The 72,089-nt window shown below is 43.8% G+C and overlaps 1 protein-coding gene across 2 annotated transcripts; it reads left to right on the plus strand.

Moving 5' to 3' along the window:
- The first annotated feature begins 634 nt into the window (after positions 1 to 634).
- HNRNPR (heterogeneous nuclear ribonucleoprotein R) lies at positions 635 to 47,464 on the plus strand. Of its 2 annotated transcripts, none has more exons than XM_088451164.1 (9): positions 635 to 973; positions 30,880 to 30,986; positions 32,121 to 32,234; positions 32,420 to 32,596; positions 33,413 to 33,548; positions 33,727 to 33,932; positions 35,361 to 35,510; positions 37,220 to 37,341; positions 45,945 to 47,464. In XM_088451164.1, exons 2-9 carry the CDS (start codon positions 30,906 to 30,908, stop codon positions 46,552 to 46,554), a joined length of 1,596 nt encoding a protein of 531 aa, XP_088307290.1. In that variant the 5' UTR covers positions 635 to 973; positions 30,880 to 30,905; the 3' UTR covers positions 46,555 to 47,464. The 2 variants fall into 2 exon arrangements, with proteins under 2 accessions (XP_088307290.1, XP_088307291.1); XM_088451165.1 differs by lacking the exon at positions 635 to 973 and adding an exon at positions 14,899 to 15,035.
- Positions 47,465 to 72,089: the final 24,625 nt, after the last annotated feature.

Genomic DNA, 72,089 nt, shown 5'->3' on the forward strand with positions numbered 1-72,089 from the left:
ACATCTACCCCATTCAGTCTTATTAAAAATGTACTAATCCGTATGTAAAGTGGACCTCACTAAATAGAGGGTCTGATGGAGCCTCAGGGAAGAGATCAGCATTATGGTACTATTTGAAAGCAATTAAAATAAAATTTACTGCGTAGAACCCTATTAGGTAATATTTTGGGTATGTACTAACTATTTTAGCTGCTGAATGCTAAATTTGCATATACCACACCTGTTCAATAGGCTCTACACACTTTAACCATTATGTAAATATAGTTATGAACTTTAATCTGAAGATGCTAATGAAAACACTGGACGTGTGTATATATATATATATATATATATATATATATATATATATATATATATATATACATACATATATATATATACACACACACCACACACATACAGTGTATGTTTTAAAATACCATTATAAAATGTACATGACAATTTTTAGAGAAATAAATGAGCCTTTGGGTATTTTTGTCTTGGTTTTCGATAACCATTAGTGACATTTCCAGTTAATGACTTTACCTATATGATATTTTGCATTGGATTAATCTAGGATTTCTGTGCGCCTGGTACAGATACATATGCAGGCGCTGCCTGACTACAGACACACCGAAGGCTGCAGCATTGTCTTTGTCGCACGAGCCTGAGCTCCCGGAGTATCCGCATGAAGAGATACAGTGACCCCACACTGCAACCACCTACACGGCTCGTACCACACAGCAGCATCTCTGTCACGTAACGTATCTGTCCCGTATCACGGTTGCTTAGTCCCGGGCCGTTCATCTCCCTTTCCCGCCCGTGCATCCCGGCCCCCAGGCAAAATCGGAAGGCCCCTGTTGTTGGATATTTACGACCCTGCACGTAGTCGCTGTGATTGGCTGCCGGCTACGGGAGAAGGAGGCGTGGCCAGGCGGGGGAGAGGCGCCATCTTTCCTGTATAGTGCAGGGGCTGCGGTTTGTCATCATTAGGGTAAGTGTGATCCCCGGGAACCGGGAATGTTACTCCCAGCTCATGTCTGTTACCTGGCAGCGTGCGCCACGGCACCGCCGCCGGCCGCTGTAGCAGTAGTAGGCGTGTTGCTACTGCTAGCTAATGAGCTGCCCCCAATCACTGCGAGCTGCAGATAAGAGGCGTCCGCTGCCGGTGCGGGTCTCCTCTGTGCCAGAATAATACTTTGCGTGCAATGTGATAAATATATATGTTTCTGTCGATGACATGATAAAGTATACTTTTCCATTTCGCCCACCAATAATAATTGAGAGTTACTTCTTTGTCATATGTCAGGGTGTACACTAGGCAAATGCTTTTTCTTTGTGTTGATGAATGAAACCATAATATAACATTATGCTCACCAGGTTATATTTTGATGTCAAGAGAATATGCATTTCTTTTTTCATTTGTAGTGAGTTTTAAATCTAACAAAATCCATAGTGTGTTGTACACCTGTCATGTTATTGCTATAAATCTAATGTTGATTTTGTTGGTACTAGAGTGGGGATGTAGTCGGCATCCCGGCGTGTAGGATGCCGACAGTCTGAATACTGTCGCCGAAATCCTGATAGCCGGCATCCCGAAGGTAAGTATCTTGGTGTTAGAGGGAGGTTAGGGTTAGGTAGCGTGGTTATGCTTCAGGGGTAGGGTTAGAATTAGGCACCGTGTAGGGAGTGTTAGGATTAGGGAAGAGGTGGTTAGGGTTTAGGCATCGGAAAGGGAGTGTTAGGTTTAGGGTGCATGAAGGGGGAGGTTAGGGTTAGGCACCAGGGAGGGGGGGGGTAGGAAAATACCTGTTTTTCCTATGGGTGTCGGGATTCTGACTGTCTGGATGCCGCTGTCTGTATTCTGACCAGCGGCATCCTGTCAGCCGGGATTTCATACCCACCCCCTCGTTCACGTTTGTAGTTCAGTCAGACTTGTCAACTCAATGATTTTCATTAAGGGAATATGCAAAAATCGTTCGTAGTTTAAAAAAATCGTTCATTACACTTTAAAAAATCTGACAGAAAATCGTTCATAAAATCTTTGTGTGTGTGTATGCAGCTTTAGAATCGCATGTAATGGAGCATACACACGGTCAGATTTGTCAGATGAACGATTGAACGATTTTTGACTGCATGAAAATGAATCTAATCGTCAAAGTCTGACTGCAAACACATCAGATGTCAGAAATCGTTATCTGACCATCGGGAACGCGCATCGTTGATCGTCCATCGTTCAGGTATGTCAGATATGTCAGATTTTCCTTCAGATATGAACGACTGAACGATTTTTACATAGTTATCGTTCATATCTGAAGGAAAAATCTGACCATGTGTATGCACCATAAGCATAATTTACTTTACTCATTTTTTCAGAATTTCTCAATAAGAATTTTTCGGCCTAGGAGTGCCGTGAAAAAAATACTGATGCTCTAGGGAACCGAGAATTTCTGTTTGCACCCTCCTGAAGTAATGCCACAATGCTAGTTGCAGGCTTACAGCATGCGCTAACAGCATCGTGCCCAGCACTTATGTCGGAAAATGCGTTTACCACGACTAAACCAATGGCATTAGGCACGCATGGCCAGACTTGAGTGCAGGGTGTAATGTGGGCAATTGAATATCTCCGGTCACTCATTTCTGGCAATATTCAATATCACATTCAATTGAATTCCATCTTTTGTGACATGTTTTTAGCAAAACTTTATTTTTGTAAAATGGGATTATATGGCAGTTTATAACTCAGTGGTTGCTACAGTGTTTATCTATATAAATTGAGTTCCTAAAAGTTATTATTCAATTCAATCTAAAAACAGTGGTAACCAATGATGTTGCACAAATTTCTATAGATTTTAAGACTTAATGAGCAAGAGTCTCCTACCATTTTCATGTTGCAATTTTCTTTTGCACTTTACCCACACCTTATCCTGAATGGAAGGTGGCTTATTGAATATGAATGCTGGCCAAGAAAATATGGCTAGAGAAACTAAAATATTCTCCTCAATCAGCACATCATCCCTTCTAAGAACCGACTTTACAATTTAATCTTCTACCACACCATTCAGTATCTGTTATGTCTTAAAAGGCTTTTGTTTTATTTTTCTTTAATAATCTCTAAATTTTAAACTTTCCTCTTGAGAAATTTATCTGCATTTGTTTCCTGTGGGGAGCGTGCTGTGCTAGGTCAATGTACTGATGTAATTAGAGAACAGAACAGCAATTTATTATCCACTTGTATCACCAATTATATTATGTGCCCTTTCAAATGTATTCATTTCATTATTAATCTTCCTCTTTATAATGATTATTTTGGATGTGTGATATCCAGCCATAAAATCATATTGTTCATAGGACTAGATCAGTCCCTCCAGTCACACAAGACTAGTTCAGCCTGGGAAATATTGCATGATGTAAGGTGAAGTGTTTCACTGCGACACCGTTTGAACTATTTTAAAATGCTGCTTTTTCTTGCTGTACATTTGTAGCATTCAAGTGGGCGGGATGTGTGAGGGTATCAATGATTCATTCTTCATAGACTATTACATTTTGCTTACTTAACTTTACATGTGTGCCTATTAAATGGTTGTCACTTGCTATTTGTAACAATCTTTGGGGCTTCGAAATTGTGTTTTAATTTAATGGGGGGATTTCAATTAGAAGCGAGAGAATGTAGCTCGCGAGATGAGTGCCCAGAGCTATTCAATTGTAAAACCACTTAAGTTGGGAGATGCAGCTTAGTCACTGTAAACACTATTTTCCTATTTAAGGGCCTGATTTAAAGATGTACGATGTTTAGCGGCGTGTGCAGAACGGGTCCTGCGATCACGCTAGCAGACCCCCCTAATTCGTAGCATGATTTACATGCAGTGTTATTTGGAGAGCGGAGTGTGGACGTGGCTGGTCACTGTTCCAGGAAACGGGGGCGTGTCGCTACTGTTTTCCGTGAGGGACGAGGCCGGAGTCGGCGGACGCAGTTCCGGCCTCTTATGTGACCAGCACCCGGTCAGGCTGCGGGTAGCTTCAGTTTCCTCAGCCTGGCAAAGGAATAACCATCATGACCATCAGTCGCAATGGTTGTGAGTAGGATCCCAGCCTGCGACGTCGGTCGTAGTGCTGGGACCACAAATGCAGCAAGGAGTTGTCTGACACCTCCTTTTGCATTTGCCTCAGAGATGGACGGTATTGCACAGCCGCTTGTGTGCAGCTCTGCAAATCCATCCATCTCTGAATCAGGCTCTAAGTGCCAGGTGTGATGCTGTTACCTGAGACTATCCCTGAGGCACTAGTTAGTACGGATTCCTACTCGTACCTCAGGAGAGTGCAAGCAGAAATTCGCTAGTTGCAGGATTACAATGAGGGTAATTGAATAAGCAGACATTCATCCCTAGAGCTACATCCCCTTGCGTCTAACACCTCGTTTCCGCTGACCGGAAAATCCCAGGTTATTGCACATGAACGCGCAACAACCCTGGATTTTTGTCAGTGGAAATGGTTCCAGACAGGAATCCTTCCTGGGTACCTAGCAGGGTTTTTTCCAGAAAGGACCCGGGTGAGCTGCAGTGGAAACGGGTAACCTGGATCATCCGACCTGGGTCCCGTTTAAAGCACGGGAGAGCCGCATTCCGGCACAAGAAGATGATGTAATCTCCAAGTGTCAGCACTACAACCATGTGCACTGTGAACGGCGCCGATCCGGGAATAACCTGGATCGGCATCACGGTGGAAAAGAGGACTATCTCAGGTCTGATCCATTTTGGAACTGTGTTCTAAATCACGGGTCACACTCGGTGCTTTGGTGGAAAAGTGGTATAATTGAATTCCACCCAATATATATCTTTATGGGTTCTATGATTGAAATCGGATGCATTTGGCCTTTTGTAATTTCATTACTGTTACTAGGTGAGGTCTAGCTGTTGCCCCATTGGATCTATGAGCCTACGTATTTCTGCTAATTTGTGAGTGGAGCAGGATGCATGCAATAGCTCTACTTAATCCATTTTATAACTTGTCTTAATTTGGGAGTTCATTTTTTAATGAAGACAAACTATATCAACATGTAGAACTGACACTTAAAACTATTTTTATGCAGTAGATGCTATGTAAGGGTATTCAATGAAATAATTTTCCAGGGTAGTGTTGCCTTGATATTAAAAAGAAACAAATAATATAAGATAGAGGCACAGCTACAAAGGCCTGATTGAAAAGCACCATGGCAGTGTTACAGTAGAGGTTTGTTTATTGCGTATGAACTTCCCAAAACTCTTATTGTACAGCAGGAGGAGGTCTTCTCCTTAGTTTTTCAATGCCAGTTTTTTTTCTCTGGAGACTTGAAAACCAGCATGCAGCTAAGGGTAATGCAGTCCATACATCTACGGCCCTCGTCCCCCGTTCTTCCAATCCGTGGATGGTCTGCCATTGATGATCGTGGAAATTTAACCTGTAAAAAATCCCCATTTCACCGAGTCCAACCATTTTCAGGTCTGGTACGGGGAATTGAGACTTTTCACAATGTTGAATGGCTCCGGTTCCCCATCCCCACTGTAGGCAGAATGGGGAATTGCCACGATAGTGGCTAGATGTATGGGCCCCTTAAGAGTGGTCTGTCTATCAGTGGCTGTACTTGTGAATACAACGACATGCCATGTGGGGCAAATCTGGTTTATGGCATGACACATTTTACAGAACTTTCAGGATAATGGTGCATACACACTGGACGATCGTCAACGATAACGATATCGTTGAACGATCTTCCGGGTGTGCTGGATGATCGTCCAGCACACCACCAACGACCCGCGATCAAAGATTGCGGGTCCCTTTAGTGACCTGATATTGACCAGGTTTGCCTGCATGCACGGTCGATGGACGATTTCTTTATTGTCCATACGTGCCCGCACATCGCAGGTCGTTTTTGGGTTGGAGGCACCGAAAAATGCACAATATGATCGATATCGTTATCATGCATTTTAATCGTACCGTATGTACGCACCTTAACACGCTAGAATTACTGTTTTTTGTGATCATACACCAGGGGCTGACTGACAACTCAATTGAATGCGATGTTGTTTATTTCCAGGAATGAGTGCTCGGAGCAGTTCAATTGTCCGCGTTGTCAGCACTTAAGTTTCGAGATACGTACAGTTAAGTGCCTCTGATATATGGGGTGACCCAACACATAACTCATCATTCCCTTGGTCCCTCTCCATCTTGCGGAATGCTTCAACTTCATGTACTATTACGGACCACTCCAACTATCCACCAATTTGTATGCAGCCCTCCAACAACTGTGATTGATGAATCGCAGGCACCATTTACGAATAAGCACTGTAGCAGTTGTTCACAGGGTCTGACCCCTGTAACAGTGTGGACAAAGAAGTCACTTTGAGTCACTGACGCTGACTGCATGATGATGTGGCCAGGAGGCAGGCAGAGAATGCAGCCCGGCCGCTCTGATTGTGTGCTAAAACCCAATAGGGGCTGCCCGGGAGCATCCTCTGCCTGCCCCCTAGTCTTCAGGCATGCAATTGCAGCGTAACCTGCAGCCGCAGATCATCAGTGCTCTACCAGCACAGGGGGCAGATGCCACCCTGGCCCCCCAACTTGGCTTGCCTTTGTCATACAAAAACATGATCAGATGAGTTTCTCTCTGTAGGCCCTGTGAGAAGCTCTGCTATATAAACTATTTACCCCTACACTGCAAGAGTGCAAATGGGGGTTGAGACTTATAATCAAGCCCTTCCCCTCCATCAAGTATTTTATCAACTTGCCATGGCATTGAGTACCACCCCTTCCAGGCACTACATCACAGAAACTTTCAAAGGCCAAAAAGTGGGGAAGAGAGAATTAGCAGTGTTCTATCTTCCCATCCTGCCTTTAGTAAACTTAGGGGAAATGTCATTTGAAAGAGAGGAGCCCTCTCTTCCAAAGGCTGTAGCCCCTTATTAGTTATTTTATGGTGGTCATCATAGTGTGAGCATACGTGGGAACTTGTATATGAATCACAATCTTAAGGTGCCTATCCACTAGACGATTAAAATGAGTGATTGAACGATAACGATATAGTTGGATAATCGCTTGAAAATCGTTTGCAGATTGTTTAAAAAATGTCTAAAATGACCAGCGATGCGTGCTCCCGCTGGTCGTTTAGACATCTGTCATCGAGCAAACATGCTGTACAACCTGACGATAATGTCAGGTTCAGCATGTTTGCAGATGATTGATGTGCCTTCACTGAATGACTGCTCGTTCAGTGTAGGCACATCACAGACTGACAAACGACAATGTCGTAACAGTGCAGTCTTTTGCCTGTCTTCTAGTGGATAGGCACCTTTAGGATAAACAGAACTGTGTCATGATGTATTTAATATCTATCCTGCATTATGTTATTTGAAAAAAACATTCCTTTGTAAAAAGCCAGTATTATTTCCTGCCAAATGCTTCCGTTGAGACACTTAATTGGTTCTATGGTGTGTGCATGTGTTTGCAGGGTGCATGGAAACGACTGTGCATGCTGTATTTTATGCATGTAAAAAGTTACTTCTGTTGACATGCTGTACCTATAATGCCTGCACGTTGTGGTCATAAGGGTGACTGAAGATATACATTTAAAGTGGCATTATGTCATCCAGAGTCTGCATATGGTTTAAAGATACTTTTTAACTTTACCTTCATGTGATTGCATTTTGAGAAATTGTTCCATCTATTTTGGTTTTAATAGTATTATACTATTGGCAATTATTCTTATGGTGTTTGGGAAGAGTAGATTCTCTTAGAAATATATATTGTCACTCAGAAGAATTGAAACAACCTTTGTGAGCATGTTTATATCCATCTGTAGTGCCTTATTATCAGACCATTAATACATCCAAGGCTAAAGCTGGGTACACACTGACATCGCATTGGCTGTGCTGCACAGCGGATGGACAGATATGTCTGCAAACATAGCTGTCCATTGGCAGGTGTGTACGGGCGGTCTGCAGACCGCACGTACACACAGCGGGCCCGTCGGGACACGCCCCTTGGTCGCTGGGAACCGCAGTAAGACAGATGATGGCCGTTCAGTGTGTATGAACGACCATCATCTGCAGATATATCTGCAGATCACTCGATCTGCAGATATGTCTGTCAGGTGTGTACCCACCTTTAAGGTGGGTACACACCTGACAAATATATCTGCAGATCGAGTGATCTGCAGATGATGGTCGTTCATACACACTGAACGGCCATCATCTTCTTGTGTCCCGCCCCCTCCTCGCTGCTGCCGCTGTGTGTGTGTGTACGGGCGGTCTACCGACCGCCCGTACACACCTGCCGGTGGACAGATATGTCTGCAGACATATCTGTCCATCCGCTGTTCAGCATAGCCAATGCAATATGTCGGTGAACGACATATCGTGGGTACACACTGGCCGATGTGCAGCAGATATATTGGCCGATAATTGATCGGCCAATGTATCTGTCAGTGTATACCCAGCATTATACAGTATTAGAAAATGTGTATTTTTCTCTTCTTCATTTTATATATTATATAACTACGTGGGAGGTTCACATCGTTCACGTAACAGGTATCATTTGAACTATACCAGCATTTTGACTCTTTTGTAAAGTGTAAGGCCGGAAACATACTAGAACGATTTGTTGTTTCCAGGCATATTGGAACAACAAATCGTGAAGATCATTCAGTGTACACTGGCAATTGCCAGTTGGCCGTGTTGCAGAGTCAATCAAAATATATCGTGTTCAATGCCATGCTGCTAATTGCATTGTCATTTTACATTGCGCCGTCGTACCACTGCATCGTGCGATATTGGCCGGCGAACTGGCTGGGAACACATCGTTCTGATGTGTACACGGCTTAAGACAAAGCTTTGGTCTATTTGTTGCTTCCAACCTGTGCACACCAGACAATCTCAACCTGCACTGCAGAAAATGTAGAAGAAGTGGGGTGAGTCAGTTGTTTACAAGGTGGCTTTTATTTTTCAGGACGCCTGACGGAGCAATTCAATTGTTGCTCCGTTCGTATGTGATGGCCACCGGCACAAACATTTAAGAGGTTATGAGCAAAAATGTGCATTAAACCGGTGGTTAGGGTGCTCTAACCGGAATTTGGGCACCCTAACCAGTACTTTAGACTGGTTTAACCGTTTTACACGGCTAAACCCGGCCTAATAGGGTGTGAAGACCACAATAATTAATGAGCGCCCAGTACAATTGAATTGCAACACTAGGCACCATTAATTATCATTGCCTACACAACAATTGAATCGCCGTCAAAGAGGCACATTTGTTTAAAAGAGCTGAGTCTCCTCTTTCAAATAATTTGTTCATTTAGTAGTTACTTTCTGACAATAACACCAAGTACTACAGAAAGTTTTAAGTCTAGAGATGGGGTTCCTAATGCCCAGATATCCCCCATCCTGGCATCACTAAACACAGAGGTCGCCTCATTTGATGTGGGGTGTTTTTTCCTTTTTAAAATGATTCGCCTTGTAAGGCTACCATAATACTATTAAACCTATGTAGAATATGCCTTTTTGGAAGGGACAGTGTGGAAAACAAATACATCTGAAATGTGACTTTATTTTCCATAAACAAAAAGTGTTTTGCTTTTAATACACCACGGACAGTGTAATGGTTAGCGTTACTGTGTCACAGCACTTGGGTTTGATTCCTACCATAGCCCTAAATGTGTGGAGTTAGTATATTTTCCCTGTGCTTGCGTGGGTTTCCTTTGGGTACTCTGCTTTCCTGCCACATTCCAAAAATATAATGGTAGTGGCTCCCAAAATAAAACTGACCATAGTGTTTGTGACTACATGTAGAAGGGAATATACTGTAGATTGCAAGCTCCACTGGGGCAGGGACTGATGTGAATGGCTAAATATTCTCCATACAGTGCTGTGGAATATGTGTGCTATATTAATAACCTTTCCATTTTATATTTTGGGGTTAAACATGCCGAGATGCTGCAGCTTGCTAAAGCCACCAATAATAAAAGAAAAATATACACTTCTCTTGTAATATACCTCACAAACCTATATAGCTTTTCCACTGCTACAAAATCCATTCTTCTCCAGCTGTGAGCACATGAGTCTCTTACTTGAACAGAGGTGCTGCAAGTGGCAGATGTCTGTATCATGGAAAAAAACCTCTTTGTCTCCTGAATGGTTTTATGAGCTATTTTAGCTTTGGCCGGTCTCATGCTGGGGAGAGAATGCTTTGGTGTCACATTACATTGGAAAATGTTGCTTCGGTGGCGTATGTGATATATATATAACTTATACATGCATATTGCATTCTTCAAATGTTGGCTTTGTGATGATGTGGTAAGAGAGGTTTTCATATGACAATTCTTGTAGGTTATTTTTGTGTAACAATGCTGAATTGTGGACCAATGCCTAGATTTCAGCCAAAGCTTTCTGCATGTCTTGCAGGCTTTCACTTAAATAGTTTGCAGGAATCTACAAAGTTCACCAAAATCCTGGAGCAATTTCCTAAAGCTAGGTGCCAAGAGTCCTCACTCGGAGTGTGTACAGCATGCATTGCTGAAAAGGGGGTGGAATCTTTTCAAATATTAGACGTGTGCCAGGTATTACAATGCTCATTACAAAAAGAAATGCAGAATACCCACGCTATTTGTTTGGATCTACAAATCCAAATTTGAACTACAATCAGCACGGTTTCCTCCAGCAACAGCTCACAAAATAGGAAACAACGGGCAAATCCCTAAAAGTACACTAACTAGAAAAGAGGTCGAAGTGCATTTATCGTAAGGATATCAGGAGATTCACAATATTACTTTGTATACATTGTGCAACGATAAAAAGACTACTGTAAGTCAGGGCTCGACAAATCCCAGGTGCCAGGTCGCCATGGCTACCAGATTTTGCAGTGAGGGAAGAAGCAGATCCGCATCAGCTCTGGCGGAGATAGTGCCTATAGTATTGGGGTGTTCATATAATGCACAGGAGTGCATGTGCTGAGTGTCGCCTTTGGTGACTGCTCTGCCTGTGTCCGTCCCGGCCTGCGCTGACGACTCCTCTCCATACTGGCCTGCTCTGATCCCTGTTGTCTGTGCCTGTCTAGCTAGGCTGGTCCTACTGTACGTCCCAGCTGTCTACTGTCTCCTATCTCTAGCTTCATAGAGCTCTCTGGCAGTAGGGTCTATGCATGGCCAGGGATTGCGGAGCAGCTTCAGTGGGATAGTGGTGTGACCATGAGGGTGAGGGGGTATGTTGTACTTTCTGGCACCATTGTTTTATGTGAAATGTGGTCCGGTATTACTGGAGGGTGGAGCAGGAGAGCTGTGCAGAGCAGTGAGGGAGCCTCCATTTTTCTGTATCCATTCAACTGTTACCATTTTGTGGACTAGTATAGTGTGTATAAAGGTTGAATAACACACAGAGCTGTGTTCCTTACTCACTCCTGTAATTTTTTTGAGGGGGTGGAGGTCTGGCTCCTACAATTTCATCCTGGCTCCTAGATTTTAGAAAAATTTGTCAAGCCTTGCTGTAAGTATATTGTTACAGTCACAATGGTCCTAGTCACTATGGGCACGATTCAATTAAACGTGAAGTGAATAGCGCCGGGAATGAGATCCCGGAGCTATTCAATTCTGCGAGAAGTTAGGTCGGGGAAGGATCATTCTCGCACCTTAAACAGGGTGTTTAGGTGCGAGAGTGGGCATTCTCCGACTAAACTTCCTGGCGCGATGCTGTTTTCACACCGCTTAGGGCAGAAAACAGCATCGCGCCTGGACTATTGTCAGATTTCTGCTCGCATCCCCGGAGGGATGCATGGAGAAATCCTAGTCGGGCTTAGCAGCGCATATGAATTGAATAGCTCCGGCAGCTGATTCCCGGTGCTATTCACTTCGCATTGAATAGAATCGTGCCCTATGTGGGGACAATAATAGCACTTGTATATGAATAATCCACATTCTGCAACTCCTTTAATAATGATATAATTTCTATCATATGCTTATATAGGCAAACAATCATTTACAAGATGGTGATTGATAAAGAGGGTACCTATAGGACCCTTTTGTCTTCTTGTGGCCCTCAGGTGGTATCCTTTACTACCCATTTATAAGAAGCGATGCAATTAATACTGTGCTGATAGGAATAAATTATTTCTATACATTGATATGAGAAGAAAACACTTCATTCAAATGAATGTAAATCTTGAAATTGATATTGGAACAATATACTTAAATCTATAACAATGGTCTTTTATGACTTTTAATGATTAATATGAAATATAGAGTGCTGAATAAACCAATTCTGGTAAAAATAATCTAGCAAGTAATCAAAGATTATTGATAGGATCAAATTTATTATAGTATTTATAATCTTGGATATACTTTTTAATGATTCTGCCATTATTTTAATCTTAATTTTATTTTTTATTATAAAAAGCATGATTACATTATAATTACATCCTGTTTGGATGTGTATTTTGCTTTGTATTGTTCTTAGAGAATTCCGATATATTGATTTATTAATCCAATGTATAAAGAGTTAACTCCATTGGAAGCTAATTAGCACCTCTCCATAAGCACTATAAGAGAACATTTATACTAACGGAGATTAATTTTGCTTTAAAAATGTCTACAACCCATTGATGAAATGGGTCACTTAAATTATGTTCTGTAGTGCACAACAGATATTCACATACGAAGTGACCCCCACATTTGTTACTTAGTGACTGCAAGAAGCCACAGCAGTGATTCCAGTCTACGGACTTGTATTGAAAGACCCATATTTTTAGGAACTACACTTTGCACACTTTTGCCTTGCAGGATCCCTGATAGGGTAACGCCTACTATCGATGGCGGTCTATTGCTTGCACCAGCTGGGTGGAATTGATACTCGAGACAGACATATATCAGCAAGAATACTATTGCAAGTTTTCGAACTTTGCAATGGGCATGATTCTATTCAATGTGAAGTGAATAGCGGTGGTTATCAGCTGCCGGAGCTATTCAATTCACATGTGCTGCTAAGCCCGACTAGGATTTATTTTCGCATCCCTCCAGGGTTGCGAGCAGAAATCCAATAAAAGTCCAGGCGCAATGTTGTCTTCTGCCCTTAGCGCCTGGAAAACAGCATCGTGCCGGGAAGGTTAGTCAGAGAATGCACGTTCTCGCGCCTAAACACCCTGTTTAAGGCACAAGAACGAGCCGTCCCCGACCTAACTTCTTGCAGAATTGAATAGGTCCGGGAGCTTATTCACGTCGCGTTTATTTGAATCGTGCTCAATGTCTGCCTTTTCCACTTGTAAACCTTGTTACCTCCCAAGCTAATGTGCATTATTTATCTGCTGTGAAACTTGTTTCAACCTATTGCGAAGGGGGGTAGGGAAAAACTAGTTAAGCGATTTCAACCATTCTTTAACTTATACTATCTCTCGGTTTTGATGCTCCTGTTTTTGCTGGGACTTTGTTGTCTATCCAGTGGATCATGTCTCCTAACAATGTATTACAAGTTGAATGTTCTAGAGAATTGATAAATATGTGAAGTCTTCGCAGTTGGCTATCACCTTCTTAGAAATTATTCATTGTTTTGCTTGATTAAGCATATGGGTGAAAAAACATTATTATTGTTATTGTCAAATATAGATTATTGAAATACAAACTTATTTATTTTAATTTGTATAAATACCCTAAGCATGGAGGAAGAAAGAAAAGACACAAGTGTTTTGTAAACAACTGCCAATGTTTACTAAGTTGATGTAACATAATATGAAATGCCTAACCACATATTGTAATACATTGGTGAACATTTTATTTGTTTTGCAATTTATTTTTATTGAGAACCAATATCAAATAAAATAAACATGCTATATCCGGTACAGAAACAGCAAATCATATCGTAATACAGTCGGCATAATGTCAGAGAAAGAACAATAAATATTGGTCACATTTTATAAGTAAATAACACTTTACAAAAACACGAAAAAGGAAATAAAAAAAGAAAAAGGAAATAACCTCACTGCCAGGAAAAAGATTATAAAGCAATACAAAGAAAATAAATATAAGTGAGTAGCCTATCAAAGCATTTAACTGCACCCTTGAAGGAGGACATAAACCTCTCTCCACTTCACCATCCCATCCCCTCACAAAGCGATTTGTAATGATTAGATTCCTTATTTTTATAAGGGTACCAGATCGCTGTGAAGTCTTGCCGACCAGGTTGTAGAGGTAATATGATGTCATCCATAGACCATAGCGGTCCAGTCGAGCAAACCATTCTATCATGGTGGGGATAGTAGCAGACCTCCAATGTACGTAATGGGATGACTACCTTTGAGGCACTAAGTATATGCCACAGAAAGGTTTTTTTAAAAAGTGCCTGTGGTCTACGTAGGAGGTTTAGAAGCCAGAAACTGGGACAGGAGGGCAAATCTTCCTGTAGAATAATACCTGCTGTCTCTATAACCTTATCCCAAAAAGGTCGCAATAATGGACACTCCCACCAGATATGTAAAGGAGTACCCAATGCTACATTACATCTCCAGCACAAATTGGGGACCTCCAGTATACATTTTAGCCAATAGACTGGGACATCTGTACCATCGAGAGAAAACTTTGTAGTGCATTTCTACTGCTAACATATTGAGTGAACTGGAAAATGTGTTACTAAAAATATCCGGCCAATCCCCCTCCCCCACCAAACCCTGCAAATCTATCTCCCAGTCCCTTGTGCATTTAGGGCGGGTAGAAAAGAGGTGGTCAACAAGCAATTTATAAATTAAAGACAGAGGATGAGAAGGATAGGAGTGGGACATGCACATTGTTTCAAATGAGGTGAGCCCACGGCCATAAGCGTTAGTGAATCTCAGACCTATGAGAAAGTGCTTAATCTGGATTTATTTCCATATCTCTCTGTTAGGCAGGTTCCATTTGGACTGTATAGTAGGAAAACGCAAAGTACCAGAAGAGTTAAGTAATTGGCGAACTGTAAAAATCCCTCCTGAGCGCCATAATATAAACGAGTTTGGTGCCAACCCTGGAGAAAATGCTGGATTTCCAAACAGTGGAGTTAAAGAGGAAGGACAAGGTGAGAGAAGCGATTGAGTCCTTAAATGTCGCCAGCAGGAAATAGTAGGGCCCAGTAAAGGGTGGTGTAATTGTGGGAAGGTATGTAGCCAGGGCAATCCAGGGATCAGAATAGAAAGAGTAGCAGCTTCTATATCCACCCATTGTTTCCTAACAGCAACTCTGCACCATTCCATAACCCTAGTAAGCAAGACAGTGTGATAATAAGTGAGGAAATGAGGCAGTTGTAAACCTCCAAGATGCTTTAGTCTATACAATACCTCATGTTTAAGACGTGGCTGGTGAAAACTTTTTGAGAAAAAAGCTTGTAATACTTCTGACATTCTGGAAAGGAACCAGAAGTTCTATAACTTGATATTTAAAATTGGAAGCTGTAGAGCTGTAAAACTGTCAACTATGGGTAAACATTCTGATATATAGAACTCTGGTTCATTTGACCTGAGGTCTCTTCTGGTATCCTGTTACTCCTAAAGAAAAAACAATCAACATTAGTTAAGTTTCTCAACTGCAAATGTAGCAATAGGTATATAATGGGAGCTGATGCCAGGTGTCAATTTTATTAGTTTGTACAAAAAGATCGCATGTTATAGATTCCTGCAAACTACAGGGTTTTTTTTTCTAGGAAGCATGACACTTAGCTACATCTGGGCAGACTATCACATACCTGGTGGTTGCTCTGAGAAATTTGATGTTTTGCAGTTTGTTCTACAATAATGGGCTCGATTCTATTCTGCGCAAAGTGAATAGCGCCGGGAATCAGCTCCCAGAACTATTCAATACACTGCGTTGCTATTCTGACTAAGGATTTCTTCTCGCACCCCTTCGGGGATGTGAGCAGAAATCCGACAAAAGTCCAGACACGAGGCTGTTTTCTGCCCTTCGCGCCTGGAAAACAGCATCGCGCGAGGAAGTTAGGTCGGGGAATGCCCGTTCTCGCGTCTTGAAAAGGGTGTTTAGTCGCGAGAACAGGCATTCTCCGACTAAACACAGCGCAGAATAGAATCACTCTGGGAGCTCTCTCCCGGCACTATTTACATCGAGGGCAATTGAATCGAGCCAAATGTCTGAGCAGATGACCATTGGCCACGAACAGCGGGATAATTAATGGGCGTGCAAAACAATTGATTGCAACATTGGGCACCTAATGTTCCCGCTAGGCTGCGGGAAAGACGGGGCGCTGGTGCATGGTCTTGTGACACGCCTCCATTTTGTCACACTTGTAGGCTTGCCCAGTGCTGGGCTTCTCCCAAGCTCTCCCCTCATGGTGAATACATGCCATGCGCATGCGCACGGTGTCTATTCATCCGATGGTGATTGTTCACTGCAACTTTTCCCACCCGCGAGACACTGCGGGTGGGAAAGGCTCAGGGCAGGCAGCAGGAACACTAAGCACCAATTAATTACTACAATGTAAAAAAGAATTTAATTGCCACAAAGTATTATTAGTATTCCCCTGGGATAACTGAAGGATAAAATATTTGATCATTGCACAGTATCTTACCCTAGTGTGTGGACTTAAGCTGGCCACACATCTAAAGATTATCTGTCCAACCAGCCAACTAGTTGATTGGTTGGAATGATAATCTGGTAAGGAATACAATCAGCAATTTGCTCCCAAACACTGGAAAATGGACCAAAACTGTTGTTTGAACAAATAGTTTAGATCAAACATTTAACAATCTTGTTTGAATTACCATTTTCATCTGTTTTCTGGAATTTAGGAGCAAATTGCTGATCATTATTTACTCCCATACGTTACCAGATTTTCATTCCAACCATTCAACAAGTTGGCTGGTTGGATGTAAATTGGTCTAGTGTGTGGCCAGCTTAAGGGAAGCATTAATGAATATTTTTGTAGGTGATGCTATTGTTATGTGAGGTAGCAATCTAGTTCTGTTGCCATCCTATGCAGTGAGGCAATGTGTCCAGAAGATCTTTGGTGCCCCGGGAGCAGTCCCTGGAGAACCATAGAGGTATCTTGGGACCCCTGCACATGTGACTGATCGGGGAGAACCATACTCTGGCTGCCCATTCAGAGTACACCAGAGTATTTGATATAACCATTCCTTTCAGTATCAGCACTGGAGGTAGGAAGTCAGGGCCTAATTCAGACCCACTCGCAAGCGGTTCGATGGTGCCCTAGTGCGCATGCGAACGACGGAGGGAGCTCCGTCGTGCGCATGCGCAAGACCCGCATAGCAACAGCCAAGCTATCGCTATGGGTCTCGCACCAAAGGGGGCGTGCTGTCAATGGTGAGGACAGCACGCCCCCTTTGTTGGGGTGCCGGGGGCGTTGCTGCCCAGACGGAGGCGTTCCCATGGGAACGCCTACCGTCTGGGGCCGGCCCCACTGACATCACTAGTGATGTCAGTGGGAGTACTTTTGGCTCTGATAGAGCCAAAAGCACTCCTGGGCTTGCGGCAGCGAGACCCTACCACAAGGGTCTCGTCGCAAGCCCGATGGTCGCGATGGTCCTGACCATTGCGACCATCTTTTTGGCCGCTCGCATAAGCTGTGGGTGGTCACCCACAGCTATGCGAGCGGCCAGGAGGCCGCTCCAATTTTAGTTAGGAGGGAAGGCCCTGATTCAGAGCGAGCACTCTGGTCAGAGCGTCCGGCTCTGTATCAGGCCCTCAGTTCCATCCAGGTAGATGACAGTATCTATCTTCCATGCTCCCTTCAAACTATGGTTTCAAAATTAGGGTTCTGTGCATTTTAGGGATTGGCAAATAGGTCTACATCTAGACAACCAACAGTTAGTACTGTTTTCTGAAAGAAAGTGGTGTTCAGTGCCACTTTGTCTAGGGTTATCTGTTAGTCTACCAACTTGATCAGTTACCCAGGCAAGTAATTTTCCATTAGGAGAATGTCCCTTTGAATTGCCCAATTCGAAATGTCCAACACTCCCATGCATAGGGTAATTGAAGGCGTGTCCCCTATTTTGTTAATGTCTGAAACTGCTGTCATCATGCAAAGTGCACTCCTTAAACATGATCAGAAATTCAATTAATTCCCAGGACGGGCACTTTGTGGAAGTATGCACAACATTAGCGGCAATGAGCAGCTTCTCTTGTGATAAGCGACAAGCGCAATGCAGTTACGGCGTGCCTGGCAATTTTTGTTTATCCCCTACTTAACCTGGATTTATACTTGCACCTCAGGTGGAAGGAGACTGGAGCCTCATGCCCGTTATTTTAGTCAGCAGTTTAAATTCAGTATTAAGTAGGGTTATCAGTCTATACAACGTTGGTAATTGCAGATCTGCGTTTTGCTTGGGGAGTAAATTGGTATGGGCAACATTGAAAACAGGAAAATTTAGGTGTATATAGGGAAGTCTAACCTCCACAAATAATCTAGCTTGAACTACCCTGTCAATTAATGTACCCTTACAAAGATTCAAATGATAAGTCTGAAAGAGGGAGAGAATCTTCATGGAATCTCTATAGATGATATTATAAATAGGGTCTTTGGGCTCGATTCAATTGAACGCAAATTAAATAGCGCCGGGAGGGAGCTCCCGGAGCTATTCAATTCAGCGCTCTGTTAGGTCGGAGAATGCTCGCTCTCCCACCCCTCGCGCCTTAAACAGGGTGTTTAGTCGCAAGAACGGCATTCTCCGACTAAACTGCCCGGTGCAATGCTGTTTCCGCGGCGTTAAGGGCAGAAAACAGCATAGCGCCTGTACTTTTGTCTGATTTTTGCTCGCACCCCTGAAGGGGTGCAAGGAGAAATCCTTAACAGCACGCTGAATTGAATAACTCCAGGAGCTCCCTCCCGGCGCTATTTATTTTGCGTTAAATTGAATAGAGCCCTTTGACAGCCACCTTTTCTTCCCCGGTTTCTACATGGATGCTAATACTTTACCTGTTTAATTTCCCCAAAGATAATATTTGTTTGTTTGCGAAGCATGTATCACACTTCGCTTGGAACAAAATATATTGTTCCAAAAGTCACAAGCTTGTTTATATGCCTGATGAAAAGTGTCACTTGGCTGGGAGGTATATGCCGCAAAAATTCATTATAGTCCTCTGATTAGGATAAAGAGAAGCACCAAAATGGGCCAGAAGGGCTAGTCTGAGTAGGTGTCAGTATGGGAGAGTAATCCGATATGACAATTGTCATAAATATCTGCTGGCTGCACTGAGGACACCAAAGCACTAGTTATGAGAAGATAATCAATACTTGAAAGTGAACTGTGTACCACGTGTAGGTTTTATTGGTAGATATGGGTCCCAAACTAAGGAGCATGTGATTTGGGCCAGAGGGCCTGTTTCAGAGCCGGACGCTATTTGCGCTCGCTCGTTCAGAAAAAGGGGCCGGCTATTTAAATTGAGCGCTCCATCTTTGCGGTCTGTTGATGCCTCTATGTCTGAGCGAGCGAACGAAACATGCGCTCGCTATTTTGTAAAGACACCCCCTGGCCGCTTGCATCCTACGTCATCTCTGCTATTTATTTGATTAATCGAGTACATCGAAAGGCGTCTGAACTGCTCGCAGTGCTTGTGGTAGGATTTTCCTACCGCAATCATGCGAACAGTTCAGGCTACGAAACAACCAAGTGACGTGGTCGATGATGCTGCTTTGTTAATTATGCACACCCTTAAAACGCCCGTTTTGACCGTTTGGCACGCCTGCGTTCGGATCACCACTCCCCATTTTCAAGCACCTTCCCCTGTTACCACCCACAAACGCCTCATCCTGTCACTCAAATTAGCAGGCACTCGCTATTTTGTGAGCGCTCGATTTCCGACCGCACTGACTGGTTGGCGCATGCGCATTACGACCCATACGCATGCGCAGATGTGCGAACATCGCTCGGAGCGAACGAGCGGCCGCTTACGAGCGGCTCTGAATCAGGCCCAGAGTCCTGAACCCAATGTGTTTCCTGATGACATATAATAACAACACAGACATTTAAGATGGGTAATTACAACTTTATTGCAGTTCAATAAACACTTTTTTGCCCATATGGAGTAGATTTTATTTGCTGAAAGAATAATCAGACTAATGGTGTATATATATTTATATTCTGATTTTTTTTTTTAAGTGTATGATTTGTGTAGATACAGCATAAACAAATTTCTGATATTATTGTTGTAATGTGAGCATCCTGAAAAGAACCAAAATAGCTCAACTCAGGGGTGAGATAATCCTCAGTGGAGAAGGGGTTAAGAGTATTAGCAGCTCTACGATGGGACGGATGAGAGTTAGTATTACAACAGAAGTCACTGCACATGTTCAGAACAATTGCGCTACGGACAAATGTGTGGCTCAGAGTGAGACATTGGTGTTTGTCGTAGTTAATGTGCAGTAAGGGTGTGTTTGTGCAAATGCATTTGCATGTTAAGAAAAGACCATTTGTGAGTGGTCAGTGACTAGTGCAAATAACTGATGGTGGTGATAATGGCTGTCAGATCTAGTGAATCACTAGTAATAAGCCACCTTTGTACTTTTGCAAGATAGGGGCATATTTGAGAGCATTTTTAACATTGTAAATAGGAAATGCGTTCGTTATACGTAAGAGAAGCGGTGTGCAGTGAGTGCATTTCAGTTGTAACGGTCTATGGCAGTGGTTCTCCAACTCGGTACTCAGGACCCCACAAGGTTCACACTTTCTAGATCACCCAGCAGGTGCACAGGTGTATTTATTACTCACTGACACATTTTAAAAGATCCACAGGTGGAGTAATTATTTCACTTGTGATACTGTGAGGAGACCTGGAAAACATGCACTGTTTGGGGTCCTGAGAACCGAGTTTGAGAACTGTGGTCAATGGCATATTCATGTCTTAAGGTGCGTACACACGTGACGATTTTCTCCATGAATGAAATTGGTTTGTGTATCCCCGGCAGGGGTGTGCTCAGTGTTAACGACACTGAGCCCAAACACTGAACGAAATCAAGAACGATTTTGTTGAGTGCCGGGCTCCCTCCCTCATCCCCGAACATGTTCAAACTGCCAATATCGTCAGGTTAGACAGGAGATTTGGGCGATGAACGGCAACTACCCACTACAAACGGGAGCGCGCATTGGTAGTCATCGTTCATCGTTTTGGGGCTGAAACTGGACGATTTTTTGGACGAATGAACGATAACGACGTCGTTATTGTTCAGTTGTCCATAAAATCGCCCCGTGTTTACGCACCTTTAAAGCAGACACATCTGTTACCATTGCAAGAAGGACCTTAATTTGATTGCAGCTACAAATTAACAAAGTGGAGAAATTTTTTTTTTATTTTTTTTTGCATGACATGGCTGTGTACCTCATTGTAACTCACTTGTGTTTGTTTAAAATCAGGATGGGGAAGTTATGGTTTTCTTGTTAAAGTTGTGTTCCATGATGGAGCTGATATTATATTCCGCCCTCCAGTGGCTCGTCCCTTTTTCATTCTTTGCTTTGTGAATCAATAATAAACTGTATTAAATTAGTATCTTTTTTTATAAGAAGATTATTATCTAGATATATTTTTTATTACCTTGTTTTGTCTTATAATGCTCTTGTTGAAAGCTAAGCTAGTAGAGCTTCAGGGATAGAAAAACTTGGGTGCTATGTATTGTTGGTCTGAAGGGCTTGGCTACGGGGTGCCGGCGCTCGGGATCCCGACAGGGTCACAATCCCTACAGAAGGAGGTAGGTATATTCTCCTTCCCCTACCCCTAACCCTCCCACCCTGCAGCCTAAACCTAAACCCCAATACTTACTGTCAGGATGCCGGCGTCTGCATTCTGAGCACCGGCATCCCGACAGCTGGGATAATAACTACATCCCATCTGAAGAAACGGTAAACAGGGTGTGCTGATTTAAATCACATGAAATTTTTTCAGTCTTTCACGATTATTTAAAAAAAAAAAAAAAAAAATCAAGGGTGTATAACTTGGGTTTTGAAGTTCAATTTAGCTCGCCTCAAATCGAAAGTACAAATCCCTCATTTACTAAAATTCGACTAAAGAGCATTTTCTAAATTGAATTAGATTTGGTTCGGTTTTGAACAGTGATTTGCTGTTTGATTTGGCATGTTCATGTAAAAATCGAACTGCAAGTCCCACTTCAAAACAAACTGCAAATCCCCGACTGAATAGAACTGCTTCATGCTTGCACTTTCAGCATAAGCAGTTAGTTTTCACACAGATACATGTATACATCATTGAGATGCATGCATGTATCTTACTGTAACAAGCTTAGAAACCGTTAAATTTTAACCCTATGGAGAAGGTGAGTATGTTTTTTTTACCACAGGTACCCTATGGATAATCTACTGGAGAAGGGGACTGATGCTACAGGGATACAAAGGCGAGTATGAGTACATGTGTGTGTGCTCGCATGTGTGTGTACATGTGTGAGTGCATGTATGTTTAATAAACTTATACGGTGTACGGAATAGGTGTCCTGTGTTTTTTTTAATATTACTTTTGCAGTGGAACTACAGGTGCCAGCGGGCCTGTAATGCCCTGAATGCTGGTACTTGTGGTTCTCCAAGTACCAGCTTGCGGGGGAGGCTTGCTGAGACCTGCAGGTACACAGCAAAAGACAATATTTAAAACTATTTCAAATGCACTACACTTACAATATCAACCTGCCACCCACCACCCAGGAGTGGCAGGGATAGCCACGGGCTATCATCCTAGGCTAGGGGTGCCATGGAGAGGCTGGGGGGCCCGGTGATGTGGCTACAAAGGGTCCGGTGCTAGTTCTGTAGATTACAGGGAGACCCTACGCAATTTTGTTCCCCTGTAATTCCAGAACCAGGACAGGATCAGAGCCCAGTGCTGGTTGTGCTAAGTACAGTGGAACCCTACGCAATTTTTCCCCTGTACTTAGACAACCAGGACTGGCTATGAAAAGGCAGGGGCTGGTTATGTTTTAAGGGGGGGGGACGCCACGTCAATTTTTTTTTCTAAATTTAACTCTTTCTAAGCTTTTTACAGTAAGATACATGCATGCATCTCACTGATGTATGCATGTATCTGTGTCAGTCCGATCTGCTCATGCTCAAATCAAAAGCATGAAGCAAATCTATTCAGCTGGGGATTTGAAGTTCGATTTTGTGTTGGATTTCAAAGGGATTTGTCTGTTGGTCTATGTAAAAGTACCAATGTTTTTCCAATGTTCGATTTGAGTAAAATTCGGTTTTAAGTTCGATTTTACATTCGATTTGGCCTTTAGTAAATACCCAAATGCAAATTCGAATGCCAAATCACCCAAAAATCTAAATCGAACTTTAGTAAATTTACCCCAAGGTGCTTAATGTATTGATAAAATTGGTGGTAAATGCACATTGGTTCAGAAACTGTAGCTGGTAATGAAAATATCATGGTAATGAAAATATTATGGTACCAGCTGCAGCATCATCCGCTTCAGTAGAAAGAATAATTGTCAACATTTGGTTTGGTGCAGTCAAATCTGAGAACCTGCTTGGGTACTGACAAAGCTGCAAAACTTGTGTTTCTTTTTTAAGGCGTTCAAGAAACAAAAAGTGTAGATTTATTCAGATTTACACATCAAGAAAGGCATTTGCCAACTATTGTAACTTGTAACATCATTGTTTCCTTATTACCGTATATACTCGAGTATAAGCCGACCCGAATATAAGCCGAGGTACCTACTTTTACCACAAAAAACTGGGAAAACTTATTGACTCGAGTATAAGCCTAGTGTGGTAAATGGCAGCAGCTGGTAGTGCCCCCAGTGGTAATCCCCCCTTTCAGTGCCTCCAGTAGTAATCCCACCCTGGTAGTACCCCCAGTGGTAATCCCCCCTTTTAGTGCCCCCTGTAGTAATCCCCCACTGGTAGTGCCCCCTGTAGTAATCCTCCCCTGGTAGTTCCCCCAGTGGTAATCCCCCCCCTGTAGAAACCCCTCTGTAGTAATCCCCCCCTGGTAGTGCCCCCTGTAGTAATCCCCCCCTGGTAGTTCCCCCAGTGGTAATCCCCCCTTTTAGTGCCCCCTGTAGTAATCCCCCCCCTGGTAGTTCCCCCAGTGGTAATCCCCCCTTTTAGTGCCCCCTGTAGTAATCGCCCCCTGATAATGCCCCCTGTAGTAATCGCCCCCTGGTAGTGCCCCCTGTAGTCCCCCCCCCAGTAGAGAGAGATGTGACAAGAATAAAAAAAAAAGAATCACTTACCTTAAACTCCCGCCGCTGTCCGCTCCTTCGGCCGCTTTGCATGGGAGAGACGTCGTCATGACGACGTGTCTCCCATCACCCACTGCGGGAGCCGGAAGATGGCTCCCGCAGTGGGAGCAGCAGCAGCCGCTGAGAGTCTGACAGACTCTCAGCGGCTGCTGATTACACCAAAGACGCAGCTGCCGGCTCTGGCGGCTGTGTGTTTGGCAGTGTGTAGCGCTGACCGAACTCCGTCTGGTCAGCACTACACTTGACTCGAGTATAAGCCGAGGGGGTACTTTTTCAGCACATTTTTTGTGCTGAAAAACTCGGCTTATACTTGAGTATATAAGGTATTCTTTCCTTTTGCAGTTTGTGTGAAAAACAATATAAATTAAAAAATAAAATAAAATAAAAAATCGGACCAGTTTTTTTTCTTAAATCATGATTATTTTTACACCCTGGTGCTTGAGCAGTTATATTCTGTACACTAAGCAGTCACTCTCCAACAACTACTGTCATATTGTACTATGGAGTTTAAATATCACCCAAGCATGAGGATGCCATGACCATAAGTTTGCATTGGGCCAAATTCTTCTACATTAACTGTGAATTTTAGCAGCTGTGGAGGTTTCACTGGTGAGACTACCCTTCATGCTGGGCCATGCACTGTGCTTACCCAAGCCAGAAAGTGTTTGAGAGACTTTGTTTCACACAAGCGGGTCGATGTTCCCCCACTGCGCATGCGCACGACGGAGGGAGCTCCGTCGTGCGCATGCGCGAGACCCGGCGAGCGACGGGCTCTCCATTGCTTCGGGTCTTGCACCAAAGGGGGCGTGCTGTCGATGTTGATTGACAGCACGCCCCCTTTGGTGGGCGTGCTGGGGGCGTGCCTGCAGACGGAGGCGTTCCCATGGGAATGCCTACCGTCGGAAGCCGGCCCCACTGACATCACTAGTGATGTCAGTGGGAGTGATTTTGGCTCTGATAGAGCCAAAATCACTCCAGGGCTTGCGGCAGATGAGACCCTACTGCAGGGTCAGAGCGTTCGGCTCTAATTCAGGCCCATAGAGTGTAAACTCCACTGGGACGGGGACTGATGTTAATGACTGGAAAAATATTTTCTGTAAAGCTCCTTGCTATATGTGGGTTTGGTATAAAACCGTGTTTCCCAACCTCTGGGCCTGATTCAGACCCTCTCACGAGCGCTGAGCGCTTGCAAGCGGGTCGATGTTGGCCCAATGCGCATGCACACGACGGAGGCGGCTCCGTCGTACGCATGCGCCAGACCCGGATGGCGACGGGTAAGCTGTCGCTCTGGGTCTCGCTACAAAGGGGGCGTGCTGTCGATGGTGAGTGACAGCACGCCCCCTTTGGTGGGTGTGCCGGGGGCGTGGCTGCCCAGACGGAGGCGTTCCCATGGGAACGCCTACCGTCTGGGGCCGGCCCCACTGACATCACAAGTGATGTCAGTGGGAGTGCTCTCAGCTCTGATAGAGCACTCCAAGGCTCCAAGGGTGCTTTCGTTGCCGAAAGCACTCCAAGGCTTGCGGCAATGAGACCCTACCACAAGGGTCTCGTCGCAAGCGCGATGGTCGCGATGGTCTTCACCATCGTGACCATCTTCCTGGACGCTCGCTATAGCTGTGGGTGGTCACCCACAGCTATACGAGCAGCCAGGAGGCCGCTCTAAAAATCAAGAGGGACGGCCCTGATTCAGAGTGAGCGCTCTGTCAGAGCGTCCGGCTCTGAATCAGGGCCTCTGTTCCCAAGGCACACTAACAGTCCAGGTTTTAGTGATATCCACACCTGTTCTCAACTATGGCTATATTTAAAACCTGGACTGTTAGTGTGCGTTGAGGATCATGGTTGGGAACCCCTGGTATAAAAGATAGACAGGAGTGAAGTTAGACAATGTCTGGATAGACAACAGATGTTAAGGTGCCTACACAGATAGCGATGTGTACGATTTCCCCCTGAATTCTCCCAGGGAGCTCCCCGGCAGTCGTGGGCACGATTTGGTCTGAAAAAGCTGCCCATTTGACACATGATCTATCGTGCCTCCTAAACTATCCAGTGCATCGTGACTTCAGATTGTCAGATCTGCCTTACAGCACGGCAGATCTGCGATGTGCGACCTGCGGGGACGCGCATTGCCTCGTGATCGTGAGTGGGGACTCACGATTTGGGCATATTTTACACGATCTGTCATTCTGATGTGTCGGAATCTGCCAGGTCGGGTAAAATATCTCCATGTGTGTAGGCACCTTTTAGACAGGCAAAAGGTCGACAGGGACAAAATGTTGACACAGAAAATGTTAGCATGGATGAAGGTCGACCGTGTCAAAAGGTCAACACATAGTTTTTTCTAACCCTAACCCTCCCCCTGGTGCCTAACTCTAGCCATCGGGGTATGTGCCTAACCCTCCATTAAATGCCTTACCTTAACCCTAAAAAACCCCCGAAAAATGTGTTGACCATTTTTGTGACAACCTTTTTTCCCTGTTGACCTACTGACTGTCTAACATTTGTCTATCTAGACATTGTCAACCTTTTTACTGTATATCTACTGTCTGGAACCCAGAATATGTTCACTACTTGTATATAAATAACTATTAATGAATAAAATAATTCTATATAGCCAGAATAGTCTATTGGCAAATTTACCTGTTGTTTCCTCTATATACGAGGACTGCAAAAATCCCAGGAGTCTCAAGAGACCTAAAACTTCCTGAAGACTCCTACATGTGATAGTCCTGATACTGCAGTGAGCCAAAGCAGATGGAAGATCATTGTTTCCATTTGTGCCTATGAATTCAGCACCCAGGAGGAACCATCTGGCAATCTTTTCCCTCAAACTCCAAAAACATTTGCATAAAGAGTCAAACCTAGCCAGTCTGTGAATGAGATTAATTTACTGGGTTTGCAGACTTCATATTATTTTGCATACAGGAGGGCACTCATTGTAAAAAGCAGTTACGTGGAGGGTAATTTCTTATTGGGCAGGGGTTTTTGCCATGTAATTGGAGTTACCTCATTAAAACCTCCTCCTGTAACCATATATTACAGCTGCATGCTTTGTATTCAGTTGCATATTATGGGGAAGATTCAATTTAGTTCGATTTGAATAGCGCCAGAGCTATTCAATTGACTACAAGTATTAGGGAGATGCCAGTTACTGTGCCTTAAGCTGGGTTTTAAGTCATGGTAACTGGAATACTCCGACTAAAGTGCCGTCTGCGATGCTGTTAACACAGGCGCTTAGCCGGAAAGCAGCATTGCAGCCCTAGTTTAGTCGTATTTAAAGTGCCTTAGTAATACTCATTAAAATAGGCCCCAAAAATCTGATATCACAGTAGTCCGATTTTAATATTAAAGAGGGTAGAATAAAGTGGGGATTCCAGGTATAAATTGTTGGGTCTGCTCAACCATATATCCTCAATACTGTCTTTAATAAATTACTACATAAATCAACCTGGTTTTAATTTTCTGTCTACTTGAAATCGGAGCACATATTCAATATGGTGGATTGGGTTATGTACGGGATTTTTTAGAAGTGGAGATGTTGCCCATAGCAACCAATCAGATTCTAGCTTATATCTTCTATAAGGTGATAGATAAATGTTAAGTAGAATCTGATTGGTTGTTATGGGCAACATCTACACTTCTTAAAGCATGCACATTAGTAAATATACCCCTAGGTGTATGAAGACACACATCTGTATTTTTGAGGAGGGAGAAGCAGGGGAAATTGGCAGTATAAATTTATATCAAACTTATCCCATTCCAAGGGCCATACAGTGTAGCTGTGTTGTTCACTATTTTATATGGTGATCACTATGATGTCCTCTGTATTATATGGCGATCACTGATATTCTCAGTGGTAAACGGCAGTCATGCGATGCTCTTTGTATTGTCGCGGTCACTGATGTTCGCTGTATTATATGACGGTCATTGATATTCGCTGTGTTGTATAGTACAGTGGTCACTGATGTTTACTGTGATTTTATATTGCAGTCACTGCAGCACTCTGCACTGAAATGCTCTGTGACATGTGTGTTAATGTAGTACAAGCAGGTTTACATACCTTTCAGTTCTGAGGGGTGGGGATGATGCTAAGATGAGTTTGACTGCAATGTCCTCAAATGGGCTTCTGATTAGGAAGTATGGATACATCCTCTCTCATGATTCAAATTTGGCATATCTTTACATTATAATAATGTACTGAAACTTGACAAAATCATCATACAATTGGCCTGATAATGTCACATATTCAGCTCAAAACAAGCAATCTACAGCCCCAATTGGTCTGAGAAATCCAAAATGTTGGACAACCTGATTTACCGATTCTGATCACTTTATTGTCGGAATCAGTGATTGGTGTGCCAAATACAGTGCCATTTTCCCCCCCAATCACCTGTAAAATGGGGAATTGCCCCATCCATTGCAGTTGTATGGGTGGCCTTAACAGTGGTTCTCAACCCTCAGGTACCTCCAACAGTACATGTTTTGAGGATTTCTGTTTGTGGAAGTAGGTGGGATAATTATCACAGACCCAGCAACACAGATTAACTCACCTGTGCATGAATGAAGACCTCAACTAAACATGACCTGTTTGTGGTACTTGAGGACTGGTGTGAAGAACCCCTGTTGTATCACCACCCAGACTTGTAAGCTTACTGCCTTACAGTGCCAATTCGTATATAACAATGTCAAATAGTAGAACTGTTCTCTTGCACAACCTACATTAGCTGGGAACTCAGGTAATGTTGACCACAAAGTTATATATAATGATGACAGACAGTCCCCAAAACTAAATATTTAGCAAGGAAATTCTATTTTTTTCTTTGTGACTAAGGGGGCTATTGATCAAGCTGGTTTTTCATAAAGCTATGTAGCAAAAGCTGTTTCTGCATAATTGTATGTATCACCACTAAGTAACAGCCTAATGAAGGCGATTTCACCGACATCCCCTACAAAAGGCTAACTACCGTTGCAGACTGCAGTTCCCATTATTATCAATGGAGGTAATAGTCTGACCCCTATGCACCAAACTTCGCTTTTGGAAATTTGGTCAGTTGGTTTATGCCATCCTTAGTTGGTGTACACTCTTTATGCCTATGGAAGCATATTAGGTGTAGAGGTATCTTACAATCCTTCCCTGGCAGCCTCCAGAAACTGACTTTGGGCCTGATTCATCACTGATCTCAATTGCAACCACGTACACAGATCGGCCGATGGTGTGTGCAGCGCATGCGCCGCAGTGCACGTACGCAGGTTAGCATTGCAATCGCACTGCGATCACGTATGCAGATAGAAAGCCATCACAGAGTGAGTGATGGGACGTCAACTTTTGGGGGTGATGACGGGAGAGTGGTCGGAGGAAACACTTACATGCCTGTCCAATTGAACGCCATTGCATGGTGTGCTAAATTAGCCACTGCGTCGGCATACGCAGCTTGAGTACTCACTGCGTGCGACGAGACTTGCAATTTCTGAGACCGGTCAGACCTTCTGTAATTCTGCGTGAGGGGACGATGTTACCAATGTAAACGCAGGACTACGATGTCTTACGGATGTGAGAAAGCGTAGCGGGCGTCTCTATGCTGGCTGTTTGGGTGCAAACTTTAGCTTATTTCTGCAGCCGTGATCGCAAAAGCGATCTGTGATGAATCGGGACCATTGTGTACATGCACAGTATCAACTTCCCAGGAGGAGACCTTTCAAAATATAAAAGACTCCTCCGATACCCCTGGGATGTAACTCGTAGGGATGGCGGATATTGCAACTACTGTCCCTGAGAGTTACATTAAGTACATAGTAAATTATTACCCTCGCTGCAATGTACACTGAAAAGAATAAATTGCAACACTTTCGTGATTTTTTTATGTTCATTCTAGCACCCTGCACCTGTCACAACCTGTGCATTTCCTCTGTCTGGGGTGTTGCTCTCTGCTCTGGTGCTTCTAGCACACTCAGCTGATGCAACAAACTGCTGAGATACAGACCACAGATTTCAAGAAGCACCAGAGCAGAAAGCGACACCCCAGGCAGGAAAGAGGAACTGCACTGGTTGTGGTAAGTGCAGAGTGCTAGAATGAAAACTATTTGTTAAGGTGCATACACACACAACAATTTTTTTAACGATTATCGTTAAACGATATCGGTTGAAAAAATCGTTCACTTTCTGAGTCAAACGAAGAACGATTAATGTTAATGCGCGTTCACGTTTGTAGTTCAGTCAGACTTGTCAACTCAACGATTTTCATTAAATTAATATGCAAAAATTGTTTGTAGTTCATAAATATCGTTCATTACATTTAAATGAACATAGTAAATGAACAACTTTAGTAAACGATTTTAGTAAAATTTTTCAAGGTAGAAAATCATTTACTAAAATCGTTCACTAACTCAATCGTTGTGTGTGTATGCAGCTTTATACATATGCCCCTAAATCTTTTATTTTGTCAACTTTCCTCTATGGCCTGCTTTTTAAAGTGAATGGCATATAAATGTTTCTTAAGAAACCGTCTGATACAGTACACACCCTCGCTGCTGGCTATAAATGACAGTCACATATTGATACTAATAAAATATTAATATACTTTTTTTTATTACACTAACAGTGGGTACAGTGGGTACACACCCGCCGACCGTCCAATTGAACTACCAATTATCGCCCAGTGTGTCCCCAGCATTAGATGTGTTGGAGCCAGTAAGTCATTGTCTATTGTTACTTTTTCAGGTTAAAAGCTCCCTCATACTGGCGTCATGAAAACCTACAGGCCGAGGGAAAAGCAGGGAAACAAGGCCCAGGAAAGTGTCAAGGCTCCAGACGAAGGAAAGATTAAGGTAATTGTTAGTATAGTGTAAACTTTTTTTTTTTGTGGTTAGGGTTAGTAATTCAATATTATCAGAAAACTCTCTGAACCTGCAAGTCATGCAGAAGGTGCCTTAAATGTCACCAGTTCAGGCACTTAGTGGACAGCGTTGCAAGTAGCAGCACTGCAGTGATTGGCTGGGCATTGCAGTATCTTGAACTTGTCATAAGCTAAGCTACCCAGTGACAAGTAGATGGTTCAGGACACTGAAGTACCCAGACAATCACAGTAGAGTTCTGTACGTAGGACACTGTCCACTGAATGTGCTACAGATGGTGCAGCTTGGGCCGGATGCATGAGGTGTGAATTCAGTCAGTTGTATGAGTACAAGACTCACTTCAGCTCTAATACAGTTAGCACAATCTAGAACAGTTGTGTGGTGGCACCCTTAAGGGCAGTTGTGGCCCAGCCTACACAAAAATACAATTTGTCCTGCAGCAGAACTCCTGGCTGATCTGTTCAATAGTGGCATTAGTTTGCTTGTAATGCAATTCTGCAGCGTTATTGCAAAACCGAAATTTTGTATTTATGGTCACAGGAGAATAAAGTAGAAATTTCAGAAGCAGAATTTAGAGGCATTTGCTAGCTGCAGTATAGGGCAATGAGTGATGTGCATGCTGAAATAGAGGTCCAGGCTCTAATGGCTACTTCCAGCAGGATAATGTGCCATGTCACAAAGCACACGTTATATCATGCTAGTTCAATGAGTTCAGTGTACCTCTAAGCCGCCACAATTACAAGATCTCAATCTAATAGAGCATGTGGTTGCATTGTTGATGTTTCAGATTTGCCAGCTGCACATTCTTACTACACAACTGCATATTCCTAAAATCTCTTCATGGACCAGAATCTTTAAGGAATGTTTTCAGCACCTTGTTGAATCCATGCCAGAATGAATTCAGCAGTCTTACCCAGTATTAGAAAGGTGTACCTAATAAAGTGACAACTGAGTATGTATTTTTTTTTATGTTTGCCTTGTGTCTTTATACAGCCAAGGCATGGGTCCTATACTATTTTAATATTTTGTTATTACCACCAAATATGTCCCTATAGTTTTGTTTTGCCTTAGATATTTGACATTACATATTAAACGTTTTCCCTTCAGGCATTATTGGAAAGAACTGGATACAGCTTGGATGTAACTACAGGTCAAAGAAAATATGGTGGTCCGCCTCCAGAGTCCGTATCCTCTTGTGCACAGCCTGGCATCGGTACAGAGGTCTGTGTGTAGTAAACGTGAATATTAGCGCTTTGGGAGACTTTTGTTCCTTCTGATACAGCTTACATTAACCAAGTGAAATTATAATAGGTTGTTAGAATAGTAAAATAAGATGTTTAATATTTAAATGTTGTTATTTCCCCACATATGAAAGATGTTTTTTTAATTATAGCCTTTTTTAACAGGTTTTTGTTGGAAAGATACCTAGAGACTTGTATGAGGATGAGTTAGTACCTCTTTTTGAAAAAGCAGGCGCCATCTGGGATCTTCGTCTTATGATGGATCCTCTCTCTGGACAAAATAGGGGTTATGCCTTTATAACTTACTGTTACAAAGAAGCAGCTCAGGAGGCTGTTAAATTGGTAAGTTCTTATTATGTTTTTGCACCTAGAAATGAGTGTAAAACTACAGAGATCTATCCTTATTAGACTTTTTTTTTTTTTTTATTCCTCTATCTCAAAGCATGAATTTCAACTTCTTCTGAAGACATTTAATGTAATGAAGATAATGTCAGTGCCATCAGTGTGGGGGCAGTAAATATAACACCTACGATCTGTATAAAACTTTCATATCATTCCAAGACGTCTTTTAAGATGTCCCTTTGGCAAGCCAATTGTTAGACCCAACTTAAATGCAATCTCATAAAGGGCATTATCCCTATGAACCCACCAGTGGTGTTTTGGAGTCAGGCAGCAAACCAGTGATCTGGACACCCACGTTTGTTCATTCCAAAAGTGACATAGTTTGGCTTTAGTAAAGTGGTTGTCAAACTGTGGGGTGCACCCACATGGGGGTGCGTTGGAATGTTGGTGAACACGCAGTGGCTGTTTCATTTTGCTAGATGTGAAATAATTGCAGCCACGCTTGCTGTATTACTCTCCTTGTTTCCACTCTTCAACTGTGTCAGACATTTATAATGTTGACTTAATTGTATGTACATCCTCTAACAGACTAATTTTTACTTTAGGCTTCAGTAGAGCTCCGCGGAAGCACTATAGACTAGCTTTAATGTACTGTCAATACTAGTACGAATATCAGCGGGCCAGCTCTCTAACTACCTTCAGTTCTGATAAGCTTTTAAATATAAGTAGTTCTTACATGATTTGTGATTTTGCATTTGTAGTAGACTTTCATCCTAGTACAAGCCTTTTAATACCATTTGTTTTGTTGTTTTCTAGTGTGACAACTATGAAATCCGCCCTGGCAAACACATTGGAGTATGCATTTCAGTGGCAAACAACAGACTTTTTGTTGGTTCCATCCCCAAAAATAAAACTAAGGAAAATATTCTGGAGGAGTTTAGTAAAGTTACAGGTACTGTTATTTAGCCAGGCACTGCATATTCAGCTTTTTATATGCCTGGGGAAAGTAAACCTTTTTGGAAACCTCGACCATTTCATTTGTGTCCATGCTGCATGTGTGTGCTGTCCTAACTATTGCATATTACCACCATTTCCAAATGCCCATTTAGTGTTTATTCTGTAACTTTCAGAGGGCTTAGTAGATGTTATTCTCTACCATCAACCTGATGACAAGAAAAAGAACCGTGGCTTTTGCTTCCTGGAGTATGAAGACCATAAAACTGCAGCACAGGCCAGACGTAGATTAATGAGTGGCAAAGTGAAGGTTTGGGGCAATGTGGTAACTGTAGAGTGGGCAGATCCAGTGGAGGAGCCAGACCCTGAGATAATGGCAAAGGTGAGCCATTGTTTCATTCAAAGATATTTTTTAATTTGTATTAATAAGTATGTTTTATTTTACATTTTCTCCATAACTACTTTTTAAGATGTCTTTAAATTCTTTACAAAAATGATTTCTCCCTACTCAAATCTTCAGTCTGTAGTGGCTGATTACCCACTGGCATGCTTTTACGTCACACACAAATGCAAATGAATACAAGCACTATGCACCTCATGTGGTTCACGCCAAACTTTCACCTGTATTTGCCAATGCATCCAGAAGCCAAGTGCAACAGATTTTCTTTGTTTCTTTTCACTGTAATAACCTGTTTATTTGGTTTACATTTCCGGCATATGCTGTACTTGCAGAAAGCCAATTGACACGAATGAGCTATTAAAATGAATGTAATAAAGCCATACTTTAAAAATACGAAGTTGGCCAATGCAGGGTGAAAGCAAAACAAACTGTGCCCCCACGATCTTTGGGTACTTGGGGTAATGAATAGTATTTGGATACCAGATTATTGGTCCTAAAGAAAAGCTATAAAATGTAAATAAAACCGACACTATTGCTAAACTTCTATTAAAATAAACTTTCTAAAGTCTTGTGATTGGCTGGTAGATGGGAATCATGGGGATTCTCTGCTTTGATCACACATTAATAGAATCTCTATTGATGTATGGTAAATACAATTCTCAATGTCCATCCATCTTTGTGTACCATTTACATTTATAGCAAATTAATTTCCATGGGTTAATACAAGCAGCAGCTATTTTCTTTTTATACCACAATGGTGCCACAATAAACTAAAATATGAGACACCCTCCATTCCATAGAAAAGGTTCAAACAGAATATACAAGGGGAAAAATTAGACTGTGAAGTGAGTGACAATTAAAACACGTAACCCTCAATGACCCTGTGCCCTGGGAAAGCTGGACAGAAACGATCGGAGGCACTGAGTGTGAGTGCTCTGGAGACAGGTATAGTACAGGGAGAGAACAAGAGGGTGGAGGATCCTGCTCGTGAGAGCTTCTAGTTTAGGGGAGTGCACAAGGTCATTGGAATGATTGGGCCAAATGTAGCACAACTTTGCTTGTGTGTACATGCCCGCTAAGGGTGATCAGTGCTGTCCAATAGAGTATGCAGTGGCATACCTTGAAACCACTGTAATGGAGCTAACCGCAACAACAAAAATGCACTGCACAGAGTAATAAGTTTGACATCAAAGTGTTATGGACGGACAGACTAGAATCTGCTTATTTTACATGAGTTTGCATGCCTTGCACTTCATGAGAAGCAGCATTTCGATGCCAGTGGATAAAATAGCACTAAAGATTTATGTATTGTTTTTTTTTCTCTGAAAAGTTTCCATGCAGTATAAAGTTTGTACTTTTACTACTAAGCTAAGCATCACTTCGGTCTAACTTCTTGAATTGTCCTTTTAGGTTAAAGTACTTTTTGTGAGGAATCTGTCTTCCACAGTAACTGAAGAAATTCTAGAGAAGTCTTTTTCAGTTTTTGGTAAGCTGGAACGGGTGAAGAAACTAAAGGATTATGCTTTTGTACACTTTGAAGAGAGAGACTCTGCAGTAAGGGTGAGGCCAGATATCTTTTTACTGAATAAATGATATTGCGGAAAAAGTTAGCTCAGAAACATTGCTATTTTCATATCTAAACACTCAGGTTATTTGATACTTGTGTGATGGGTGAAATTTCCTTACAATAGTTTATTTACCATTCTACCACCCTGCTTTCCATAGTAATTCTAAAATTGTTGGTAATGTATACCTTTTTTGGCAGGGTTGGTAGGGGAACCTCCTATCTGGGTGCCCGCGGAATCATTTGGTCTGGCCCTCTGAGTTATTTTTTGCTAGCCTCATCTGGCTAGCAGGGTGCCTAGAATGGAACCCTGCAGCCAGAATTTATGCAGCAGTGCTGCCTGGAGCGTCCTTAGGACACTTCAGACGGTTACACTGCTGCCCTTACAGCTCCCCGGAGTATCCTCAGAATGCTCCAGGCATTGCTGTAATCACTGGCAATTGTGGCCCCGCCCCCATGTGACGTCATACAGAAGGGGCGTGACCTGCAGCGGCCCGCAAATAATGTTATATATATCAAAACGGCCCTCGGCAGGAAAAAGCTTCCCCACCCATGGTTTAAACCAAATGTTTTTTTTTTTGTTTGGTTTTTTTAAACACTTTTTTTTTTTTTTTATTATGCTTATTATTTATTATAGCCTATTTTAAGGGAATTCCACATTCTTGTTGCTTGTGGCCTTTATTGGAGTGAGCTGAACAAATACAGTAAATTCACACACACAGCAGAGAAATAGGGAGGATAGAAGGGTGAACCAGATTAGAGAGGTACTAAATCTGCCTTAGCATCAGCTAAGACTCCACATACTTCTCCCCTAACAATCCTATAGGACAGGAGAGAACCACAACTAACATTCTGCAGCTTAAAGGGTAAACAACTTCAACACATTAAAGAGGAAATACACAGAGAAACACCTAATGGTTTAATGTCCTTCATTTTTATTTCAATTCAAAACCTTCAGTCCTACTGAGATGAGTAGAAGGAAGAAAGATTTAGTTTGGCTTTCTTTTCATGAGATAAAAATCCTAATAATTTTGGATTGTTAATGTTAGAAAGCATTAAAACATAATTGAACAAGGTTTCTAATACATAGCATGTCTCACAGTATTAATATAATCAGCAGGATTCACATTTTTTTTTTTTTCATTAAAACATTAATGCAAAAAAAACCACTGGTTTAAACAAAAAACGAAACTGTTTAAACCAAATAAACCGTTTTGTTTTTTTTTGGTTAGTTGCATTCGATCTACAATGTGCAGAAATACCATCATTTTTCTTAGGAGGCATATTTAACCGAAAAAAACTACCTCAATAACATTTTAATGCATTACACCCTTACATTTAAAATGTATAAAATCTCTCTGTAGATGATGATATAATATTTTACATTTAACTGTTCCTGTATGGCCCATTCTAATTTACTTTTAGCCTCAACATGGGGGATGCCAAACTATCAGTTGTACAAAAGGTGTTTTGGGGCCCATACGTCAGCAATCACAAAAAAAAAGATTCACAGATTCTGTTGTTTTCCCCAATTTAGCGGTTCTCCAATGTAACAATATGCAGTTATTCATTGTCAATATGTACCAGTGATTTGCAGATCATTTTCACCAAAGAATGGACAATTAGTAACAAGATACAGTCTATAGGTTTAACTTGTTACTTTTTGTATAGTAATATCTGTTAAATGTTCTACATTACATGAAAGGCCATGGATGAGATGAATGGGACAGACCTGGAGGGGGAAGATATTGAAATAGTACTGGCAAAACCCCCTGATAAAAAGAGAAAGGAGCGGCAGGCCGCACGACAAGCTTCTCGTGGCACTTTGTGAGTATTTTGTGCATTTCATGCAAACCTGTTTTTAGCCTGCAAATGTTATAAAGAAAATAAATAAAATTAAAATATTAACAATACTGATCATTTATGAACTACAAAAACTGGGCTTGCATTTCTGCTTTTTTCTTTAAGGTCCATAGGGATCCACAGGGATACCATGGAGGTGTGTGTGGTTGGAGTGATCTGGGCACCAAACAGTTAAAGCTTTAGCTCCCAGGATGCCCCGAGCCTCCTCCACATAGGCAGACAGTTTTTCGTTTGGTGCTGGACAGATCGCACCTTTTGAAGAGGGGGACTGCTTAGGCAGTCCCAAGCTTTGCCGGGCAGACAGAGAGGTACAGGTAAGGCGATTCCCCGCTTGTGCAGTCCTTAACTTCGTGGTGGAGACCTGCCGGAGGACGCTGCAGTGGGGCGACTGGTTCGTCCGCTCCCCCACTAGACCACTGGGGCATTTGAATGCTGGCGTCGGGGACTATGTTAGAGGTCCCCTAACATATGTTAGAGGTTCCCGGCGGTTCATGCAGCAGCGGGGAGGTAAGCCTCTCCCCTGGCAGCCCAGCCCAGAGTGCGATCCCTCACCAGAGGTTTCCTGCCTCTAAGTTGCTCCTCCTCCTCCTCCCTATATGAGACGCTCAGCAGCCATTAATCAGAGGCATTTCTGAAGCTACAGGTCTCAGGAGATTTGGGTCAAGTCTCCCTGTATACCTCTCCCTTGGGCCAGGTTATACAGCGCACAAATCCTACCAGCCCTTTGAGGCTTGAGTAGTTGATTTAGTGCCCATTATATTTATATGCATTGTATGTGACTTGTGCTAGCTCTGCTGTGTGATATTCTGCCTTAAACTTTCTGACTGTCAGTTATATTTATCCCTGCTGCTCTTTCATAAACCCTCATCTACCAAGTGTGTAGGGGTTCCTTATTTCTTCACATTTACTTGTATTTGTGAAGGGTGTCGCATTGCATTATTAGCTTTACATTTATTGGGGTAGATGTACGAAGCCCAGAAGCGGTATCAGCGCACGTTATGTGCGCTGATACCGCTTCTCCCCGATGTATGATCGGGGGTCTGGGCGGTAAATGACAGGGGCGCTATGCGCCCCTGTCATTATCGGCGCTGCTATCTACAAGATAGCAGCGCCGATAGCCTGGGCTATGTACGAACGTTCATAACGTCTGACCGTTCGGTCGGCTGTAGCTGTCGTTATCGACAGCTACAGCCTGGCGCTAGCCTATCTCCACAGCAGGGACAGCGCTGTCCCTGCTGCGGCTGCTGCCGGCTCCAGGCTCCAAGCGGGGATCTCGCGATACTTGCGAGATCCCGCGCATGCTCAGTGGAGCCGGCCGGGAAGAGACACAGCGCATCAGCACTAGGCTGATGCGCTGCTGTCTCTAGCGGGTAGCGCCGGAGGGGGGAGTTAACGCTCCCCCTCTCTGGCCGATGAGATGTTTATACATCTCATCGGTAGTGCTTCCTGCTTCGCCTCGGTAAAGAGGCGAAGCGGGTAGCGTTATAGCGGCACGGTAAGTGCCGCTATAATACATCTACCCCATTGTGTGCTACTTATTGGCTATTTCTATACTTCTAAAGGCAATGATAAACAGGAGATTGAGGCCCCTGTGCTGGTTACACGCAAATCCTGTTTTGCGGGCTTGCCCTCTCAGGATTTCATACAGGATGGTCTGTGTGCTAATTGTTATAAATCTACTCAACCAGTCCACCTTACCAGCCCCTGTCCAGGAGCCACCTTGGGTGTCCTTCTTATCCTATGTTATGACGCAGCTAATGGATCGCTTATCAGCCCCCATGCTGCCTCCCACCATGGGGTACTCACAGCTGTTACAGCCTACTATGGATGGATGTTTATGCCACCTCAGTCAGAATATGGCTGAAACGTCTGCCGCCTCTTAGCAAAAGTTACAGATGGACAGTCCGTTAGCCACCAAAGCACATAGGCGGACTGTATCATCTTCTCAGTCTACCCCGCTATCTGATTCTGACGCATCATCTGAGGAGGCAGATGATGCACAAGGTTCTCTCTCAGTCACATTCGGGCGAGGAGCACCGTCATTCAACAGTGGATGTTACTGCTTTAGTGAGGGCGGTTAAATCAATCCTGAATATAGAGGATGATGGACCGGTCTTTAAGCCTGTTTAAACGTCAAAAAGTGATTAAGACTGAATTCTCTGAGTCGGAACAGCTCGCATGGGAGAAGCTTGGGGTACTCCTGGCAAACTGTTCCAGGTCCCAAAAAGACTAGCGTCTTTTTACCCTCTCCCTAATAGGGAGTGTACTAAGTGGGATGTCCCACCCACACATGAGGCATGCTTAGTCATAAGCTATATGCTGCCTTTACCGTCTACATCCTCCCTTAAGGATGCAATGGATAGAAGACTGGAAACTTGTCTCAAATCAGTCTGCTCGCTTTCTGGTGCTATCACTAGGCCAGTAATGGCTGCGGCCTGGGTGGCTAAGGCTATCGAAGGATGGGCAGAGGCACTGGATGAGAGCCTGCCATCAGATGTTACCAGGGAACAACTGTCCTACATCCCCCATATTCAGGAAGCGGCCTCTTATTTGGGAGAAGCTGCGTTGGATACTGGACTCTTTGCCTCTAAAGCATCTGCGACTTCGGTAGTTGCCAGCCAGGTCCTTTGGCTACGGTCCTGTAAGGCGAACATGGGATCCAAGTAGGCACTCGAATCCTTACCCTTCTCAGGAGATAGGCTGTTTGACGCAGAGTTGGACAATATTGTGGCTACCATGGCAGCCTCAAAATCTGCCATTCTGCCGTCAGCAGCTGCCCCTAAGACTAGGCTGTTCTCTTCTCTGTCTTTCGCCCCCATGGTAAGGCAAGATGACAGTCCTTTCCTAGGCATTCTAGTTTGCACAAGACTACCAAGCCACGTGTCAAGCAGTCTTGGTCGGCCAGACGTCCGGCTTCCAAGTCGAACGACAAGATCTCCTTCAGGGCAGGTCGGTCCAGATCCAGTCCGACAACGCGACTGCGGTAGCATACCTCAACCATCAGGGAGGCAAGCGAAGTTGGGCAACCCTGCGGGAAATGGCAAACATTCTGGTCTGGGCCAAAGGTCATCTCCTGGCAATATCGGCAGTGTTCATTCCCGGAGTCCTCAACTAGGAAGCGGACTTCCAAAGCTGTCAGGACTTACACACCGGAGAATGTGCTCTCCATTCGTATGTCTTTCAACTCCTGGTGGACAAATGGGGCCTGACAGTCGTAGACCTCATGGCCTTCGTCACACCCACAAGGTCCCCACTGATGGGTCCAGGACCAGATACCCCTCAGCCGCCTTCGTTGACGCTTTGGCAATGAGGTGGGACTTCAATCTCGCATACCTCTTTCCTCCGATCTCCTTCCTTCCGAGGGTTTTCCGAAAGTTTAAGCAAGAAGGCAGAACGGTGATACTAATAGCTCCAGCCTGGCTTAGTCGACTTTCATGCACTGACCTACAGAGTCTCTCCATAGACACTCCTTTTCCACTTTTTCTAAGGTGAACCTACTAGCACAGGGTCCTTGCCTGCACCTGGACCTACCTCGTCTGTCTGTGACGGCGTGGCTCTTGAGTCATCCCTGTTAAGAGCCAAAGGTTTCTCTCTCTCTGTGGTCCAGACGATGCTCAGGGTGCGTAAGCCTGCCTCAGCCGCATCTATTACAGATTTTGTCACTCTGATTTCCAATGGTGCTCCCCCAGCGGCTATGACCCTACAGTTTTTAGGGTCTCCAGTGTGCTTGCCTTTCTCCGTGCTGGGTTAATCATCGGCTTCCGTCTGGCATCCCTTAGAGTTCATGTTTCTGCTCTGTCAGTCTGGTTCCAATGAAGGATTGCTCCCCTGCCCGATAGCCGAACTTTCTTTCAGGGTGTCCTCCGCATTCAATCTCCTTTTGTCCCTCCGGTGGCTCTGTGGGATTTGTCCTTGGCTCTCTGGGCTCTACAGGTAACTCCGTTTGGACCTCCGAACTCAGTAGACCTCAAGTGGCTGACAGCGAAGACGCTCTTTTTCCTTGCTATCTTCTCTGCCCGCAGGGTATCTGATTTGGCAGCGCTCTCTGTGGCTCCCCATTTTTGATCTGTACCAGGGCTGAGTACCTCCCTAAAGTGGTATCCCGGTTCCATTTGAATGAAGAGATTGTGGTTCCGGCCTTCCAGTCCTCGGATATTTCTGCAGGTGAAGTTTCCTTGGATGCGGTTCGTGCTCTTCGGATCTACGTGGATCGTACAAATTCCTTGAGGAAATCAGATTCTCTTTTTGTGTTGCATGGCTTTCACAAGCGAGGCTGGCCAGCTAACAGACTGTGGCTCCATGGCTCCACATGACAATCTCTCAGGCCTACACGCAAGCTAATCTTCCGGTTAGAACAGGGTTACAGCACATTCTACTTGATATGTGGGACCTTCGTGGGCGGTTCGACGTGGCACTTCAGCTGAACAATTGTGCAAGGCGGCCACGTGGTCTTCCGTCCACACCTTTCTCAGTTTCTACGCCTTTGATACCTTTGCCTCTTAGGATGCTTCCTTTGGGCGTCGGATTCTCCTTTCTGCTCAGGACCGTCCCCACCCTTAAGGGAAACTGCTATGGGACATCCCCTTGGTATCCCTGTGGATCCCCTATGGACCCTGAAGAAGAAATTAAGAGATTATGGTAGACTTACCTTTTGTTAACTGTATTTCTTAGTCCAAAGGATCCACAGGGCGCCCGTCCTGACCCACCTGGTCTCATTGGGTATTTTTTCTCTTGCTCACTGATTCCTTCTTCTTCTGGGAGAGTGTTTCTTGAGAGCAATGTTCTTCCTTCTTCTCTTTCCTGCTCCTGCCTTGGGCTTGGCCACAAAACTGTCTGCCTATGGCTGGGGGCGGTGTATATGTGGAGGAGGCCCAGGACATCCTGGGAGCCAAAGCTTTAACTGCTTGGTGCCCAGATCACTCCAACCACACACACCTCCATGGTATCCCTATGGATCCTATGGACTTCGAAGAAATAGAGTTAACAAAGGTAAGTCTACCATAACTGTTAATTTATGTGGGCCTTCTTGTAACGCCCACTTCAGTCTTTTACGAGTAAAACCGCCTTCTCTTGTTCAACCAGTCTGCGATAAATCTTTGGTGGGCGGATATACCTGCAAATACTTTACAGGTCTTTTACTTTGGAACCATCCTGTTCAATAATCATAACTTTTCTATTATCCTCAGAAAATACAGCTCAATTAGCTTAGTTTAGATCTTCAATCATAAGTGAGGAGACATCAGGCTGTATCACATGTATAACATCTGTGTGTTTTGCATCACGTAGGCAGCTTGTGTGCATGATTTGCTCTTAATAAAGACCCACCCCTCTATCCATCCAACTCCCACCAACCAGTATTCACTTTTGCACCATGCCGAAGCAGCATTCTAGGCTCCTGAAAGTCATGCGTTCCGCATGAATGATGTAGTTGCAAAATTGTAGTTTAATGGTGCCACAAGAATATTTGTGCTGCAGTTTTCTATCTGGGTTTTCATAAATGGCCCTTATTGTGTCCTGTTCCGTTTGTAGTGCCAGAATTATGTTGTCTTCATTCTACTCTACCAGCTGTTGGACTACAATCCTACAATCCTCATTCGTTTGTGATGCATGCTGCTAACAATCGCCCTACTTAACTCCCAAACCTTAGAATAGTAGAACTAATAAGAATTCTCTCTTCTGACATCTCTTTTGTACATAAGAGATAAGGTATTATTCTCTCTGATGCTTAGATGTTTTAGATTTGTCTCACTAGCTGTCTTGCCATATTCATGCTCCCTTTAATCTCTAGTGACGCTCCCAGTCAATTGGCTCATCTTGTTCAGTTTGAGTGGTTTTGTTGACAGCATGCTGTTATTGGGTGAAAAAAAAACTTAAGGCCTTGCAGAGAACCTGTTGTAATCACTTATTCAGTGAACTTAAAAACATGACTACAAACAATCAAAGTGCTGAACGATTACAGTATGTCCCAAATAGACTTTGAAAGTAATTACCTTCTTTTAAAAAGACACTGAACTTGAAATGCAAATTATATACCAGCAAAAACCATGCAAGTGGCATGAGTAATTCTTTTTAAATAAACATTTTTATTAAGGTAACGACCAAGCTTCCTGAAATCTATAGATGTTAAATGGCAAAAAAATGTGTCAGTAGAGTATAACACATGTGTGGAGGGATATTTGAAAGCCAGCAAGCATTGTACTCACAAAAAGTTCAGTACTAATGATCAGCATATGTCTCTATACTTTATTTGGAGGGGAGGGGTGACTTTATGCTTTATCTGTGCTTCCTTGTAGTTGTAGTTTAAACCTTACTTATACCCCTTGCAGACAGAAATGTCCCTAAAACTCGGCATTTTTCCAGTCCCAGCCTGACCTCCCTTTCACACAGAAAAGCAAATTACTGGATCAAGCATTTCTACCCGGTAATTTGCTGATCAACACGGGTATTTCTTCTGTGTTAATGGGTCAACCCAGGTCGAAATTGCAGGGTCTCCGACCCTGGTAAAAAGCAGGGTTGAAGTCCTGGGAATTTTTACCCGGGTTGACCCTTTTACACAGAAAAAGGACCCGTGTTGATCAGCAAATTACCAGGTAAAAGTGCTTTACCCGGTAATTTGCTTTTCTGTGTGAAAGGTATATTAGGTGTAAGGTAAACTTATACAAGGTGTTTCCTGGCTCCACCTTAGATCACCATGGTGTGTCTCAAGCTAGTGTTTCTACTGTAGGGTATAGGCGTGGCAGAAACCACTAATCGATAATCGATTAAAGGGATAATTAGAGGGTAAAGTCGCGTATCCACTTGCCGATTTTAATGCGCGATTTAACGATAACTATATTGTTATCGTTCAATTGCTCATTAATCGTGCATGAATCGGGCACTAAAATGTCGGAAACGACCAGTGATGCGTGCTCCTGCTGGGCGTTTCCGACATCAATCATCGCCCTAACATGCCGGTCAATCTGCCGATAACGACAGATTGGCCATATTCGGGGATGAGGGAGGGGGCCTACACTGAACGACATATAGTTCAGTGTAGGCACTACACGGGATCAGGAACGACTGTACGATTACGATGTCGTAATCGTACTGTCGTTCCAAGATCTAGTAGTTTTCCTTCTCATGTGTGCAATACACTAGCATTTTATTGTTTTAACAGACTTTAAAGATATATTCCTGAAATTTATGAATGTTTTTATTACAAATTTAGAAAAATTCCCCAATTTTTTTTGCTGGTATAGAATTGTTCTTCATAAGTGATCAAAACTATTTTCTTTTTTAACTGTAAAACAAACTTTGCTAAAAGACAGATTAGAAACCTTCACAAACAAATATGTAAAGGTTCTAGAATTGTCGGGGACTCTGCATAGCAGTTTTAAATAGTTTGATTATTAAAACTTGCCAATTTATGTATCGATTGGATGTTTTTAAATCTGATGAAACAATAATATTTTAGTTTAACACATTCCATAAACGTTTAGTTTAGATCAGGGGTGGAGAATCTTTTTTCTGCCGAGGGCCATTTTGATATATAACATTATTTGTGGGCACACCCCCTCTGTATGTCATCACATGGGGCGGGGCCACAATCGCCGGTGATTGCAGCAATGCCCGGGGAGCTGTAAGGGCAGCAGTGTGACCGTCTGAAGCCTCCAAAGGACGCGCCAGGCGGCCCTGCTGCATAGATTCTGGCTGCAGGGTGCCATTCTAGGCAGCCTGGAAGCCAGATGAGGCCATCAGAAAAAACCTCAGAGGGCCAGACCAAATGATTCCAGGGGCCTTATACGGCCCTCGGGCCTAAGGTTCCCCATCCCTGGTTTAGATGGTCAATTTAGTTTGAGGATTTTAGAAGGTTTGTTTTGGTGTCAGCTAGATAGTGTGTTTGTTTATAATATCATGACTATCAGCCAGAACTTCACTTTTTCACTATATTCAGTGTTTGTCTTTTATGGGACTTCATACATTTATATAGACGCTTTTTAAGCTCACTGAATAAACTTGGTCACACTTGAAACCCATTTTCTCCCTCCTTTTATCTTTTTGAAAAGAAAAGAAAACCCTCATGCTTTATTTGATTATATGCCTTTATTGGTGACTTGAAGCTTATGAATATTAGATTCTGTTTAAGAAATATTTGTGAAAGCCTCACTGTTTGTTTTTAAATATCTAATCTTTGTGATTGTTTCATGAGGGTCACTTGGGTGGAAAAAGGCAGTACTCACAAAGAAATTAACCAAACAAATAAATCCGGCGCTATCTTTAGTAAAAAAAAAATATATATTTCTAATTGTAGATCAACAAAATATAGATATTTGTCAAGTGCTACTGTGAAATATGTCCAGTGTGCCCCACTATCAATATCGCATTTAGTTTTGTACTCACTAGGATGGACTCATACCTTAGTTAGGCCATGCATAGCTAGATTTAAAAGAGAAGAACCTAATATATATATATTCATTTAAACCACTGCATTGGTATTTGTTGTGTGTGTTTTTGTTTGTTTTTTTTCCCCCTATTTTTTTTAAGGCGAAAACTCCCTGCATATGCTTATACTTGGTTTATATTCATAGGTATGATGATTATTACTATTATCCCCCCCCTCGTATGCCTCCATCAGGCAGAGGCAGGGGCCGTGGAGGCAGAGGCGGCTATTCATATCCCCAAGATTATTATGGCTATGAAGATTACTATGATGATTATTATGCATACGATTACCATGACTACCGCGGTGGCTATGACGATCCATACTATGGGTATGATGATGCGTACCCTGTGCGAGGGCGAGGAGGTAGAGGTGGCAGAGGTGGACCTCCACCACCTAGAGGCAGATCTGGTCCTCCTTTGCGTGGGGGGCGCTCCAACTATGTGCCAAGGGGGTCTCCTATGGGCCCTCCTAGAGGATCCAGAGGTGGACGAGGTGGGCCTTCTCAGCAACCACAACGAGGTCGCAACTCGCGTGGCAACCGTGGAAGTAGAGGTGGGAATGTTGGTGGAAAAAGAAAGGCAGATGGGTACAACCAGCCAGACTCCAAGCGCCGCCAGACCAACAATCAGAATTGGGGGACCCAACCCATAGCCCAGCAGCCTTTGCAACAAGGTGGTGATTATACTGGTAACTATGGTTACAGTAATGACAACCAAGAGTTTTATCAGGATTCTTATGGGCAGCAATGGAAGTAGGAAAGGCTACTACAAACATAACAACAACAAAAAATTCAAACACCTACATTTATATATACATATATATAAACATAAGGCACACACGAGATTCAGTATTGATTTTTCTGTAATTTGTAGTAGGCTCATCACTATACTGTAAATAACTTTATTTTTATTATCATTGTTGTCCACCAAGTATGAACTGATGATTCAGTGATGGATATTTTTAATTAGGGGGTTTCTTACACTCCAGTCAAGCTGGGAACCAAGATGTGAACTCTGAAAAGTTACTTCAATATTCTATACCTTTCAGGTCTCATTGACTTCTAGATTACAATACTAATGTTTCTTGGTTACATCCCAGTTATCTTGATTTAGATCTTCGCCTCCTCACCATGTTATTGGTGGGCACTAGTCTGATTATTGTACTTAGGCAGGTTTTGGAGTGTTTAGGGGACAACCTGTAGTAGTTTGTGCAGAAAACATTTTTTTTCCCCTGGTTAATTTACCCTTAACTTTAAAGTCTCTGCAATAGGATTATGCTGTATATAAATGTAAACACTTGTGGTCTAGTAGTTTTAAAGGTTGTCTTTATAACCAAACATTTTAAGATGTCATGTATGTTTTGCATTCCTAGATATAGGTTTATTGTATTTTTTTAATTGTTATTTGATTTTTTTTTTGGAAGGGAAAAACATGCCCTACCAATTTGTTTGGCTTGGTCTCCAGAAGCCTTTGCAGTATGTTCTGTGACTGTATTCCAGTTTTCTTGTTAATGTACAATTTCAATAAAACTGTTAGCAAACAAACAAATCACAAAAAAACAAAAACTGAAAACAAAAATCCACTGCAAGCAACCTTGTCCCATTTCCAAACATGGTTGTATACTATTAAAAACAGAAAAAGAAACAAAAATTCTGACTTGTGATTCTTGCAACAAACACAATTTCAAGACTAGACTGCATATGTGAGTGATCAAATCTGCTTTTAAATGAAAACTTGTCTATTGAGAAACCAATGAACATGTTGAAAGTGATCTAGATGTCTTCTAAAGGTCATGTGGCAGCAACAAATTAATCACACTGCTTTTATACTCAGTTTCATAGATTACCAATAAGCACTGTGTGGCTGGTGAAGTGCTTTATTTGGGACAAAAAGCAACTCTTATGCTGCCCATCCACTAGCAGCCCATAGAAAAGACAGCACGATTACGACATTGTAATCGTGCAGTCGTTTCTATGTCTGTGATAAGCCTACACTGAACGAGCAGTCGTTCAGTGCAGGCTCATCAATCATCTGGCAACATGCTGAACCTGACGTTATCGTCAGGTTGACCAGCATGTTTGCACGATGATAGATGTCTAAACGACCAGCGGGCACGCGCATCGCTGGTTGTTTTAGACATTTTTGCAAACGATTGAACAATCGTTATCGTTCAGTCGCGCAACTTAATCGTCTAGTGGATGGGCAGCATTAAACTATCATTTTTATTTCTGTAGACCGGATGGGTGAAATTAAATTTTTCCTCCACATAATACTAAAACTATTAAAATCTATGTATACACAGCAACAAAAAAATATGTTGGATGGAGAAGATGGAGATCCAACTTGCATTTTTGAGACTCCTATCTCTCAAAATGCACAAAAACACATGTTTTGCAAAGCTTTCTTAAGTTCCCCAGGTTTCATCAAACCTTTAAACAGATTATTGTGGAGCAGACGGCTTATGCGGCAAATGCAAATGGAAAAACTGATCAATGAGTTTCACAATGCATTTAAGTGTTATGGAATTTACAAAATTATCACATGCAAATAGTTGATTTTAAATATACTAGATTCATCTTGGAAAGGTGCATATTTTCTAACTATGCTGCTCATTGATGAGATTCCTGGAAGTATAGTTTCTGTCCTTTACAACACCCATTTAATAGCCTACTTCATAGGTTCCCAAACTCAGGGCCTGATTCAGAGCCGGACGCTCTGAACGAGCGCCCGCTCTGAATCAGGGAGTTTTTTTTTTTTTTGGAGCGTCCTCCTGGACGCTCGCATAACTGTGGGTTACCACCCACAGCCTATGCGAGCGTCCATGATGATTATCACTATCGGGCTTGCGACGAGACCCTGCGGCAGGGTCTCGGTGACCGCATGCCCTAGAGTGATTTTGGCTCTATCAGAGTGATGTCAGTGGGGCCGGACCCAGACGGTAGGCATTCCCATGGGAACGCCTCCGTCTGGCAGCCACGCCCCCGGCACGCCCACCAAAGGGGGTGTGCTGTCACTCAACATCGACAGCACGCCCCCTTTGGTGCGAGAGCTGTCGCTATCTGGGTCTCGCGCATGCGCACGACGGAGCTCCCTAGGGCACTATCGACTCGCTTGCGAGCGCTCGCGAGCAGGTCTGAATCAAGCCCTCAGTCCTCAAGGCACCCTCACAGTCCAGATTTTAAGGATATCCATGCTTGGCCACGGGTGACTATTTATACCTCAGTCAATTTGATTTAACCGTCTGTGCTCAAGCATGGATATCTCTAAAACCTGAACTGTTGGGGTGCTTTGATGAACCGCGTTTGGGAACCTCTGGCCTACTACCTTTTTCCTGTCCATATTTTATAACAGGTTTAAATTAGCTGCTCCTGTTAATCTGATCTTTAAAGCTGGGCATCCACTATACAATTTTCTGTCAGATATCTGTCCAATCTGTCTGGCCAGACATCACAGTTCGGCGGGCATTTAAATTCACCCGCCCAGTTGTGATGTCAGTGTCAGCGGGCCCTGCAGCCAGTGTACGGGTGGTCGGCGGGTCGCCCGTACACACAGCCAGGTGCACTGATATATCTGAAAGATATATCTGCATCGGCAGTGCTGCAGGGCTGACCTGTGTATGCACTCGCGATATATCGTTTGCTGATCGAACAAACTATATATCGACAAGGGTGTACCCAGCTTAAGCATTCGTGTATAAATTAGTGCGACAGAAACTTAGCAAAGATTCTGGACCACTTGGGTAAAACATTGTTACTATATTACACAGGTACTCAAACTCGGTCCTCAGGACCTCAAACAGTGCATGTTTTCCAGGTCTCCTCACAGAATCACAAGTGAAATAATTAGCACCACTTGTAGATCTTTTAAAATGTGTCAGTGAGTAATGAATACACCTGTGCACCTGCTGGGTGACCTGGAAAACGTGACCTGTGTGGGGTCCTGAGGACCGAGTTTGAGAACCACTGCTATATTATATTGCTCTTGCTAGTATGGCAGCTTAAATCATGGCTTTCTTTTTAAGTGTGTTGATTAAACCTATACAGATATCAGACATAGAGATCTATATATCATTCCAAATTACCTGAAGTTCCTCCATAAAGCATTATTTCTTTCACTGAAGAAGGGATGGAGGTTTTAAAAACTTTTATTTTGAATCAGACCCTCCAACATGTTTTTCACCTGATCAGAATTTTTACTCCTGTACTTCCCATTATATTTGCAGTTACCTGTTCTTAATTAACTGAAGTGTTTATTAAAAGAACAAAAACCCTTTTAATTGTATTCAGCACCAGCAAATGCAATAGTACATATCAGTGGGAATTTGCCAGTATAGCCCACTGCTGCAGTTTTCTAACAGTAAATTGACCTTTTAGAGCAATTTCAAAATACAGTATAATCTTCATCTTTCTCCTCTAATGCATTTGAAAAATGTTAACGTGAAAGTTGGTAATTTTGAAAATTGCTACACCAGGCCTCTACATGGTATGCTATATTAATCTGAATTCTGACCACTCTAATATGATGGCATTTTCAATATTGCCATGCTACCTTTATATAGCCTTTTGGTTTAGCTTGTTGTGTGATTGATAATAAATACTTTAAAGGCTACTGAAATATTTTCAGACCTGCAGAATTAGGCAGTATTGTATTCAGATTTTCTAGTTAATAATAATTCTGTCTGCTCGGGTTGTGTTTTCAGTGAGTAGTCATTATTATAATTGCACAGGTCAGGAGTACACATTGCAGTTTGTACAAAATACTGCAGGATCTTTGGCAAGTATTGTACCAAAGTGTTCAAGTTTCTGATGAATGTCAGTGATACATATAATAATGAGTGGACAGATCAATGCAAAAAAATTAATAAAAAAATAAATCTCTTTTGTAAATACATTAATCTCATGTGCTGCATATGTATTTAAAAATATATACATACACAATTGATGTGATGGTCTGAATTTGAAAATCAAAAGTTGCTTGATGGAATCTTCCCTAAAATTGTAAATTGTTCTTAATTGGGATCTTATTAAAGTTTTGATGTTTTCAAATGTACATGGGGAAAAGCTTCACAAATCTGTTTGATTATTTGGTCTGTTTAAAACTGAGGTTAGTTAGTTTCTACCATGCTGCGTGACAGTCCAGATTTCAAATTTTATTTGATCACTCATTTAAAGCAGTCACAACAAAACCAACCTTTAATGTCTTCTATATTATGTATGAAAACCAAATTCATATTCCAAACAGGTCTGAGCAGAGGATGCAAAGTCAGCTCACAGATCTCAAAACTAAACTGAGCGTGGATTCTTATTTCAAGATCTACATCAAGAATCTTCCATTCAAATTTTTCACCGTGCAATTTCCTTTTGCAAATAAAGTGATTATGTTCTTGAAATTGAATTAAATTATTAAATTTAAACTGTTGAAATTTTGAAATTGTTCAAAAATTATTTTCATTGAACCTTAATTTGTGAATGCAATCCACTTCTGTGTCTTAAATTTAATTGGGCTTAATTACACTAGTAAAATGTCCACGATTTTCACTTTGTATAATGTAACTTGTCCTTTGGCTCTGTTTATTATAACTGAACTAGTTGGGCAAAAATAAAAATAGAAAATGCCACTTATTCAAATAAGCTGTTTATTAATCCCTTCAATGGAGGAAATTCAATTGTTTTTTCGCGAGTCCAAAAGTAATGGGAGCCCGACGCAGCTATTCGACTGTTTTTCAGGCAGGCGCCCATTACTTTTCATGCAGCTTGGGCCCCCAAACAGCCGACTATTTGCACATTTCTGCAGGCCACCTCAGGAGGGTGCAAGCAGAAATAATGGGCACCTGATCTGAGCAGTAAATGAATAGCTCCGTCGGACACCCAATAAACAATTGAATCTCGCCCAATATGTTGTTGCATGAAATCTTATTAGGCTAAAACAAAATGAACTATTTTTGTAGGGGAAGAATAAGATCTACTTCTTGTTGTAGCTTTGACCATTTACTATTAATGCAATTCGCCTAGCCCCACATGGGGCAATGGCCTAATGTGACACTGATCTATAATGCTGATTTTTAGATTTCTGTTCTGTTTTATTGATTCGTGTATGATAGGATTAAGTATCAGGGATGTTGTGCCAGGTTGTTAAGCTTGTGGTTTGTGGCTTTTTCTCTTTGCTAATGTGACTATTTTTGCCTACTCTTTTCTGGATAGGAAATCCATCTGATTTGTGCACATTTTTTCTTGTAGCTTATGATGGTGGGATCTACCCATAAATTACAGGTTAATATAAGGAGAAAAGGCATCGGGTAAAATTGAACAGTACACTTCTACTATGAGTTACCTTTACGGGAAAATATTTTCATATAGAATATATAAGTTTTTTTCCCTAAATACTGAATTAGGAATCTGTGGTTTGCTTAAAGGAATGATCAATTTAGCACAAATTGACAACTTGTTTTAGGGAAGGGATGGCACCAAGGGGAAGGGGCAACCACACAGACTTTTATACATAGAGAAGCAGCTCAAAATTGGTGGTGGTGTGGGGTTAGAATTGAGTTGTGCTCTAGTGGACACACTTGTTCATAAACCTATTTTCAATGCAAATCTTTCATTATGATTGTATAACCCAAAATAAGGTATTTGCTAATTTTGTGGGTTCCACTTGACTCTGCCCACCAGTTATTTCAGGATTGGGAAGCAAGATAACTGTTAAATGACAGAAGTGTGGAGTAACACTGTATTACATTAGAAGGCCCTCATGATTTATTAATTTACACACCAGCCTTTCTACATCAGGGTCCATAGGGTATCCACAGGATACCTTGGGGTTATAGGTGATTACGTCAGGCATCGGGCACCATAGAGTTAACTTTTCAGCCTCCCAGGATGCATCAGGGTCCCCCTCCTATACCCCGCCCCCGAGCCAAGGCATCTCAGTTTCGTTGGTGCCCGGCTCGGAGTCGGAGCACCTGTTTAGAGGGGGGCTAAGAATGGCCCCTGAAGTTTCTTTCAAGGCAGCTGTGGCTGCACATCTGGGAGTACAACATGGACAGTCACTGCTGACGTCCATGCGGTCTCCCCTACACCCCGCCGGTACCAGAACGCCGTTACTGATCCGGGGATGCTGGTAAGTGTCTGGGGATACGGCTAGCGGTGACCCCAGATGCTTCGGACCATGGCCGGATCTAAGGGGAGCAGGTAAGCAGCGGGGGTCCCACGGTGGGTCCCTGCTGAGAACATGGTCCACAGTCCCCAGGCAGGGGGCTCCCTGGGGACTGGCTGCAGCGTGGAGCCAAGTACTAACCTGCGCTTCCACTATCCCCCTGGGACAGCGGGCCACAGCTGAGCGGCGAGTACTGCCGTGTCCCAGGGGTTAATTGCATGCCAGGGGAGCGCGCCTTCCCTATATACAGCCGGCGCCTCCCCGGCTGCACACAGCTCTCTCTGCGCTGCCGATTGGTCCTGTGGCAGTGCTCCTCCCCCAGGCCGGCCTCCTCTCTGCTCCTCGGTGGCCATCTTTGCAAAGCATGGTGAACGCTGCTGGAAGCTGCTGATCGGTGGCATCGCGGTCTGGGTCCCCCGGCATACCTCTCCTCCGTTGGCTTAAGGTCAGTGTATCCAACGCTGTGTCCTACCAGACTCTGTGTAGTTGAGAAACAGCACTGATAGTGCAGGGATTAATTTCTTCTGCATTGTATGTGACTTCTGCTAGCGCTGCTGTCTGTACTTTCACTTTCTACTGTCAGCCATTTTACTGTCCCTGCTCTTACTCTGCTAAAGCCCTTGCAGTGCGGTGATTGCAGAGTGTTTCTCCCACTATTCTAACGAGTATCAGTGAGAGGGGTCACATACTTCCCATCATGTCTGAGAGTGAATTTCCTCTCCAGCTTATGTGTACTAAGTGCAATGTACCAATAGCGGAGGGGGAGGGTAACGCGGAGGGGCTATGTCGGCAGTGTTATTTATTGGCACGGCCAATTACTGTCACGGCTTCGGTACAGGAACCTCACAAGGCTTGTTTCGCTAAGGCGCTTACAACCCTAGTGGGCAAGTTAGCTTCGCCACCTGCGTTTTCCCAGATGGGATTGTCCCAACAGTCAGTGGTTTCGTCACCCATGCAGGGTTTCCTGAGACAACTGATGGTACCCAACAGTCTCCCTATTTCCCCTCCCCAGGTTTCACAGGAGCCTGCATGGGTTAATTCTCTGACGTCTTCAGTACAGCATTTGTCGGAAGTTTTACAAGGGGAGTCTGTGTTGCGGCCACTTAAGCGGCCTGTGGCGTCTCTGTCTGCTCCTTATGAGGATGACGACGTGACATCCGATGATGGGGAGATTCTGGATCTATCTGACCAGGAACCTCTCCGTACTAAAGAGTCAGACGCTAAGTCAAAGGTATATATTCCTGGCCTTATTCGGGCAGTCCGCACGGCTTTAGTTATTGTGGATGATGATCCTCCAGTGTCCAAATCCAAATATGCCTTATTGAAGGATATTAAGGGTGACGCCACAGTGTTTCCTCTTTCTGGTCAGTTATTTTTCTAAGTGGGAATCCCCTCCGCAGGTGGATTCCCATGTGACACACCTAGTCAAAAGTGCCACTTTTCCGATGCCTTCCATGTCCTCCTTGAAGGATGCTACGGACCGCAAGGTGCAACTCTGCCTAAAGTCCATTTATTCCCTTGCGGGGGGAACGTCCAGACCGGCTATGGCCGTGTGTTGGGTAGCCAGAGCTATGGAGCACTGGGCTGATAGTTTGGAGGCATCTTTGGACTCTGACTGTTCGGCTGAACAGGCCGAGTTGGTGGGCAATCTCCGGGACTCGGCCACTTACATCAATGAAGCGGCCTTGGATATCAGTATCCTTACCTCTAGGATTTCTTCTGCAGCTGTTGCTGCTCGTCGCACCTTATGGTTGCGATCTTGGAAAGCGGACGCTGATTCCAAAAAGGGCTTAGAAGGTTTGCCTTTTAATGGAGAAGTCCTATTTGGTCCGGATCTGGACAAAATTGTGGCTACGCTGGCAGCAGCCAAATCTGCATGTCTCCCGTCTGCTACGGTCCCTTCAAGTTCTGGTACGTCGTCCTTTCGGCCTTACAGGGCCCAGGGTAGGCCTAAAGCACAGTCTTTTCACCGACAGGCTGGGCCCAAGAAATCGGCCAAGCCCAGGAAACAGGCCTGGAGTACCAGACGTCCAGCCCCTAAGTCAGATGACAAGCCTGCGGCCTAACGGTCTGGGCCTCCCTTTGTGGGATCCCAAAGTGGGAGGCCGCCTGCTTCAGTTCGCCCAGGCTGGAGTTATCGTGCCTGTTCCATTCTCCCAGAGGGGCCAGGGTTTCTATTCCAATCTGTTTTTGGTGCAGAAACCCAATGGGTCTTACCATCCAATACTCAACCTCAAGGCCCTCAACAAGTCCTTGAGGGTGCCTCGGTTTCGGATGGAGACCCTTCGGTCCATTATTCTGGCGCTGGAACCTGGGGATTACATGGTGTCATTGGACATTCAGGACGCTTACCTGCATGTCCCTATTCTTTTGCGCCATCAGCAATACCTCAGGTTTGCAATCCGCAACGAACATTTCCAGTTCCGGGTGCTGCCTTTTGGACTGGCGACAGCTCCACGAGTGTTCACCAAGGTCATGGCGGTCATGGCGGCTCACCTGCGGAGGCAGGGAGTCCGAATGTTACCGTATCTGGATGACCTTCTGTTGTTGGCAGGGTCTCCAGAGCTCCTTCTACGCCGTCTGGACCTGACGATTGCAGTGCTGCAGCGTCACGGCTGGTTGATAAACTGGCAAAAGTCCACCCTGACCCCGTCTCAGAGGATCCTGCACCTCGGGGCCTTGTTGGACTCCAGGCAGCAGCGGATCTTTGTGACGGAGGAAAAGATCTCTGCTTTGCAGTTGAGGGTGCGCAGTTGTCTGCAGTGGTTGCTGGGCTCAATGGTGTCAGTATTCGACATGGTGGAATATGCCCAGTTTCACTCCAGACCTCTGCTGCAATTGATCCTGTCCAAATGGAATGGACTGCCTCAGAGTCTAAAGTCCCAGACAATGGTGCTCACTCCGGGGGTTCGCCTGTCTCTAGCCTGGTGGTTGCAGACTACCCACCTCAACAAGGGTCGCCCATTTTGGGTGGCGAACTGGGTCCTGTTAACAATGGACGCCAGTCTCCGGGGCTGGGGAGCGGTCACGGGTCCACACTTGTTTCAGGGCAGGTGGACTCAGGCAGAAAAGGAGCTTCCAATAAACATCTTGGAACTCCGCGCAGTGTTCAATGCTCTCCAGCAGGTACATCGTGTTCTCCAAGGTCACCCCGTGCAGGTCCATTCTGACAACGCCACCACCGTGGCCTACATAAATCGACAAGGAGGAACCCGAAGTCGGCGGGACTTGCAGAAGTGTCCCGCATCCTGGTCTGGGCGGAGCACAATCTCCCAGCTCTATCAGCAGTGTTCATCCCGGGAGTCCTCAATTGGGAAGCGGATTTTCTCAGCCGGCAGGACGTACATCCGGGATAATGGTCTCGGCACCAGGATGTCTTTCAACTTCTGGTGGACAGGTGGGGTCTTCCAGAGATAGACCTCATGGCGTCCCGGCACAACAACAAGTTGCCGATGTACGGGTCTCAAACAAGAGACGAAAAGGCGTCTCTGGTGGATGCTCTGTCCGTCCAGTGGACGTTCCAGTTTGCCTACCTCTTTCCTCCGTTTTCCCTTCTTCTGCGGGTAATCCGGAAATTCAAACAGGAAGGAGGTACGCTCCTGTTGATAGCTCCCGAGTGGCCCAGGCGGCACTGGTTCTCAAACCTCCAGAGTCTGTCAGTGGACGTTCCTCTGCGGTTACCACTGCAGCCGGATCTGCTGTCACAGGGTCCTTGTCTTCACCCGGACCTGACTCGGCTGTCTTTGACGGCGTGGCTGTTGAGACGTCCATGTTAAGGTCCAGAGGGTTTTCCGGCTCTGTGATGCAAACCATGCTCAGAGCTCGGAAGTCATTGTGTGTGGCATACGTTCTTCCAGTGGTGTCGACCTAGAGGTTATGCCCCTCGGGAGTTCCGCCTCTCTAGAGTGTTGGCTTTCCTACAGGCTGGCCTAGACCATGGGCTTCGCCTTGCTTCCCTGAAGGTGCAGGTGTCTGCCCTGTCAGTCTGGTTCCATCGTAAGATTGCTGCGCTCCCTGATGTGCGCACCTTTATGCAACGTATTCTTCGCATTCAGCCACCTTTTGTTCCACCGGTGGCTCCTTGGGATTTGGCTGTGGTCCTGAGAGCTCTCCAGGGACCGTCGTTCGAACCACTGGGCTCAGTGGACCTTAAATGGCTTACAGCTAAAACAATATTCCTTCTGGCCATTGCTTCGGCCAGACGTGTTTCTGACTTAGGGGCTCTCTCCTGTAGACCCCCTTTTCTGATTTTTCATAGGAACAGGGCGGTGCTGCGCACTCGTCATGGATTCCTTCCTAAAGTGGTTTCAAGTTTCCACATCAACAAGGACATCATTGTGCCGGCTTTTAATTCACCTGATCTTTCAGTGGGTGAGGCCACTTTGGATGTTGTGCGGGCCTGAAAGATTTATGTTGACCGCACTTCTTCTTTTAGGAAGTCGGATGCCTTGTTTGTCCTCTATGGCTTCCGTAAAAGAGGTTGGCCTGCTTCAAAGCAAACTTTGGCAGGTTGGATTCGTATGGCAATTTCAGAAGCTTATCTTCGTGAAGGCCTTCCGGTTCCATCCTCTGTGAGGGCTCATTCCACTAGGTCTGTGGGTCCTTCGTGGGCAGCTCGACGTGGTGCCTCTGCAGTCCAGATCTGCAAGGCGGCCACGTGGTCCTCTGTTCATACCTTTATGAGGTATTACGCTTTTGACACCTTTGCCTCAGGATGCTTCCTTCGGGCGGCGGATTCTCCTTTCAGCACAGGAGCGTCCCCACCCTTAAAGGATACTGCTTTGGGACATCCACAAGGTATCCTGTGGATACCCTATGGACCCTGATGTAGAAAATATGACATATGGTAAGAACTTACCTTTGTTATCTCTATTTCTACGAAGTCCATAGGGTTCCACAGGACTCCCGCCCTGTCGCACCTGTGCTGCAGATGGGCTTTACTCTGGTCACCCGTTTTTCCGTCTCTCCCTGGTGAGAATGTGATTCTTGTGTGTGTCCAGATCTTTCTTCTCTCTTCCTTCTCCTCCTCCAGCCTATGGCTTGGTACGTAACTGAGATGCTTTGGCTCGGGGGCGGGGTATAGGAGAGGGACCCTGATGCATCCTGGGAGGCTGAAAAGTTAACTCTTTGGTGCCCGATGCCTGACGTCATCGTCTATACCCCCAAGGTATCCTGTGGAACCCTGTGGACTTCGTAGAAATAGAGATAACTAAGGTAAGTTCTTAGCATATCTCATATTTTTCCCCATAACCAGATTCGGACAAAACGATTAGTCTAGGTACCCCGTCCATGCAGAATATTGCTTGGTTACTTTACTCAGCTGTTGTAGAGAACTGCAATCCCCAGCATATTGTTGGCAGGGCATACAGGGAGGGACTTGCAGTTACAATAAAGGGTGTGGTACTTGATAAATAAAATGTCAGTCCACGACTTAAATGGTCACCATAAAATGTTTTTTTGCACTTTTATTCTGTGAAAATATATAGACCTAAATATTACTCCACATAACTTATTGTAGTGAGATTTGATATAAAAGTATTTCCTTGAATCATGGAGGGTAGTTTTTTTTGTTTGCTCTTTGTTTTTCTATCTGTTCTAGCCAGCTCAATACATTTTGGTTCTTGCATCCTGTGAACTTAAAGATCATATGTCTGCATATACACTGATCTGCAGATATATCTGGAGATGTTTGTGGTTCATACACACTGAACAACCATCATCTGGCCTCAGGTCCCGCTGGCCAGGGGTCGTATCGTGTCCCCCCTCCCCGCGGCCTCTGCTGCAAGTGTACGGGCGGTCAGCTGACTGCCCATAAACACAGCACGATGGAGAGATATATCTGCCATTGGCTGTGCAGCACAGCCGGCGCAATACAGGTTGAGTCTCCCATATCCAAATATTCCGAAATACGGAATATTTTTAGCATGGCTGAGGTAGTGAAACCTTTGATTTTTGATGGTTCAATGTACACAAACTTTGTTTAAGGCACAAATTATTAAAAATAAAGTATAAAATGACCTATAGGCTGTTTGTATAAGGTGTATATGACATATAAATGAATTTCATGTATCTACACAAACTTTGTTTGAGCCACAAAATTATTGAAAATATTGAATAAAATGACCTGCTGGCTGTATGTATAAGGTGTATATGAATCATAAATGCATTCTGTGTTTAGATTTGGGCCCTATTCCTAAGACATTTCAATATGGTAAGCAATTATTCCAAAATACGCAATATTCCGATATCCAAAATACCCCTGGTCCCAAGCATTTTGGATATGGGAGACTCAACCTGTATGTCTGTGAACAAAGGGCCTGATTCAGAGCCGGACGCTATTTGCGCTCGCTCGTCCAGAAAAAGGGGCTGGCTATTTAAATTAACCGCTCGCTCTTTGCGTCTGTTCACGCCTCTATGTCTGAACGAGCGAACAAAACATGCAAACGTAATTTTGAAAAAAACGCCCCCTGGCCGCTCGCATCATACGTCATGTCCGCTATTTATTAGATTAATCGAGTACATCGGACAGCGTATGAACTGCTTGCTATTCTTGTGGTTGGTTTTTCCTACCACAATCATGCGAGCAGTTCTAACTATAAAACAACCAAGTGACGTGGTCGATGACGCTGCTTTAGTAATTATGCACACCCTTTAAACGCCCGTTTTGACCTTTAGGCACGCCTGCGTTCGGATCTCCACTCCCCGTTTTCAAGCACCTTCCCCTGTTACCACCCACAAACGCCTCATTCTGTCACTCAAAATAGCAGGCATTCGCTATTTAGCAAGCACTGACTGGTTCGCGCATGCGTATTAAAATCCGTACGCATGCACAGTTGTGCGAACATCGGTCGGAACGAACGAGCGGCCGCTTACGAGCGGCTCTGAATCAGGCCCAAAGTCATTCACAGACATATCGCTGGTACACACTGGCTGACTGCCACGCAATATATTGGCCGATCAATTGATCGGCCAATATATCTGCCAGTGTGCGCCCAGCTTTACAGATAAATACGGTTATACTTTCCATCACAAGAACTGGGCCAGTGAAAACCCTCCTCTGCTATCAGCAACAGCTATCTGTTTCTGATGCTCGACCGTATCTTACTCGAACACAGAAATGTAGTCTGGCATTCGATTACTTGTACTGTACTATTAAATGTAGGGAATATATGAATTTAACATAAAACATAAAAAAAGTGTGTTCTCTTTTCTACTGCACATTGCTGTATTTTTTCTTATTGATGTCACTCTTGTAAGAAAAATGTGCATATGTGAGTCCAAACAAAAAACAGCTTTCTTTTTTTTTTTTTTTTTTTACCAACTACTGTATTCCTCTAGCATTTTTTTATGCAGTGTACATTTAGAACCTGTGAAAATACCATGTTATCCTTTTGGTTGCTACATTGGGCTAGTTACCAATGGGTGTTGCAGGGTTGAGATAAAAGAAAACACAAAATACAGGACACTTCCCTGGGTGCTATGGATGCTGGGGTAACCAATATGAAAAATTAAAATCGAGAAAAAAAAAAAGATAAAATAGAAATGACTAATCTTTGTAGTGTAGCAATCGCTACTCAGCCAACACGTAGTTCCACTATGATCTTTTTGGCTTGTTATAAGCGGGATCTTTACAGCAGTCCTGCTTTGGTCACACTCCAATAGGAAATAATTGAATATATTATTGTAAAAAAAAAAAAAAAGTGCAATGCCGTCATGCATTTGGATTATTAATTTCAATGGGTTTTCTACATATAGCACATAACCCAGTTAAATTGATGGGACATTCATTATTTTTTTTTTCCTCCTTTAACTAGAATAAAAAGTATGCTGTGAGTTACAGCAAAAACATCCCGAGTACAAGTTTTCATACATGTCCTCACCAGTTCGGTGTGAGGCCTCTAAAGTTAGTGTGAATTTTAAGGGCTGAATTCAGTTCAGAGCGATGTGAGTGGAGAGCAGTTGGAATGGTCGGGTGAAGGCATGCTATGATCAATATCTTTGCACTCTTATCCTTGCACCTCATACAGGTGTGCAGGAAAATGAGTGAAGATAGCTTACCATTATTCAGCTTGGACATTCCATTGATATCTGGCAGCACTTTGATCAGAGTTGAATTTTCCCTAAGCAGGGGTGAATGCATAGAAATATGTAGTATGCATTTTGTAATTACTTTAAAATTATTCTATATAAATTAAAAGTAAGGTTTTGTATATGACATTGGTTAAAACTCCAGTCACAGAATGCAGTTTTCCACTAATGCAACCACGGAGCTGTAGCAGGATCTGCTCAAGTAGGGTATTTTTTGTTTGTTTGGATTTTTTTTGGCCACAACGATTTGTTTTCCTTTGCACAACAACCACTCAATATATACAATATATTGTAAAGTTGTACAGCTCATGACCCACCTTGTTATGCATACTGGTAAATATAAACTTCCAGAGCTGGACATTATTCCGGATTCTACCGTTGAGGAACATTATTGGGCATTAATATTACCATTTGGATTAGGACTTATTCACAATACCTAATTTTATTAAGGATTTTTTATTATTATACATTTTTCTCATTCTAATTTTTATTATATTTTTTACTGAATGTATGCATTAAATGTTTCAAGTTGTGAATTGCAGCAATAAATTAATATTTATCCTTTCTCAATCAAGCCGTATACCATTTAATTTTTAACCATATGTGATTTGAAAGTTTATTAGAATATTATATATATGTATATATTTGTGATTTGTAGAGACACCAGAACTCATTTGACTAAGACATATTATCCTTGTGAATTTAGGGACTTTAGCGCAGGTTCATCCATTTATTCCAATTTTTCCATTTATGCTAGGAGAGTGACATCCTCCTTGAACCAGCTGCTTATCGATAGCACCATTCTGATTCCTTGTTTCCTTCTTATTTGACATTTTAGAATAGAATGGAACAGGGCTGTCATTTAGAAACCGAGACCAAACCCCTGGGGTTTAGAACAGAATAGAACCCGCCGTCAAACCGCCGGGGTTTAGAACCCGCCGCTTAGTAAATTTTGCCCATACTGTTTAGTAGAATATATGTAATGGTTACCTGGCACCAGTAATGTTTGTTACATTCTGCATGCTTATGGACATCACATGAAGTCAAATCATTCCAGTGCAATCAGCTTTTCTTGTGGGTAGTTGGGTTGATCAGGTGCAGAATATTCAGTGATAATTTATTGGGATGATAGCATCAATAGGGTAAATAAAAGGACACAAAAAAAGAGACCACAGACAGATGCTTTGGTTTTATAATAATGTTTCTGTCACTTGTTCTCTTTACTAATAACGCACCAAGTTCTAGTTATGTTTGCTATGCATATTTGTGAATATTATAAGATGCTTTTTGTTCTTGGATCAGCTGTTTACTAGAATAAAATGAAAATCTCATTAATCCTACTAAAGAATTATCATCATGAAAGTGTTGGTGGCCAAACTAATGTTTAGATAAAGCTGATTTCCCTCATTCAAAGCCCAAAATGTGTTTAGTAATGCAGCATTTCATGTTGAACGATATGTCTATTTTACAGTTCATTGGATTAGTACAGTACAATGCACTATGGGCCTGATTCTTTATGGATGGCTATTGCAATCGCAGCTGCATTTACGCATGCAGACCCACTGCGAAAATATGCTAATGTTTGCAATCGCAAAGCCGTCACAGTCTAACATAAGGACGCCCACTTCCCCTTACTCACATCCGTAATAAATTGCAAGTCTGCAAAACCATGGGTAACATCAAGTACCATCGGAGCCTCACGCACAATTACAACAGGTCAGAATTTGCTAACCTCATCGCATGCAGTGAAAACCCAAGCTGCGTATGCCAACGCAGTGGCTAATTTATGCATGCCCCAACGTCGCCACCACCAAATGGTCACTTCCTGTCATTCACTCTGTGATGGTTTCGCTTGGACACTGCGATTGCAGTGGAGCCTTTGCGCACTGCGATGCATGCGTAGTACACAACAATCGGCCGTCTGTGTGTATAATCGCAGTTGTGATCCGTAATGAATCAGACCCTATGTGGGCAGATTCTGGTCAATTCTTGTTTGGTTATGGACATGTGCATTCACTTTGTTTGCTGTAGAGATTACGCAACAAGGTTACCTTTATTAGAAACATAAAATTTGATGGCAGATGAAAACTACTTGGCCCATCTAGTCTGACCCTTTTTACCCTTATGGTAACTTTACCCTTATGGTAACGTCGTTCAATTACTCATTTTAATTGGCAAGTGGATACCCGCCTTTAGCCTCTACCATCTCTGATGAGAGGTTATTCCACTTATCAACTACCCTTTCTGTAAAGTAATTTTTCCTAAAATTTCCTCCCTCCAGTTTCAGCACATGTCCTCTTGTTCTACTACTTCTCTTCCTTTGAACACTGGGCCTGATTCAGGCCCGCTCGCAAGCGGGTCGATTGTTAGGCAGTGCGCACGCGGGAGCCCCGGAGTGAGCGCAAAAAGCACACGCTCTGGCGCTCGCATCCAAATGGGGCAGCTGTCGATGTTGATCGACAGCTCGCCCTGTTTGGAAGGCGGGGCGGGGGAGTGGCTGGGCAAACGGAGGCGTTCCTGCAGGAACGCCTGCCGTTTGTGGGCGGCCCTACTGACATCACTCGAGATGTCAGTAGGTGGACTTCCTGCTCTATTAGCATGGGTCTCATCGCAAGCCCGATCCCTAGGCAGGGGGCTCCCTGGGGACAGGCTGCGCGTGCAGCAAGGTACTGATCCTCCGCTTCCACTAGACCACAGGGACAGCGGGCTGCAGCAATATGGAAAATGCTCCAGCGTCCCAGGGGTTAATAGCATTCCAGGGGTGTTCTTTCCCTGCCTCACAGGCTGCGCCTCCCCCGCTGCACAGTGCCTTTCCACAGCGGGCTGTGGCAGCGTTCCTCCCCCGGGCCTGTCTCCTATTAGCTCCTCAGCGTCCATTTTTATAAAAGTGGCGAACGCTGCTGGATTCTGATACAGGGGGCATCGCGGTCCAGGTCCCCTGCATACCTCTCCTGCACTGAGGTCAGTGTATGCAGCACTGTTTCCTACCAGGGTCTGTGTCTGCGTAGTTGATCATAGTGCTTGTAGTGCAGGTGATTTATTTCTGCATTGTATGTGACTGTATGCTAGCGCTGTCTGACTTCTTTCACTTCTGACTGTCAGCCATATTACTATCCCTGTCTTTCTCTCCCTTGCGGTGGTGTGCTGCAGGGTGCTTATTGCCTCTCAGTTAGAATGAAAAGTGTTTTTCTGTGTGGTGCGTCACATACACATCATTTACTCTCATCGTGTCTGAGAGTGAACGTGATTATTCTCCTCAGCTAAAACGTACCACATGCTCAGTACTGTTAGCAGAGGGTGATGTGAACACTGAGGGTTTCTCACATTTATATAAAATGTATTTGTGAGAATTGGCATCCCACACTGCCATATTTATACAGTAAGTTCCTGTGGCTTGACAAGCATCAGACAGGACTAGTATTTTGCTTTACTACTATAATGTGTATATATGTATGTATATGCTATGTGGTCGCATTATATGCAGTGCATGCTGTGTGCTATTACCATGCGGTTGGACCTGCAGGTATGACATACACCCTGCTGCTCCACTCTACCTGTTACGAGGCAGGTACGTGAGGAGAAACAGCTAGCTAATTCTCCCTCCCTGGTAGTTCACGCAGTGTTCACAGTAGTGTCTCTCTCTCTACAGAGAATGACTACTACCTCCAGTCCATGTTGGAGGGATTTCCCTTAAGCCAACATGGGGCACGCTTTAGGCGGAATCCGCATATTGCGCCCTTTCGCCTACTCTTCACTTCGATGAAGTTTTGCGTGTATGCCACGTTCGGTAGGCAGCCTGGGATTCGCCAAAGTGATACTTTTTCAACAAAGTGAGACCTTTTCGCAAATGCGAGGTTTCACGGGCGCTAAACTTTTATGTGTAAAGGGTATTCTGCGGAATTCCCTTCGTCAGGGATATCACAGGAATGTTAGCTGCAGGTTATCCATTACCTGTAGTTCATTACATGTCTAGTGAGTACTGCAACCTTGCCTATGTTCTCTCGAATGCTACATATCGCAAAGTGGAACTTTTTTGGTAGTCCATATACTCCCTTACAGGGGGGGCTTCCAGACCAGCTATGATTAAGCTGGGTAGCCAGAGAATGGAACAGGGGGCAGATGTTATATGTTAATGAGGCAGCTTTGGTTATAGGTCTCCTCACTTCTAGAATTTCCTCGGCAGCAGTGGCGGTGCGCCGCCCCCCCTGTGGTGGCGCTCATGGAGAGCTGATGCAGACTTCAAGAGAGGGTTGGAATTCTTACCCTTTAATAGTGAGGTCTTCTTTGGCCTTGTTCTGGGAAAAAATTGTGAGCACTTTGGCAGCAGCTAAATCCGCATGTCTGCCATCGGCCCAAGTTCCTTCAGGGTCCTTTTGGCCCTGTTGGGCCCAGGGTAAGTCCAGAGAACAGTCCTGACAGGACGGGCCTCCCCCTGGGAGTGCTGGTATCAGACTATTACAGACACTTGGGTAGGAGAAGTGGTCTCTCACAGGTACGCCCTCACCTTACGCAGAAGGTCTCCCAGCCGGTTGTTCACCACAGGCCTTTAGTCAGTTCATGGCAAGGCCCTGGAATTCCAGAAAGTAGGGCACGCTATGCTCCAAGTGGGGGTTATAGTGCCTGTTTCATTGCCTCTGAGAAGAACAGAGTTTTACATCCAACCCCTTTCTGGTTCTGACACCCAATGGGTCCTAACGGCCTATTCTCAACCTTAAGTCCCTCAACAGGTTTTTGAGGGTCCCTTGTTTGAGGATGGAGACCGTTATGGTGTCCTTGGACATTTAGAATGCCTACCTGCATGTCTCAGTTGCTTTAGCTCACCAGCGGCTCCTCAGGTTCGCAGTGGTCAATCAACATTTCCAGTTTCAGGTACTGCCCTTTGGCCTTTCCACGGCACCTCTGGTGTTTACCAAGGTCATGGCAGTTATGGCAGCCCACCTGCGGATGCAGGGAGTCTGCCTGTTACTCTATCTGGACGACCTTCTGCTATTAGCAGGGTCTATGGGGGTACTTCAGGCCATCTGCAATGGACAATATCTGCGTTGCAGAATCACGGCTGGCTGATAAACTGAAAGTGGTTCCTCACAGATAACGGAGGATCTTTGTGACAGAGGAAAAGATCTCTGCGTTACAGGCAAAGATTCATATTTGTCTTCAGAGTCGCCGAGTGTTCCTTCACTCGGCAATGAGGTTACTGGGATTCATGGTGTCGAAGTTCACCATGGCAGAATATGTCCAGTTTTCACTCCAGACCTCTGCAGAAGTTGATCTTCTCCAGATGGAATGGGTTGCCCCATCGAATCAAGACACTGACAAAGGTGCTTTCTCCAGAGGTACGGCTGTCTCTGGCCTGGTGGCTACAGACGTCCCACCTCAACAAGGAACGCCCCTTTTGGATCTCGGACAGGGTCCTCCTGACGACGGAAGCCAGTCTCCGAGGTTGGGGGGTTGTGACAGGTCCATACTTCTTTAGGGAAGGTGGCCGACAGCAGAATCTGCTCTTCCAATCAACATATTGGTACTTTCGAGCGGTATTCAGAGCTCTTCAGCAAGCAAGACTAGTTCTTCACGGAAATCCCGTGCAAGTCCAATCAGACTACGCCACCACAGTGGCTTACATAAACCGCCAAGGAGGAACCAAAAGTCAAGCGGCCCTGACACAGGTGTCCCGCTTTCTAGCTTGGGCGGAAGGCAATCTTCCAGCCGTCTCTGCAGTGTTCATACCAGGAGTCCTCAACTGGGAAGCAGACTTCCTCAGCCGTCACGAGGTGCATCCAGGGGAATGGTCTCTTCACCAGGAGGTGTTTTAATTCCTAGTGAACAAGTGGGGCCTTCCAGAGATAAACCTCATGGTCTCCTGACTGTGTACGGGTCAACAACAAGAGACGAGGAGGCTCTTCTGGTAGACGCTCTGTCGGTCCTTTGGACCTTCCCGTTTGAGTACCTCTTCCCCCCGTTCTCCCTTTTTCCTCGAGCACACTCCTGTTGATAGCTCCAGCGTGGCCCAGACGTCACTGGTTATCAGATCTTTGGAGTCTCTCCATAGACACTGATGCTGTTGCCTCAACGTCCGGACCTATTGTCTCAAGGTCCTTGCCATTACCCGGACCTGGGTCATCTGTCTTTGACGCCGTGGCTGTTGAGACAGCCCTTTTAAGGTCATGGGGTTTTACTAGCTCTGTATTTAACACCATGCTCAGAACTCGGAAGTCTGCTTCTGCAAGAATTTACCACCTTGTGTGGCATACTTTATTTGAATGGTGTCGCCCTAGATGCTATGATCCTCAGGTGTTTGGGACATCCAGGGTTTTGGCTTACCTACAGGCGGGTTTAGATCACGGTCTTCGCCTTGCTTCCCTGATTGTGCAAGTTCTGTCCTGTCAGTGTGGTTTCACCGTAGGATTGCTACTCTTCCTGATGTCCGCACCTTTATGCAAGGTGTACTTCGTATTCAGTCTCCCTTTGTTCCACCAGTAGCTCCTTGGGATTTGGCTGTGGTCCTGAGGGCTCTCCAAGGACCGCCATTTGAACAACTGGGCTCAGTGGATTTCAAATGGCTTACAGCTAAGACTGTGTTTCTTCTGGCCATTGCTTCGGCCAGAAGGGTGTCAGATTTGGGGGCTCTCTCATGTCGCCCTCCCTTTCTGATTTTTCATAGGGACAGGGCGGTGCTTCGCACTCGGCCTGGTTTCCTACCTAAGGTGGTATCTAGTTTCCACATTAATGAGGAAACTATAGTGCCAAACTTTAATTCCCCAGACCTCTCAGCTGGTGAGGCCTCCTTGGATGTGGTACGTGCTCTAAGGATTTATGTTGACTGTACCGATTCATTTCGGAAGTCGGACTCTTTGTTTGTCCGCTATGATTTCCGTAAGAAGGGTTGGCCTGCCACTAAGCACATTTTGGCAGGGTGGATTCGCATGGTGATTTCTGAGGCTTACATTCATGAGGACCTTCCTGTACCATCCTCTGTTAAAGCTCATTCTACTCGGTCTGTGGGTCCTTCGTGGGCAGCTCGTCGTGGTGCCTCTGCTGTTCAGCTTTGCAAGGCAGCCACATGGTCTTCTGTCCATACCTTTGTGAGGTATTATGCATTTAATACCTTCGCCTCTCAGGATGCTTCCTTTGGGCAGCGGATTCTCCTTTCAGCACACGAGCGTCCCCACCCTTAAAGGATACTGCTTTGGGACATCCCCAAGGTATCCTGTGGATACCCTATGGACCCTGAAGTAGAAAATATGAGATATGGTAAGTACTTACCTTTTGTTATCTCTATTTCTACGAAGTCCATAGGATTCCACAGGACTCCCGCTCTGTCGCGCCTGTACTGCAAATGGGCTTTGTTCTGGTCACCGTTTTTTCCATCTCCTTCTAGTCAGAATGTGATTCTTGTGTGTTACAGACTTTCTTCTCTCTCTCTCTTCTCCTCCTCCGGCCTATGGTTTGTTACGTAACTGATTTGCCTTGGCTCGGGGGAGGGTTATAGGAGAGGGACCCCAGTGCATCCTGGGAGGTTGAAAAATTAACTCTGAGGTGCCCGATGTCTGCCGCCATCGCCTATACCCCCAATGTATCCTCTGGGACCCTATGGACCTCGTAGAAATAGAGATAACAAGGGTAAGTTCTTACCATGTCATATTTTCTGCTACTAATTCCTCTCCCTATACAACCAAGCATCTGACTTTCCTTTCTCATTGCTTTTGCTACATTGCTTACCTGCCTTTTAAGTAACCTGAAATATTGACTCCTAGATCCATTTCCTCTTTTGCAGTTTCCATTATGGTGCCCTTAATACTGTATTTATTTGGGTTTTTGAGACCCAAGTGCATAATTTTAGCATTTTTTGGCTTTAAACTGTAGTTGCCACATTCTTGCCCATTCCTCTAGCCTACCGAGATCATCAATCATTTGTTTTACTCCTCCTGGTGTGTCTACCCAGTTGCATAGCTATGTGTCATCTGCAAAAAGGCATATTTTCCCTTCAATACCATTTGCAGTGTCACCAATGAAGATATTAAAAAGCACTGGTCCAAGTATAGATTCCTAGGGTACTCCATCTTGTGAATGCACTCCATTTACTACAACTCTGTTTCCAAGTTTTTATCCATTCAACCATCTTTTAATCCAATCCCACGCTTTCAAGTTTATTTAGCAGTCTGCCCGTGTCAAAAGCATTACTAAAGTCTAGATAGGCTACATCTACGGCCCCCTTGATCTATTTAGTCACCCAGTCAAAAAAAAGTCAATAGATAAACCCATGCAGTTTGGGATCCTATAAGTTACTGAATTTGAGATATTCCACAACTCTTTCTTTTAATAGTGTGTCCATTAATTTCCCTACTACTGATGTAAGGCTCACTGGTCGGTAGCAATGCATTCTGTGATCACTATGTAGAGGACTCCACCACAGCTCACGCAGACTTTGTTAGGAGAAGGAAGAACTATAGTTGATTTGCCTTTCTTTGTATAATGGAAGATTTTAGGTTACCTAGAAAAGGGTGTAATAGTTGCTAAGTCTGCCCTATACATTGAATTACACCAATTTATTTTATTAGCTTTCTTAGTGTTAATGTAGATGCCATTATGCAGTGGGTATCTTCATGCATTTTAAAGGCGGGTATCCACTTATAGATATACAAACGAGAGCACGATTACGACATTGCTGTCATGCTCTCGTTTGTATATCTAGTAATGTGCCTAGACTGAACGTTCACTCAAGGCACATCCCTCATCCCCGCACATGCTGAACCTGATGAGATCGTCAGGTTGACCAGCATGTACGGGCAATGTCGGAAGCGACCAGCGGGCACTCGCATCGCTGGTCGCTTCCGACCAAAACATGCACAATGCATGCGCGATTTGCAAGCAATTGTACAATAACGGCGTCGTTATCGTGCAATCGCTTTGTTAAATCGCTAAGTGGATACCCCCCTTTACAGTCAGTATAGGCTTAGGTTATTATTGTTTTAATTGAGATTTTTAATTTTTGGGGGGGTTATATCAACTTTAAGTCACTGAGTCAAAATACAGAGATTTTAAAAACGGTTTAAGATATTTTTTTTACTTAATTAGGTGTTTTGCAATACAGAAAAAATACACAACAGAGTCATTGTTTGAGTGAGACGTATGCTCACTCATCTGACCTCCCATGTGATTTCACTGAGCGCAAATGGAGCAAACCCATTATAGGAAAAATACACTTCCTGGTTTTTATCAAAGTGACCTTTAGGGCTCATTCAGTCAAATGATATAGAAGGATTTAATACTTCTGGCACACGTCATACACTGGATAGAAGGCAAACACGTGTGTGTGTATATATACACACACACACACACACACATATAGTACACCGACATAGCCTTAAAACGTCATCCGGTGTGAGAGAGCCGCAAGGTCCTGTGTGTACCGAAAATGCGTTTTAGTTGCAAATGCAACAAATTGCTTAACAAGACTGCACTGATTCATTTCACGTGCGACACTTCTCTGTGCGACTGACTCTGTATACAAAGCATAACTGACCTTTGCGCAGAAAAAAGCAGAGACCGATGCATCGGAGCACTTCATATACAGATTCAGACTTAGTCGCACACAGATATACAAGTGTCTCATATAAAATTAAAAAGTTCAGCCTCGTAAAGGTGTTTGTTGCATCCGTTTAAGACGAAGATGCATTTTCTGACGATAAATATGCTCCGCGCAAGCCGTCAAACAGGACATGGCGTGCTGAGAAGGGCTGTTTGGCGCGACTGCAGCAATAGCATATAAGAACACATCTATATATGGGCCATCACATTAAAACCACTTGCCTAATATTATGTAGAGGTCCCCTTTGTGCTGGCAAAAAAAAAAACTGTCTTGTCAAGGCATGAACTCCACAAAACCACTGAATGTGTCCTATGGTATCTGACACCAAGATGTTAGCAGCAGATCCTTTAAGTCCTGTAAGTTGCTGAGATGGGGCCTCCATGGCTCGGACTTGTGTTTCCAGCACATCCCACAGATGCTCGATTGGATTGAGATTGTGGAATTTGGATGCCAAGTCAACAACTTGAACTCTGTCATGCTCCTCAAACCATTCCTGAACAATTTTTGCAGGGTGCTTTATCCTGCTGAAAGAAGCCAATGCCATCAGGGAATACCATTGCCATGAAGGGGTGTACTTATTCTGCAACAATGTTTAAGTAGGTGGTATGCATCAAAGTAATATCCACATGAATGCCACGACCCAAGGTTTCCCAGCAAAATATTGCCCTGAGCATCACACTGCCTCCACTGGCTTGTCTTCCCAGAGTGCATCCTGGTGTCATCTCTTTCCCAGGTAACTGAGACACAGTAAATGCACCGGAATGTCCACATGATATAAAAGAAAATGTAACTCATGAGGCCACCTTCTTCAGTTGCTCCATGGTCCAGGTCTGATATTCACATGCCCATTGCAGGCACTATCAGTGGTGGATAGGGGTCAGCATGGACACTCTGGCTGGTCAATGGCTATGCAGCCCCATACACAGCAAGCTGTGATGCACTGTGTGTTCTGTCACCTTTCTATTATAGCCAAAATTTTATTTTTCTGACAATATGTGCTATAGTAGGTTTTCTGTAGGACAGGAACAGACGGGCTAGTCTTCTGTCCACACGCACATCAATGAGCCTTGGGCTTCCATGACCCTGTCGCCGGTTCACTGATTGTGTTTTCTTGTATCACTTTTGGTAGGTACCGGGAACACCTCACAAGAGGTGGCCCAGTCATCTAGCCATCACAATTTCCCCCTTGTCAAAGTTGCTTAGATCCTTATGCTTGCCATTATTTTTTCAACATATCCACGTAAAGAACTGATTGTTCACTTGTTGCCTAATATACCCCACCTCTTGACAGTTGCCATTTGAATGAGACAATCAGTGTTATTCTGTTCACTTGTCAGTGGAAGACAGTGAAGTTATGGCTGCCCAGTGTGTATGTATATGATCAGCCATAATATTAAAATCAAACCACAGACAGGTGAAGTAAATAACAAACATTGATTATCTTGTGTGCATCGTTTACTTGAAG

Source organism: Taudactylus pleione, unplaced genomic scaffold (assembly GCF_031769625.1).
Source record: "Taudactylus pleione unplaced genomic scaffold, aTauple2 ptg000539l, whole genome shotgun sequence".
Taxonomy (NCBI): domain Eukaryota; kingdom Metazoa; phylum Chordata; class Amphibia; order Anura; family Myobatrachidae; genus Taudactylus; species Taudactylus pleione.

Bases quoted from the DNA above. Each gene is read 5' to 3' on its own strand.
- HNRNPR (XM_088451164.1), top strand. From the start codon at position 30,906: ATGAAAACCTACAGGCCGAGGGAAAAGCAGGGAAACAAGGCCCAGGAA. The intron at 30,987-32,120 runs GTAATTGTTAGT...TTTTCCCTTCAG, and splicing joins CAGACGAAGGAAAGATTAAG to GCATTATTGGAAAGAACTGG. The intron at 33,933-35,360 runs GTGAGCCATTGT...TTGTCCTTTTAG, and splicing joins ACCCTGAGATAATGGCAAAG to GTTAAAGTACTTTTTGTGAG.